Source organism: Dermacentor silvarum, chromosome 4 (assembly GCF_013339745.2).
Source record: "Dermacentor silvarum isolate Dsil-2018 chromosome 4, BIME_Dsil_1.4, whole genome shotgun sequence".
NCBI classification, from domain to species: domain Eukaryota; kingdom Metazoa; phylum Arthropoda; class Arachnida; order Ixodida; family Ixodidae; genus Dermacentor; species Dermacentor silvarum.
In genome coordinates, this window is record NC_051157.2 from 204088134 (window position 1) to 204160222 (window position 72089).

At 50.5% G+C, this 72089-nt stretch overlaps 2 non-coding genes across 2 annotated transcripts; both read left to right on the forward strand.

The window, feature by feature from the left end:
* The first annotated feature begins 44688 nt into the window (after positions 1–44688).
* Trnal-aag (transfer RNA leucine (anticodon AAG)) lies at positions 44689–44770 on the forward strand. The gene has a single exon. It is a non-coding gene; the product is annotated as a tRNA-Leu (tRNA).
* A 71-nt stretch (positions 44771–44841) lies between these two features.
* Trnal-gag (transfer RNA leucine (anticodon GAG)) lies at positions 44842–44923 on the forward strand. The gene has a single exon. It is a non-coding gene; the product is annotated as a tRNA-Leu (tRNA).
* Positions 44924–72089: the final 27166 nt, after the last annotated feature.

A 72089-nucleotide genomic window follows, 5' to 3' on the forward strand; every position in this document is an offset into this window, starting at 1 on the left:
GAGCCGCCGCGGCGGGTAAGAGAGCAGTGTGGATCAGAGAGCAAGTGGGAATAGCCGATATTCTATGACATTAAGAGGAAAAATGTCGCACTTTCTCTGAAAGGCGAATCAATTACGATAGCAAATTAGTAGAGTAGGGATAGTCATTTTATTGGTTGCATAAACTTGGACACATTCGCTTACTAACTGAATTAACAAGAACGGTGCGAGCGCGCATAGGCAAACATGAATAGATCGTACTCGATGACCGCAGACAGCCACTGTCAAAACGCTGGCGTGAGCAAGCTTGCGAGGAGCAGCGAGCGAACATTCGTGCTGTCGTCGATCGCTGCAACGGAAACTGAGTAGCGAAAGCACAGCGCATACAAACGTAACAGCCGTGTGGAGATCGCTTTCAAGATACGGTGCGCGCGACAGCCCGCAACGGCCCTAAGTACAGGTGTTCAGTTGGCGGAGTCGAAGGCGCACCCCGTCGCTCCCGCGCTGCCTTCCCGCTTTCCTCCTTTCGCGTGGGAGATTGAGTCGGCAGTTCCTCTTGCGCCCGGTCGCAACGTACGCATTTGGTGCCGCAACACAGCGTCACCCCCCTTTCTCCCTCCGATCCCCCCACGGCCTTTCGCGCTTCAGAAGTCGTGTTTGCTCTCCGCCTTGCGTTCGAGCTCCGTGAAAGCGCGCGTCCCTCACGCGTTCTCACTCGCACATACGGCGCGCGGCGAGGATGTTATTGCCCGTGGCCTTTATCGGTCCCTCACGGCGGCGGTGACGGCAGAAATCCGCTTGGAGTGTCCATATAATTGCTATCGCAATAAAACATCTACCATATAGACTGCTTGCGAAGTTTGATTGCCTGCTTCTAAGCTCACGTACTTCATAACTCTTGTTGTTGAAAGGATGCGCCGACTGTGGCCTAGACAACGGAGGCATCCATGCACCCGTGGATATCGTGTGCTTATTACAGGGCAATATATCATGTAGAAACTAAGTTCTTTCATGGCTCCGCGAGCTCCTACTTTAGCGTCATTACCGCCCCGGCGACCGCCACGCTGTATCCCATGATTTTGTCGACGTCATCACGTGTCTCTACGCATTACCAATAATAGCTCAGTAACGTTACGAAGGACATGGGCGCGAGCGCCACTGACAGCCATAAATGATCCCCCATCCCCGCTTCTCTAAAAACAACGCTTGGAATGTTCATGCACTCACCGGCCTCCCAGTTTTCCATGGAGCCGCAGGACGCTGTCAAAAAGAGAGAGAGAGAGAAAGGTGTCAGGAGCTGCGTGCACGGCACTTCAAGTCACGTAGTGACCATGCAAAGACGATTCCACAAATTGATATACGTCGAGTGAGAGATAAATTAACGTGTGGTGGAAAATTCGGTGTCTGAGCCGGCGTTGGCGTCCCGTGAGCGAAAATTGCCATATATAATCTATATGGCACTAAAGTACTTCTTTCCCCAGAGTTGCCCTTACCTTGTCTTACATTCTTTACAAAGTTATTCCTCGGGATTTTTATAATGACAGCCCACAAACGAAAGACAAAAAGCAAAACACCGACAGCGCATGCCTTTGATGTTAAATATTCTCCCACTTAAATATTCAATGGTTGGCCGACGCAAGAGGCCGAGTTATTACCAGAATGCTCACCTTCGTGCACAGCGTTCGCCGCCAGCGTTTCCCGGTAATCATTACGGTTACATGAGCTGCAGTTGCCGGGAAGCGTGAGAACCAGTCAGGGATATTTGAATGCTATCGCGTTCCACCCTTAAAGGTGAAGCTTACGCGTCCACCAAATTTTGTGCTAGAAAATAAACTGTCGATTCCCGGAGTCCAGGCAGTCATTGCAGCGTGCTCTGGCCTTAGGCCGACACATTCCGCAGGGAATCATTGGTCTTGAAGGGCGGTTGCGGCAGTCAGACACTCGGCGGAAGGGACGGGTAGTGGAAATAGCGTCTGGGTAAATGTTAGTATTGTTCAATGTTGAATACGAAATCAATTTAAGCTCATAACTCTCCTACGAGGACGTTAACTTTTCGCTTTACAGCGACGATGCAGGTATTTGATACCTTTCGGTCCCCCGATCGAACCTGTTTGGTAATTGTGCTTCTCATCTTTATATATATATATATATATATATATATATAGAGAGAGAGAGAGAGGGGGAGAGAGAGAGAGTGTCCCGCAATCCCGTGGCTCCCCCTGAAGCCTCCGATGACACGCCTGCCTGTATACACTCGCTCTCCGCTTTAAGCGGAGACCTGGGCCGGTATTTTGTAGCGATGCCTTTAATGTCATAATGCCTTTTCGCGCTTATCGCGTTTTGTCAGTGGTCAGAGCGACGGTCGGCTCGCGTTATCAACGTTGATATCGTGAGCGGACCGTCGTTTTGACCACTGACAAAGCGCGATAAGCGAGAAAAGGCATTATTACTTTAAAGGCATCGCTACAAAATAGCGGCCCTGATGAACAGCTGCGTGATCCCATTTTACGTGAGCTGATTCCCGAAGCTGGATTCACGCAGCCGTCAAACGCTCCGTCGCGTCACCGTGACGTCACAAAAACGGACAGCAGGCGCGACGGAGCAGTGTACGAAAAGGCGACGGCGGTGGCGGCGTCGAAAGCAACACGGTTTCGTACAGTGTTGACTGAACCTATGGTCCTATGTTCACCTAAACCTAGATAAATCTAATGTACATTATGCCTGGAATCTTTTAAATAATTTGATGTTGGTGTAATGTTTGCATAAACTAAGACTGAATTGTTTAATAGTACATTACCAACACACTATCAATATCATTGTTGACGGATCTCCATAGAGGCGACTGGCAACTCGTACCTGCATTCAAAATGGCGACCCACAACAACCACTGGTACAGTGTGTAGTGTAATCACTGCGCACCAGCGGGAACGGGGCGAGGTGAAGCCACTGATTTGAACTCGGAAACGGAGCTATACATTGAAATCGACGGTGAGACGCGTGGTGTGCTGCAGGAAAAGCGCATATTGCTACGCATGCAAAGAAGAGTCGCACCGCGGCGTCGCAGCGCAAACTGAAAGGGCGCGAGCGCGCTATTGGACGCTACATCGATTTCGACTATACGACGCGGCTCTTCTTTGAATGTGTAGCAACATGCGCTTTCTTCTGCGGCACACCAGGCGCTGCACCGTCGATTTCAATGAATAGCTCCGTTTCGAAGTTGACAACGGCGGCTTCAAGCTCCCGGCGCCGCTGCGCCCACTACCCCAATATGCTAGTACACTGTACCGCGGGTTTGCTTTCGTGATGCTGAGCGGCTTCTTGCTGCTGTTCTTGCTTTGCAAGCAGAGACAGCAGTGAACGCGCAAAGCTGGGCGACGAAGAAGTACGTGGGTGCGAAACATGTGGAAGAACCGCTAACATGGACAACGCCGATATCGCACATTTGAGGCACCGCTGAGTCTTTCAATGAGCCGCACGTGCAACGCATGTAAACAAACTAGCAGCTGCTGATTATTGAAGGGGCGGGACTCCGTCCCCGCGCTGTCGGCGGAGACGTACAGCGCTGCTCCACGTCACCGGCGACTCGTTTATGAGGGGGAAATGACTCGGTGTTCCCAGGTGTTTTCCTTTCCAAGTACTGACCGAGCCCAATGCTGCTTAGCTTCGGTGATCGGACGAGAGCCGCCGTATTCAGCATGGTATGGCCGATTGCCGCGTCCCCGTCAAAGCACAGGTTTTCGTCAGCAGAAAGGGTTTCCGAGTCGTTTTCTCCTCAAAAATCTTGGAGGACGCTTAAGCTTCGCCGTTACGAGTAGAACGCGATAGCGTTATTGGGACCTGTTCGCATCGCATCATTCGCATACGGCAAGAAGGCTTCATTCACTGCAACACTCAACGTGGGAAAGCCAGCTTACAAAGACCAGGCTTACACTGATCCTCTTAAAGTCGACTTCACTTTTAAACTGAAATGCATTGCTGGGAAGACGTTTTTTTCAGGGGCAGTATAAGTGGTCTTATATTAAAATGTGAAGGCCCTAGCACGTTTTTTTATTATTTTATTACTTGTTTGCTATTGCCCCGACGCGCACACATCTGGTAGAAATGCTGGAAAAGGGGTTTGTGTTTGAATTTCCTCGTAGCAGAACTAGGTTTTCTCGTACATTAAAATTAAAATCCGACATCGATTGGTAAATAATCCGACGGCGAATCCGACGCCAAATGATAAAGTCGTACTTTACCATTTTTCTGACAAATTTCACTCAGAAATTCAAGTTTTGTTCACCAAAATTTTGCACCACGTGGAGCGCTGCGCGGTCGACATGGTTGGATGATTTTCTCCGCCATCTTGATCGCCCGCTGGTTGCTGACGCCGGATTTTCTGCGACACGGGGCCCTAAACGCTATCGCGTTAAAACGGGTCGCCAGCGACGCAAAGCGGTGCTCCATGTTCCGTCGCCTGCACGGTCACGGAGTCCCGCCCCTACAAAATCGACTAATCCGAAATTAAGAAGCCGTCCCTAAATGCAGCCATTTTACAAAGCTGAAGCTGGTAACAGCAGCGGCTGCTAGTTCGTTTGCATGCGTTCCACGTGTGACACATCGAAAACTCTTCTGTGCGTTTCGGTGGTGCTCAAATATGGGACATGGACAACACCATAGGCCAAACTTGTGATTCCTGCAGATGTTTCGCCCTCACATACTTGTTCGCCGCCGAGGTTCGCGCGCGTGTTGCTGTATCCGCTTGAAAAGCAAGAACAGTAGCAGAAAACCGCTCAGCATCCTGAAAGTAGACCCGTGCCGCGATACAGGGTACTAGAATATAAAGGTAGTTGAATAAGCGGCATCGGGAGCGTGAAACCGCCGATGTCAACTTGGATGCGGAGCTATAGACGAGGCAACCTAAAGTTTGCCTGCGCGGCACCAGCGCCGAATACCCCCCTGGCTGAAGGACGGAAGTGTCGAAGGTCGTCGCTGGGCCAGCGCGCGCCCGTGTTCTCTACGGGGCGAGCGATCGCGCGCGTTCTTTACGCGACGACGAGCGCGACCTCATCAACCAGGAAAGGTGGCACGCAGTATTCTGTTCTTGATTGCTACAAGAGCCTCGAGAGGTCGAAAGCCGCCCGTGAAGTCCTACAGAATTCCGGGGAGGTGATACGAGGACAGACGACAAGCGTGGATAACTGCAGTGCGCCGAGTCAAGTAAGTCACGTACTTTCGCATTCGCGCGCAACATCACGACCGCTCGATAAAAACGCAACAGTAATATGCCTGTATTTAGCGCATGGCCGTTTGTTTTAGACGTGCCGCGTAGTTGAATCGTACAGTGTCATACGCCGTGTTAGCTTAGCGGTAAATGCATACATGTTGCGCCGCTATGCTCGACGACGTGAGCTCGATTCCCGGCCTCGGCGGCCGCATTTCGATGAGGGCGAATACACTTGTTACCGTGTACTTTCATTTTTTGTGCACGTTAAAGAACCCCCGGTGGTAAAATTTATTCCCGAGACCCTCCATTACAGCGTACCTCATAATGATATCCTGCTTTTTGCACGTAAAACCCATGAATTTATTTGATTGTACTGTTCGTTCACTCGCGATCGGCAAAGACGAGCACAAGATAATTATATCCTTTTTACAAACGCCGCAACTTAAATTCCTAGTTCTGCAGGCAACAAATGGGGCCGCACGTTACTTGTCTTTTGTGTAGTGGCAATCCGTATTTAATGCAAGCTGCGGTCATCGCATGCGTCGGTAAGCAGCAGATCGCAAAGCAGCTGCCCGAGAAGCGCGCGTTATGGTTGTTGCTTTGCCATGGTTTCTAGGTTCACAATATCCAAGCATGCTTTAAAGTAATTGCCACCTTGCACATTCTTCCCGATTCACTCTTCCTGCCAAGAATCTTCGTTTCGTGTAGTACCCGGCCATCGGTGTGAGCTTACTTTAGCTGCGGCGGAGCATTCACCCGACGAGAAAGTAGATTTGCTTTGATGAGGCAAGTATCGCTAATTCTTGCGCTCGTGCTATGGTCCCAAGGTAATCGCTGGTTACCGTGATCTGGGTTCATCTCGCGGAGAAATTTGTACGAGCGATTTCTCATGAGCAGTGAAACGATACCTTGCTCACTAATGCAATGAGTTGCTATGACTAAGGCATGATATACATTAAATACTTATACAGCATGATATAATGCATTATGCGCATAAGTAGTACTTATATCGTTATTTAATTTTATTTGCTTATTGCTGCCTAATGCATGTGTTCTTTCAGTGCTGACAGTGGTGATGCCACTTCCTGGGAGCCAAAATGAGAGCAACCGTGTGTGCGCGCCGAACGACCAACGAAACCAACCGCAATCGTCACCGTCTCTGCACATCTCTGCAAGCATGCATGACCGCTTTGTGACTGATCCATAGAGACATAAAGGTGTCTAAATTACCGAACTCGGTGTGTAACTTGATGTTATATACAATCTTGTTGGACACCTCCGACACGCATTTGGCTTTCACTGTCACATCACCGCCCACAATTTGCTTAACACCATAGAAGTGAGGAAGCAGACGCTCCCCTTTCTTGAGGTTGCCGCCACGAAAAAATCTTTCGGCGTCGGCAACCTTCTTAAAACCGCATTGCAGTCTTTGCATCGCTGTTCAGCAAGCACGCGATCTGCCACCGTCGAAAACGGAGCGCCGTGAGCACGAGCAGCGAAGGAAAGCGCGGGCGAAACTATGTAAACAAAGCGGAGACTGCGCCACGGCGCGACCGCGATTCTTGACATTTCCACATTGGGGGCGCTCTTAGGATAGGGAGCCTACATGCAAGTGCTGTTTTACTTGCGAAGGAGCTTATGGTCGGGGCTATGTCATTCCCTCCCTCCGCCGTGTGGCGTCCACACCCTTACTGCGCATGCGCAAGTTCCGGCTTCCGGCAGTCGGAACCGGAAGCCGGCTTCCACTTCCGGTTACCCTTCCGTTTCCACTTCCGGAAGCCAGCTTCCGGCTTCCGGAAAACGCTTCCGGCGTTTTGCCCGAATGATGCCCCGGTGCTTCGCCCACTCATCATCATTCACTTCGTCCTCTCATTCTCCTACCGCAACGCCGCGATGAGTGCCACGGACAGCGCCAGCGTCAACGCCAGTGTCAGCGCCGTGAACAGCGCCGCGGAGAAGCGGGCTCGAGCCGCTGCCACGAAACGGCAGCAGCGACAGGCCGATCTGAAAACTAATGGGAACTTCAGTCGATCCCATGGCTGCTTCGCATACTACTCAGGGTTCCCCTACGGGACGATGGTGTAAATTTTTTGCTTGTAGGCTCCCTATTTCAGGAGGCGCAGTAGCGCCATCTGGCGATCGTTTTCTCGTCTATCATTCAAATCAACGGTGCAACGCCTGGTGTGCCACACAGTGTAGCGTCCGCGACTTTGTTCGCACGCTTGCCGGTTGCTTCGAAGCCGTGAAGCTGTGCATGTTCGCGGCGTCTCTTTGCATGTGCAGCAATATGCGCTTTCCCTGTAGCACAGCAAGTATCGCACCGCCGATTTTAATGTATAGCTCCGTTTCCAATTTGACATCGGCGGCTTCACTTCGCTGGTGCTCAGTGAGCACACTACGCTTTTATTCTTGTACACTGCACCCGTGCTTGGTGTGGCTCGCCATTACTCAATTTAATCTTAGTTTATGCAAACATCACACCGACATCTGTGACGATCGTGTGACGTCACCCCGGCCATATTTTCCGTTGGCCCGCTAGGCTCAGTGGCCCGCCGAAGCTCGGTGGGCAACATTGGTTGCTGCATCTAATAAACAGCGCGAGCACAGCTGCTCGGCCTTCAGTCAGCGTTCACCACCACCACGCTGTACGTCGTATCTGGGACGCGGGTTCCTCGGCCCCCTCTTTCGTTCACGGTCCGTGGCGGATCGTGACACTGGCGATGAAGATGGGATCGGAAGACATGAACTGTACATTCCTACAGATTGCTTTATTCAGACGCTTTTATCCGTGAACATCTGTGGCAGCCACCGAGAGCGACGAAGGAAGCCCACGTGTCGACCCAAGCCACCGAGAGCGGCGAAACGCCGCACACCGTTCCTACCGCCATGCCGCTGTACGGGACGCTCGAGCCGTTCGAGGGTGATGGGTCCGCCTGGACAGTCTACGAGGAACAAGTTCACGTGTTTTTCCGGGCGAACGACAGGCCCGAGGCAAAACAGCGGTACATTTTCCTGGCCAGCTGCGGGACCAGCGGCTTCAATCTTCTGCTCGACCTTCTCAAGCCGGCCACACCGCATGTCAACTCGCTGAGTGAGCTGCTCAACACACTGCGGTCGCATTTCAGCCCGGCACCGTCAACGTTAATGGAGCCTTTTCGCTTCAACAACCGGAGCCGCCGCGAAGGAGAGACCCTCGGCCACTTTGTCGCTGCGTTACGCGCGTTACGAGGCCTGCGCCTTCGGGGACCAGCTCGACTCGCTGCTCCGGGACCGTTTCGTCTGCGGGATAAACAACCCCACCATGCAGACACGACTCCTGGAGCTTCCTGATTCCTCGCTAGACGACGTCGGGAAAGCAGCGCAGGCGATGGACTCTGCGGCCAAGAACGCCGGCGAGATTGCACGCGCGACCGGCTCACTGTCGGCGGAAGCAACGGTCAACAAGATGGTGACTAAGGCTGTTACGTGCAGTCGCTGCGGTGGTGATCACTCCGCCTCACAGTGCCAGTTCTCTCAAGCACAATGCTTCACGTGTGGAAAAACTGGGCACCTCGCACGGGTTTGCCGAGGGTGTAGGACGAACAGCGAACAGCAGCAGCAGCCTGGATCAAGCCCAGGTTCCACACACGCCCGCGGTCAGGGTAGCCGTCGCAAGCGTTCGCGACGGGGACGAACGGCAGCAGGCGTAGGGTCCTTCAGCAGCCAGGCTCCACGTGGCCGAGAAACGGCCAATCTTCGACATGTGGCACACAGGCCTTGTTCCGTCGTCTGTGCCACCATATCTGCTGACCGTTGAAGTCTGCGGGCACCCCATTTCCATGGAGCTGGACACAGGGGCCAGAGTGTCGGTCACGGCCGGACTTTCTCCGACGTGTCCGTGGATCCTTCGAGCGTGATGCTGCGCAGCTACTCCGGACAGCTCTCCCAGGTCCAGGGGTAGGCCTAGATCAGCGTTCGCTTTGGTGACAGGGGGGTAACCCTTCCCCTTTATTTAACCAAGGAGTCGTCACCGACGTTGCTGGGCCGAAACTAGATTCCCGCACTGGGCGTTCGGTTGCCGGAGTACCAAGAGGCCGTCCTACATGTGGCTAAAGACGTCCCAAGCCCCCTGATCGATTTCAAGTCCCTGTTCCAACCGGTGTGGGCACATTTGCCGGCACGACGGCTAGCATTTACGTTCCTGAGGAAGCCCGGCCTCGTTTTTAACACGAAAGTGTTTTATGCCGGGGTCCACCAAGACTTCAGTGACGTATTTCCGTCACGGAAATACGTCAGCTTACAATGTACACGAACATAATACAAAGAAAGAAACCAGAAGAAAAAGTTCCACAAACATGCAAAATTTGGAAATCGAACCCACGACCTCTCGGTCCGCGACGATAGATCGCCGAGCGTTTAACCTATTGCGCCACAAACGCATTTGCAGAGAGCTACACAGACGCGCCTTATATATCTAACACTCCTCCGTGTACCCGCGCTCTTGCTCGGGGCGGTGCCGCCGCCTACGAGCAGAAAAGAGAAGTACTGCATTATGACACCTACGCGCACCGACAGTGAACGCTTCGGTGGTCTCAGCACTACGACGCCTCGATGCCAGCATTCGAAGGGACGCTGGCGTCAAGAAGCACTACCAACGCCACCTAGGTGGCGTTCACCGTACTCAGCACAGCGGAGCGTGGCCTCCGCAATTAGCTCTGAAAATGTTTCTGAAGTTGATCGCGGAGGCTGCAATTACGACGCGCTGTACGCGCTGATTTGACTCGGTGACGATTCAGTTACGTGCTTTGTCTTGCGCGTTGTATTAGTGTGTCAGTTACGTGCTTCGTCTTTCGCGTTGTGCTAGCGTGTGCAGCGTAGTGCAGCTTCCATATGCACGACGGTTGCTCATGGTCATCGACGTTGGTAGTCGTGATGGAGGAGACGTGCCACCAGGCGTCAGCGTGGGTGCATCAACGCCTAAAGGCGCTTTAGCCACAAAACACCAATAGACATTATATATCAATGTGCAATAAACATTACACTACTTCTGTGAAGACACGTTTCACTTTCGTGTTCTATACCGATTCCTATATAAGAGGGATCAACCACATTTTTTCAAGCCTCGCCCACTGCCGTTCGCCCTAAAGGACGGAGTCACCCAGGAGCTGCATAGGTTACAGCAAGAAGGCATCCTGGCGCCCGTCAAGACGTCTGATTGGGCCGCTCCCATAGTTCAAGTCCTCAAGCGAGATGGCAGCGTCAGGATCTGCGGGGATTTCAAGGTTATCATCAACCCCGTCGCTACCGTCGAGAAGCACCCGCTGCCCCGGATTGAAGATCCCCGGTCAGCGTTGTCCGGCGGACAGAAGTTAACAAAGCTCGACCTCAGAGACGCTTACCAGCAGCTGGTGCTCCAGGATGCCTCCCGGAAGTATGTCACAATATCTAGTATGGGGCTCTTCCAGTACACGCGCTTACCGTTTGGCGTGGCCTCAGCCCCGGCCATCTTTCAGAGGGAGATGGACAACCTCTTCAGGTGCATGAGCCACGTGGTGGTGTACTTGGACGACATCCTAGTTCCTGGCAGCGACGACGGGGACCACCTGCAGAACGTCCTGGCACGATTGCAGGACGCCGGTCTCAAGCTCAAGCTGGAAAGGTGCGTTTTCCTGGCCCCCAGCGTTGAGTACCTGGTACACGTCATTTCCCAGGCTGAACTGTCCCCAGCCCCCCACAAGGTTGATGCTGTGCTCAAGGCGCCAAAGCCCCACAACAAGAAAGAGCTTCAGAGCTTCCTCGGCCTCATCAACTTCTACAGGAGTTTCCTACCGAACCTGTCGGCACATCTACAGCCCCTCCATCTTCTACTTCGAGATGGTCAGCAGTGGACCTGGAAGAAGGAGCAGGAAGTGGCATTCCAGCGCAGCACGGAGCTAATCACCAAGGCTCCAGTGCTTGTGCACTTCGATCCGGACAAGCCTGTCGTCCTAAGAGTAGATGCGTCGCCGTACGGCGTTGGAGCCGTCCTGGCGCACCGGGACAAGGATGGCCAGGAACGCCCTGTGTCGTTTGCTTCCCGTCGGCTTCTTGATGCAGAGCAACGTCGCAGCCAGCTGGATAAGGAAGGCCTGGCCCTCATGTTCGGGGTCCAGCGCTTTCACCAGTACCTGTGGAGCAGAAAATTTGAGGCGATCACGGACCACAAGACGCTGTTGGGTCTGCTGGGGCTGGACAAGGTGGTTCCTGTGCAGGCATCGCCTCGAGTGGTACGCTGGGTCTTGAGACTTGCGGCCTACAGCTACCGGCTGGTCTACCGTCCGGGAAAGGACCAGGGGCCTGCTGATGCCCTTAGCCGCCTGCCCCTGCCGGAGGTGCCAGCTGCTGCTCCAGAGCCTGCTGGAGCACGCATAGCCGGAGGTACTCTTCAGATCTGCGGTCTCGCTGGCGACCAGCCGGGACCCAGTCCTGTGCCAGGTGGTCAAGGCGGTCGGGAACACGAGGCACCGGCACGCCAACCATGTTCGGCCTCGCCTCGTGACCCAGCCTGCAACCTTGGCGCCACTTCAGAAGGCCAGCCCGCAGAGGGGCCAACGGCAACACCGGTCGCTGCCAGCGAAACACCAGAGGCGGCAAGCATCGCCAGTTGTGCGGCACCAGTTGAGCCACTACCAAGTTCGGCGTTATTTTCAAGGCCGGTCATTGCTGACCTTCAGGACGGAGCTCGACTGGCTCAGGGAGCACCCGGCGTTGCCGCACCCGGATCGTCAACATTTGTGCCCAGACGGAGTACTCGACAGCGGAGGCCGCCGGACCGTTACTCGCCTGCTTAACACTTTTTTAGGGGTGAAGCTCCTTAGGGTGTGGGTCTGTCCTTCCTCTGTATTATGTAGTAGTAGGAGTCGTCGTCGTAGTAGTAGTCGCCGTCGTAGTAGGTAGCCACGTCTACTTTTATGAGAAAAAAAATTCCGAAAGTTGTGTGCGTAGCGGAATCGAACCAGGGACCCCTCGCTTCCGAACGCGCGGCGCTAACCACTTCGCCACGAAGCGCACATGGACACACACACCACGATGGCAATAAATACCCAACATTAACGAATAACTGCGCGTTTCTAACGCGTTTGTGCTTGCGCGTTACGGCCCGTGTAAGAAGCTCGTGTAAGACGCTGTGGCCTCTCCGCCTTACCCCCGTATTGGTGTAAGACGCTGTGGCCTCTCCGCCTTACCCGCGTATTCATAAACGCTGATGGCGTCGGCAAACGCGGTGCACGTTCCGGCATATGTAAACGGCTGCGTAAGATGCTGTGGCCTCTCCCCCTTACTAGAGAGTACTGCACGTTTCTAACGCGTTTGTGCTAGCGTCCCCTTAAGCGGGAGATGGTGCAATTACAATGAAGGGCGCTGTTATAAAATAGGAATGACGTCACATATGGCGCGTGTCATTGGTGGAAGTCAATCGTTCGATTTAGTGCGGCGAGACTGGGCGAATTACACGGAAGATCCACGGTTTACCGATGATTCCCTCTGGAGCTTCGCCCACTCATCATCATTCACCCCGTGGATATGCGGTGTTTTTTTTTGTTTGTGTTGTTTGCGTGGACAAATAAACTGGGGGTAAGGGGGTGTGACGATCGTGTGACCTCACCCCTGCCATATTTTCCGTTGGCCTGCTAGGCTCAGTGGCCCGCCGAAGCTCGGTGGGCAACATTGGTTACTGCATCTAACAAACAGCGCGAGCACAGCTGCTCGGCGTTCAGTCAGCGTTCACCACCACCACGCTGTACGTCGTATCTGGGACGCGGGTTCCTCGGCCCGCTCTTTCGTTCACGGTCCGGGGCGGATCGTGACACTGGCGATGAAGATGGGATCGGAAGACATGAACTGTACATTCCTACAGATTGCTTTATTCAGACGCTTTTATCTGTGAACATCTGTGGCAGCCACCGAGAGCGACGAAGGAAGCCCACGTGTCGACCCAAGCCACCGAGAGCGGCGAAACGCCGCACACCGTTCCTACCACCATGCCGCTGTACGGGACGCTCGAGCCGTTCGAGGGTGATGGGTCCGCCTGGCCAGTCTACGAGGAACAAGTTCACGTGTTTTTCCGGGCGAACGACAGGCCCGAGGCAAAACAGCGGTACATTTTCCTGGCCAGCTGCGGGACCAGCGGCTTCAATCTTCTGCTCGACCTTCTCAAGCCGGCCACACCGCATGTCAACTCGCTCAGTGAGCTGCTCAACACACTGCGGTCGCATTTCAGCCCGGCACCGTCAACGTTAATGGAGCCTTTTCGCTTCAACAACCGGAGCCGCCGCGAAGGAGAGACCCTCGGCCAATTTGTCACTGCGTTACGCGCGTTACGAGGCCTGCGCCTTCGGGGACCAGCTCGACTCGCTGCTCCGGGACCGTTTCGTCTGCGGGATAAACAACCCCACCATGCAGACACGACTCCTGGAGCTTCCTGATCCCTCGCTGGACGACGTCGGGAAAGCAGCGCAGGCGATGGACTCTGCGGCCAAGAACGCCGGCGAGATTGCACGCGCGACCGGCTCACTGTCGGCGGAAGCAACGGTCAACAAGATGGCGACTAAGGGTGTTACGTGCAGTCGCTGCGGTGGTGATCACTCCGCCTCACAGTGCCAGTTCTCTCAAGCACAATGCTTCACGTGTGGAAAAACTGGGCACCTCGCACGGGTTTGCCGAGGGTGTAGGACGAACAGCGAACAGCAGCAGCAGCCTGGATCAAGCCCAGGTTCCACACACGCCCGCGGTCAGGGTAGCCGTCGCACGCGTTCGCGACGGGGACGAACGGCAGCAGGCGCGGGTCCTTCAGCAGCCAGGCTCCACGTGGCCGAGAAACGGCCAATCTTCGACATGTGGCACACAGGCCTTGTTCCGTCGTCTGTGCCACCATATCTGCTGACCGTTGAAGTCTGCGGGCACCCCATTTCCATGGAGCTGGACACAGGGGCCAGAGTGTCAGTCACGGCCGGACTTTCTCCGACGTGTCCGTGGATCCTTCGAGCGTGATGCTGCGCAGCTACTCCGGACAGCTCTCCCAGGTCCAGGGGTAGGCCTATATCAGCGTTCGCTTTGGTGACAGGGGGGTAACCCTTCCCCTTTATTTAACCAAGGAGTCGTCACCGACGCTGCTGGGCCGAAACTGGATTCCCGCACTGGGCGTTCGGTTGCCGGAGTACCAAGAGGCCGTCCTACATGTGGTTAAAGACGTCCCAAGCCTCCTGATCGATTTCAAGTCCCTGTTCCAACCGGTGTGGGCACATTTGCCGGCACGACGGCTAGCATTTACGTTCCTGAGGAAGCCCGGCCTCGTTTTTTCAAGCATCGCCCACTGCCGTTCGCCCTAAAGGACGGAGTCACCCAGGAGCAGCATAGGTTACAGCAAGAAGGCATCCTGGCGCCCGTCAAGACGTCTGATTGGGCCGCTCCCATAGTTCCAGTCCTCAAGCGAGATGGCAGCGTCAGGATCTGCGGGGATTTCAAGGTTATCATCAACCCCGTCGCTACCGTCGAGAAGCACCCGCTGCCCCGGATTGAAGATCCCCGGTCAGCGTTGTCCGGCGGGCAGAAGTTAACAAAGCTCGACCTCAGAGACGCTTACCAGCAGCTGGTGCTCCAGGATGCCTCCCGGAAGTATGTCACAATATCTAGTATGGGGCTCTTCCAGTACACGCGCTTACCGTTTGGCGTGGCCTCAGCCCCGGCCATCTTTCAGAGGGAGATGGACAACCTCTTCAGGTGCATGAGCCACGTGGTGGTGTACTTGGACGACATCCTAGTTCCTGGCACCGACGACGGGGACCACCTGCAGAACGTCCTGGCACGATTGCAGGACGCCGGTCTCAAGCTCAAGCTGGAAAGGTGCGTTTTCCTGGCCCCCAGCGTTGAGTACCTGATACACGTCATTTCCCAGGCTGAACTGTCCCCAGCCCCCCGCAAGGTTGATGCTGTGCTCAAGGCGCCAAAGCCCCACAACAAGAAAGAGCTTCAGAGCTTCCTCGGCCTCATCAACTTCTACAGGAGTTTCCTACCGAACCTGTCGGCACATCTACAGCCCCTCCATCTTCTACTTCGAGATGGTCAGCAGTGGACCTGGAAGAAGGAGCAGGAAGTGGCATTCCAGCGCAGCACGGAGCTAATCACCAAGGCTCCAGTGCTTGTGCACTTCGATCCGGACAAGCCTGTCGTCCTAAGAGTAGATGCGTTGCCGTACAGCGTTGGAGCCGTCCTGGCGCACCGGGACAAGGATGGCCAGGAACGCCCTGTGTCGTTTGCTTCCCGTCGGCTTCTTGATGCAGAGCAACGTCGCAGCCAGCTGGATAAGGAAGGCCTGGCCCTCATGTTCGGGGTCCAGCGCTTTCACCAGTACCTGTGGGGCAGAAAATTTGAGGCGATCACGGACCACAAGCCGCTGTTGGGTCTGCTGGGGCTGGACAAGGTGGTTCCTGTGCAGGCATCGCCTCGAGTGGTACGCTGGGTCTTGAGACTTGCGGCCTACAGCTACCGGCTGGTCTACCGTCCGGGAAAGGACCAGGGGCCTGCTGATGCCCTTAGCCGCCTGCCCCTGCCGGAGGTGCCAGCTGCTGCTCCAGAGCCTGCTGAACTGTTCATGCTGGAGCACGCATAGCCGGAGGTACTCTTCAGATATGCGGTGTCGCTGGCGACCAGCCGGGACCCAGTCCTGTCCCAGGTGGTCAAGGCGGTCGGGAACACGAGGCACCGGCACGCCAACCATGTTCAGGCCTCGCCTCGTGACCCAGCCTGCAACCTTGGCGCCACTTCAGAAGGCCAGCCCGCAGAGGGGCCAACGGCAACACCGGTCGCTGCCAGCGAAACACCAGAGGCGGCAAGCATCGCCAGTTGTGCGGCACCAGTTGAGCCACTACCAAGTTCGGCGTTATTTTCAAGGCCGGTCATTGCTGACCTTCAGGACGGAGCTCGATTGGCTCAGGGAGCACCCGGCGTTGCCACACCCGGATCGTCAACATTTGTGCCCAGACGGAGTACTCGACAGCGGAGGCCGCCGGACCGTTACTCGCCTGGTTAACACTTTTTTAGGGGTGAAGCTCCTTAGGGTGTGGGTCTGTCCTTCCTCTGTATTATGTAGTAGTAGGAGTCGTCGTCGTAGTAGTAGTCGCCGTCGTAGTAGGTAGCCACGTCTACTTTTATGAGAAAAAAAATTCCGAAAGTTGTGTGCGTAGCGGAATCGAACCAGAGACCCCTCGCTTCCGAACGCGCGGCGCTAACCACTACGCCACGAAGCGCACATGGACACACACACCACGATGGCAATAAATACCCAACATTAACGAATAACTGCGCGTTTCTAACGCGTTTGTGCTAGCGCGTTACGGCCCGTGTAAGAAGCTCGTGTAAGACGCTGTGGCCTCTCCGCCTTACCCCCGTATTGGTGTAAGACGCTGTGGCCTCTCCGCCTTACCCGCGTATTCATAAACGCTGATGGCGTCGGCAAACGCGGTGCACGTTCCGGCATTTGTAAACGGCTGCGTAAGATGCTGTGGCCTCTCCCCCTTACTAGAGAGTACTGCACGTTTCTAACGCGTTTGTGCTAGCGTCCCCTTAAGCGGGAGATGGTGCAATTATAATGAAGGGCGCTGTTATAAAATAGGAATGACGTCACATATGGCGCGTGTCATTGGTGGAAGTCAATCGTTCGATTTAGTGCGGCGAGACTGGGCGAATTACACGGAAGATCCACGGTTTACCGATGATTCCCTCTGGAGCTTCGCCCACTCATCATCATTCACCCCGTGGATATGCGGTGTTTTTTTGTTTGTGTTGTTTGCGTGGACAAATAAACTGGGGGTAAGGGGGTGTGACGATCGTGTGACCTCACCCCTGCCATATTTTCCGTTGGCCTGCTAGGCTCAGTGGCCCGCCGAAGCTCGGTGGGCAACATTGGTTACTGCATCTAATAAACAGCGCGAGCACAGCTGCTCGGCGTTCAGTCAGCGTTCACCACCAACACGCTGTGCGTCGTATATGGGACGCGGGTTCCTCGGCCCCCCCTTTCGTTCACGGTACGGGGCGGATCGTGACAGCCGTGACCCAGCCTGCAACCTTGGCGCCACTTCAGAAGGCCAGCCCGCAGGGGGGCCAACGGCAACACCGGTCGCTGCCAGCGAAACACCAGAGGCGGCAAGCGTTCCACACACACAACTGCGATGTGTGTCCGACAATGGCCCCGCTTTCGCCAGCACGGAGTACCTGGCCTGGCTGACAAAGAACGGAATTTGCCGGATGATGGTTCCGCCGTACCACCCTGCTTCAAATGGTGCAGCAGAGCGGGTGGTACAATCAAGGACAAACTGAAAAAGAGTAAGGCTGGAGATTTCCGGACGCAGGTTGCCCAGGCACTGTTTCAGTACCGGACCACGCCCCACGACGTCACTGGCCGTGCCCCTGTGAGCTCCTGCTGGGTCGCATTGCAGTCTTTGCATCGCTGTTCAGCAAGCACGTGATCTGTCACCGTCGAAAACGGAGCGCCGTGAGCACGAGCAGCGAAGGAAAGCACGGGCGAAACAATGTAAACAAAGCGGGGACTGTGCCACGGCGCGACCGCGATGCTTGACATTTCCGCATTTGGGGCGCTCTCAGGATAGGGAGCCTACATGCAAGCGCTGTTTTAGTTGCGAAGGAGCTTATGGTCGCGGCTATGTCATTCCCTCCCTCCGCCGTGCGGCGTCCACACCCTTACTGTGCATGCGCAAGTTCCGGCTTCCGGCAGCCGGAACCGGAAGCCGGCTTCCACTTCCGGTTCCCCTTCCGTTTCCACTTCCGGAAGCCAGCTTCCGGCTTGCGGAAAACGCTTCCGGCGTTTTGGCCGAATGATCCCCCGGTGCTTCGCCCACTCATCATCATTCACTTCGTCCTCTCATTCTCCTCCCGCAACGCCGCGATGATTGCCACGGAGAGCGCCAGCGTCAACGCCAGTGTCAGCGCCGCGGAGAAGCGGGCTCGAGCCGCTGCCACGAAACGGCAGCAGCGACAGGCTGATCTCAAAACTAATGGGAACTTCAGTCGATCCCATGGCTGCTTCGCATACTACTCAGGCTTCACCTACGGGACGATGGTGTAAATTTTTTGCTTGTAGGCTCCCTATTTCAGGAGGCGCAGTAGCGCCGTCTGGCGATCGTTTTCTCGTGTACCATTCAAATCAACGGTGCAACGCCTGGTGTGCCACGCAAGGAAAGCGGGTGTTGCTACTCATTCAAAGAAGAGCGGCGTCGTACCGTCGAGATCAGTGTAGCGTCCGCGACCTCGTTCGCGCCCTTGCCGGTTGCTTCGAAGCCATGGTAACGCTGTGCACGTTCGCGGCGTCTCTGTGCATGTGCAGCAATATGCGCTTTCCGTGTAGCACAGCAAGTGTCGCACCGTCGATTTCAATGTATAGACGATTTGCAGCAGCCGGTTTGTGCAACTGAAATCAGATGGCGCCACCGGAGCGCCGCGCGTGTTGGACATCTCTGGCCTTGGGCGCGCAAACGAAACTACCATTGCTCAGTCGCGAAAGCGTAGCCAGCGGCGTTTAACAAGCGCAGTTTGTCAAACGTCGAACAATATTCTGCTCCATGTGGAGATTAAGAGGGAAAACGTGTGCTGTGGTCGGATGCAAAAACTGTGATGGCGACATTAAGCTGTGGAACACGTCGGTGTGTGAAATACACGCGCCACAGCTGCATCAAGACTGCCCGTGCCCGAGGCCGTTTTCCATGCGCCGATTTCCTCAAGGAAAGAAAAACAAGCTCACCCGACAATGCTGGATAGCGAACCTACAGAGAAAGAACTTCAATTAAGGCACATCGGCAAGAGTAAAGGCTCATTCACACCGGCGACTTGAGGAGGTCGCGCGACCATTTGCGACTCGCGAACAAAAAGCGACCGAAGGCGACTGATGTTCACACCGGCAAGCCCGGCTGAGCGCGACCTGCAAGTCGCAATCCCGGACATTCTCGTTCTTCAGCGAGAATTCTAGGGATCTACGCAGTTAGCGCACACTTCGCTGGCACTGTGTAAATTGGTTTCGCGTTCCGGCAACAGCCATGGATTTTGATTCGAGCGATGGCTGGATTTTGATTCGAGCGAACGGGAAGACGCCGTCCCTGTGCTGATGTGCTCCGCCGGGATGTCAGCTGTGGCAGCGCGGAAGCCCCCGAAGAAAACGTGACGCTCGTGGTTGCGCCCGTGCATCCGCTCGTGTGAAGTGACCGGCCACGCAAGCCGCCTCCTGCCCGAACTTTGTGCGCATGACGAGTATTATCGAGAGAGAGCAAGTTGTAATTTCTAGTTCGCATTGCGTGTTATTCGGTGCATAATATTAAAAAGCTGTTCACCCGCTGTTCACCTTTGGGTGGCGTGCTCATCCAACAAACGGCAGCTGGAAAAAGCGTTTGTGTTGTGCTTTCTTTTCCTGCTGTTTAGCTTTCAGCGAATGCGACCGCGTACATTCGACACGTTGCTGCAACTGCTGCGTCCCAGAATTACAAGGCAAGACACCAATTACCGGCCTGTAGTCTGCATATCGTGACGTGGACATTGCATTTGGCGTGGACGACGACACACATCACTTTCGACACGGCGCTGATTGGTTGAGCAGCTTTGCGACCACGGTCGCGCGACTGAAAAATCGCGCAGTGAGCAACTGGCCCAAAATGGTCGCTTTTCGAGAAAAGCGACCATTTGCGACCATTTACGACTGGTCGCTTTGCGACCAACTTGGTCGCGCGACCACTGTCAGTCGCCGGTGTGAATGAGCCTTAAGTGGCAGATCATAGTACCGAATAAGCGAACGCGCTCGGCGTGCGGAATAGTGTATCAACTTCCCATCTTACGCTTGCTGTACATTAAGGTCACCGTGCGGTGTTTCCGTGGCAGAACACAAGCATTAGCGATATCGTATTGGAACAGTCACCTGCTATCAGTGATGTTTATCCTTAAGCGAAATTACACGCCACGTGCGTATATGCACCGGGATCGGTGCCAATTAAGGCGTACTAGTTGTCGCGGTGAGAACTCCTGCAAAAAAGATTGGAAAAGTGCTATCTGAATCGCATTTTTAAATCGTTAAGCTTGACGAATTCCTGCCTGCGCGTCTCAATTTACATATGTTGGTTTCGCTGCTGTTTCGGATGCTCGGTGTGATCAGAACGTAGACCTGGCGTTGTTTGTGGCCACAGGTGCGCGAAAGCTAGCTGTGTTGACGCTGTAGCACAAAATTATTGTTTTAAACAACGCTAGAAGCGTTGGTTGCGTGTTTATCGTATCGTTTATCGTAAATGTCAAGAGAAACCATGAAAATAAAAGTAAATAATTTCAAACTTACCAGTTCGACATTATTGATTAGCTGCGTATTAAAGTAGTGGTAACTACAAATCAGATGTTTCCTTCTGCCTTGTGTCTTTTAGGTTTCCCCGAAAGCGCATGCTGAATATATATATTATTTACTTTAATTTTCATAGCCTCTTTTGACATCGCGAAATTGTGACATTATTTGACACTATGAAATTATAACATTATTTGTGATTATGGAAAAGACATTGGCAGTACATTGCTATTGCCTTTTTTGTCACATTTGTGGCAGTTTGCAATAAGAACTGCATGCGTTACCCATGTGCGTGCTTTTTATTTATGTGGACTCCTTTATTCTTACGTTCAAATAAAAGCAAACCATTGTAAATATTACATGAATCACCCTTTTCTTTCAGGCATGTTCTATTCACTTTGTTGATGGGCGTCCAACCAAGGACTATCCCTACCCAACACTGCAGCTTGGAACACAGCTTTATGCTGCAGATGCCATCCTTGGATTGACACAAAGCTTTCCCAACATTGCCACTGTCAAAAAGGTTGATGCCCTCTGCAAACCCCCTGTAGTCCAGTGCAGGCTTCCCATCTTGGTCGATTGCCTTGACCATGTAGTCGTAGACAACTCAAATAGGGGAGAAACATTTGTATGTACTGCGGGAATGAAAAAAAAAGGCAATGAAAGAAAGCTGATTTTTTATTTACTCCTCAAGACATCCGCAGATGTTTGAAATAACTAAAATAACACGATAGATACAGTCTGATATTAAATTGATCGTTTGGATTTATAAATTATAGTTCTGGAGTTTCAATAATTCATACATATTTTATTACTAAGCTGGTGTTGCTCTCCTATGAAGAGTTTGGAAAGTTCAAACTCTCAGAACTACGTGCATGGCGTCGACGCAGCACACAGATTTTCAAAAGTTATACGTGCATAAAAAATAAAACGGCCTTTTTAGAGGGTTATTACGTAGGATCTCTTTTTTTCTCGTTGTACCTCGTTTTCTGTCACACTGAGCTAGAAGCTGCTTACGTCGGTCTCCGATCGAAATCGGACACTTCGATTACGATTTGCGGATCACGACCGAATGGATTCGGATCGAGGCTCAATTGCGATCGAACGTGCCCGTGTGACACGGGTTTTACTATGAAACAACACCCGTTCGGGGGCATTCAGTTAGTGGATCCAACAATCACAATCTGCCGCTCTGAAGTCAACTACGCGAAACTATTGCGTGCCCGCCGCACAGGTGAATTCTACAGAGATCAGTGCACCAGTATCGAGGCAAACGCTTGCCTCAACGTATGTGGGAAGCTAAAATACGAGCGAGCGAGATGTCAACACACAAGCGGACACGGATTTTTCACTCGGCGCTCAAGCATACACATTCGAGGCCGTCAAGCAAAGCGCGAGAGGCTGGGCAACCACTTCAAACAGCTCAGATCGTAGCTTAAGTACACCACACTAACCACAAAAAGAAAACGAACTAGCGAACTGACGTGAACGCCGCACAAGAAGCCTCCATGAGCTCGAATCGCTCGGCGCGAACGAGCGACGCGCATGCACGATGATCGAGCACCAGAATGCTCCGGCGCGAGCACATACAACGTTAAAATGACAAACAATGGTTCACTTACATGATCGTTGAACCATGGGACAAAGCTTTGTGTCGTCGATCCAGCCGCTGTCCATCGGTGGACCCGAAACAACGCCGCTTGCCGCACCGTCGCCCACGACTACAGCAGTACGGCTCCTTCGCTGGCCTTCAACCCAAGGCCAGTCATGCCGGCGCAATCACGTGATCAAACATGGCCGCGCCCGTGCGCCGCTGCTGAAAACCGTCTATAGCTCCGTTTCCAGGTTGACATCGGCGGCTTCACTTCACTGGAGCGCAGTGAGCACACTACGATTTTATTCTAGTACACTGCACCCATGCTTCTTGTGGCTCGCCATTACTCAATTTAATCTTAGTTCAAGCAAACATCACACCGACATCAAATTATTTAACGGATTCAATGCATAATGTAGATTATATTCCTCGAGGTTTAGAGAACCATGGGACCGGCCAGTCAGCACTACAAAACCATGTTGCTGTCGACGTCGCCACCGCCGTCACCTATTCGTTCACTGCTCCGTCGCGTCTATTGTACATTTTTTGTCTTGTTTTTTGACGCGACGGTGACGCGATGGGGCGTTTGACGGCTGCGTGAATGAGGCCTCATTCACACAGCCATAAGATGAGCAGGAAGCTTAGTGCGCGTATTGCATGCGTGCGCCCAACGCTCATGCCAGCAGAGGAAGGCATTACGGTGTCGCGGCTACGCCATCGAGGCGATTGAGTAAAGCTATTACCGTGCGCCCACTTGGCACATCGGGCAAGGTAAAAAAATCTGGTAGCGAAGCTTCCATAGAAGCCCATACGTTCAAAACATGGTTGCTTACCGGCGGTTCATGGGGCTTAGCGCCATCTGTGTGACAAGGGAACACTTCCGGTGGAAGAAAAAATAATTTGACGTCATATTCGTCAAAACCAGAAGTGACGTCATTTTGTTCTCATAGGCGCGAAATTTGTTTTCGGAGGCCTGCCATTGAGCTGTATATTCAAATGCCCCACCATTCGACTTCATGGGCGTTCCGAGTTTTCAGCGCGAAAAGCGATGCCGGAAACGATCAGCCGTACGGGTGTCGAAATCGCATCGCTGCACAGAACATACTTTCTTTGGAGGCCGACGAACGCTTTGGGCGTAGATTGCGTAGACTGCTCTTCCTTTCGTCGGACGCCAAGCCCGTCGGCCAGCGCTGTTGCACGAAAGCAACTAAAGTAAACAAGTATCTGACGGTCGCAACCCAATACTTTTGACTGCACAGGTTAAGGAACAATAAAACTACCCGCGTCACCTAATTCAGACAAACGTCGACATGCAACACAACACATGTGAGGGGGGATTATTGTAACAGGTGAACTTTACGAGCGCGCCTTTCCACGCACTCCAAGAGCTGCATTGCATTGCAACTGATAGCGGCGTCAACGCCCGCCGCTATCGATGAGTGGTCTCACGGTGGGCGCTGAAACAAGGTATTTATTGATAATGATCAAGTAAAACAGAGTGGTATCTTCTTTTCTCACCATGCGTATATAAAATGGATTAGGAATTTTATTTTAGATGAATTAATCTAACTGCGTCTCGCTTTAATTTAAAAAATGCTTTTTTTCTTTCCCATTGTTTATTCCCCCCAAACATAGTCGCGCTTCAATCGCTGCTCCCATAACCACCCTTGCTGATCTCGGTGACAATTGGTTCTGAACCGCTTTTCGCCCGAAGTCGGGTCTGCAGCGAAATCGAAGTCGGGTCTGCAGCGAAATGCACTCCGCTCACCTGGGGGCCTTCGCACCCTCCCCGTGCGGTCGGCTCGAGCGCCGTCAAGCGCCAACGAACGAGAACGGCGACGGCAACGGAGGAGGCAAAGCGCGAATGTGGCTCGCGTGTCCGTATAACTGGCATCGCAATAGCGAACATGTCTAACCGCGAAGTCTATGCTATAGTCGTGATGTACTCACCGGACGATGTACGCACGGTCGGTGAAGTGCGTGGTCGGCGAGGTGCGAGTTCCAAATGTGGCTCTTATGATATTCACCTTGGAACGCCAAGAGCCAGTCACGCGCTCGCCTTACGTGGAGAAAAAAGAAAAGGCGGTGCGCGGGCTCGAGCTTGTGGAAACAAAAATGCACGTGACTTAAAAATGAGCTTGTTTTGATTGCTCTTTTAGACTAGTTCCATCGAAAATGTTAATTTCCTTGTCATTATCCGCTTAACTTAAGAACTCGATTCACTACCAATCTCCCACTTTGGGTAGGCACTGCGCCAAGTTTGAGGGCTTTTTGTTTCTTGTAAGACATACTGTGTCAGCCTAGCATCCACTTACGATGGTTTCGCATTTGTGCAAATGCGGAAGATATAAACCAACAAATATGCAAGTTTAACGGCAATTTGTGATTTTCCTCTTCTTTTGCTGTTGTAAATCAGCAGTTTTTTCATCCCCCTGTCGAAACTTGTGTCATATTTAAGTATTCTCACGCTTTCATGCCCGTAACTTGTGCATGCGTCGTTTCCATAGCGTTTCCTTCATAGGCACAGAAAGGTCTCCGCGACTATAAAACGTTGAATGGCCTTTGTTTTTCCCTTAAATAACTTTAAAAATAATGTTGTCCTTATCACTGCTTTCCTTTTGCTAAAATTGTGCGGCAAGATTACGTTGTCATTTTTCGATCGTTGCGCACTTAAATCACTGTTACTCAACAGGCCTGCAAACACACACACACACACACAAAACAGTAATCGGGGTAGCTTGCACTAGGGGGGCAAGGCGAAAGACGCAGCAGAGCTGATCGGTTCCTAGCTGGTCCTGGCTATACGAAGTGATGCTAAGTTATACGAAGTAATGCCAAGTGATGCTAAGTTATACGAAGTGTATAAGCATTCCTCGTGGTCCGTGGCATCTGGGGACGCCTCGCGAAGCAATTTCAGTCCGAGCACACTTAGGGAATGTGGGGCGAAAGCTATGCACAGTGTACGGGCGGCGCCCAACGATACGCCGGGATGACGTCACGGCGCATGCGCAGTAGGACGCAGCTGGTGGGAGATCGGCCGAGCCGCCGCCAGAGGCGCCTGCTGCAGTCATGGATACATACTGCTGCAGTCATCACGGGATACATTTTAGTGAAAGTGTAGCAACACCGGTCGGACGTCGATTCGCGGCGTGAGCTGTAGCTTTTTTTAGGCGGGCCCCTGGTAATCAGGAATCAGGATTAAGTATTGAACGTAGCGAAACACCAGTAAAGGGCAGAATTAGATGACCAGGAGTAAGGGTAAAAGCAGACCCATTCAGGCTGGTGCTCGCAAACAAATATGCAGCTTTAGAAAATGAAGATAAAGACAACATAGAGGTAATGAATAAAACCGAAACTAGGTTTATCTCAGAAGCAGCAATTGACGTGGGATGTAAGGCACCAAGTCAACCAGTAGGTGATCTCTCCGAAGAAACAAAGGACCTAATAAAGAAAGGACAAAACATGAAAGTGTCCAACTCAAGAAATCAGATAGAATTCGCTGACCTGTCAAAACTGATCAACAAGAAGAAAGTAAGGGATATTCGAAATTATAACGTGGGAAAGATTGAGGAAGCCGTAAAATATGGACGCAGCATTAAATCAGTACGAAGAAAGCTTGGCATAGGACAAGGCAAGATGTATGCACTGAAAGATAAGCATGGTAATATCATCAGCAATTTGGATGACATAGTAAAAGCAGTGGAAGAATTATACACTGACTTGTACAGTGCTGAAAACAGCCGAGCTACTTTCATTCGAAATAGTGATGAACTGGATACAGAGGCTCCTTCCATAACTAGCGATGAAGTTAGAAAAGCCTTGAAAGACATGACCAGGGGGAAAGCTGCTGGAGAAGGTGGAATAACAGTAGATTTAATCAAAGATGGAGGAGATATCATGCTTGAAAAGCTTGCAGCCCTTTTAGGTAATGCCTCACAACTTCAAGTGTACCAGAGAGCTGGAAGAACGCCAATATTATACTAATCCATGAGAAGGGAGACGTTAAACAATTGAAGAATTATAGACCCATTAGCTTGCTTTCAGTATTGTATAAAATATTCACCAAGATAATTTCCAATAGAATCAGGGCAACACTTCACTTCAGCCAGCCAAGAGAACAGGCTGGCTTCAGGAAGGGATATTCTACGATGGATCATATCCATGTCATCAATCAGGTAACCGAGAAATCTGCGGAGTACAACCAACCTCTTTATATGGCTTTCATAGATTATGAAAAGGCATTTGATTCAGTAGAGATACCAGCAGTCATAGAGGCCTTGCGTAATCAAGGAGTACAGGAGGCATACGTGAATATCCTAGCAAATATCTACATGGATTCCACAGCTACCTTGGTTTTCCACAAGAAAAGTAGAAAGTTACCTATCAAGAAAGGGGTCAGCAGGAGACTCAGTCTCTCCAATGCTATTCACTGCATGCTTAGAAACCGCATTCAGGCTCTTAGACTGGGAAGGCTTAGGAGTGTGGATCAGCGGCGAATATCTCAGCAACCTTCGGTTTGCAGATGACATTGTCCTATTCAGCAACAATGGAGACGAATTACAGCAAATAATTGGGGACCTTAATCGAGAAAGTGTAAGAATTGGGTTGAAGATGAATATGCACAAGACAAAGATAATGTTCAATAGCCTGGCAAGGGAACAACAATTCAGGATCGCTATTCAGCCTCTAGAGTCTTTAAAGGAGTATGTTTATCTAGGTCAATTACTCACAGGGGACCCTCATCATGAGAAAGAAATTCACAGAAGAATAAAATTAAGTTGGAGTGCATACGGCAGGCTTTGCCAAAACCTGACTGGGAGCTTACCACTGTCGCTGAAAAGAAAAGTGTACAATCATTGCATTCTACCGGTGCTAACATAGGGGGCAGAAACTTGGAGGTTAACAAAGAAGCTCGAGAACAAGTTAAGGACCGCACAAAGAGCAATGGCACGAAAAATCTTAGGACTAACGTTAAGAGACAGGAAGAGAGCAGTGTGGATCTGTGAACAAACTGGGATAGCCGTTATTCTAGTTGACATTAAGCGGAAGAAATGGAGCTGGGCAGGCCATGTAATGCGTAGGATGAAATTGAATAACCGATGGGCCATTAGGGTTACAGAATGGATACCAAGAGAAGAGAAGCGCAGTCGAGGTCGGCAGAAAACGAGATGGGGTGATGAAGTTATGAAATTTGCCGGCGCAAGTTGGAATACGCTAGTGCAAGAGAGGGGTAATTGGAGATCGCAGGGAGAGGCCTTCGTCCTGCAGTGCATGGACATAATACAGGGTGTTTCAGCGAACACTTTCAAAATTTATTTAAGGTTGCCTGTGGCAGATAGCACAATTCTAGTTCATGAGCTGGTCTACTCGAAGAGGCGGACATTACTTGCACAAGAAATTGAAATGCATAATCGAATGATTAACAAAAATTCACTAATTAAGTTTTTAACTAATAACCTGATGGCCCATATTGCAACTTACAAATTGTAGCCGTGGACTTCGCAAGGCGGATCCACTTGGAATGTATTCTCAGGTTGGCACCAGTTTCCAGATATTAATTTCCGAACTTTGCGGAAAAATGCATTGACGTTCCAGTTAAGTTTGTGCTTCAATGCAGAAAGCGACGTTTTGTTAAGAAACTAACTGGAACAGCAATGCATTTCTCCGCAAAGTTCGGGAATTAATATCTCGAAACTACTGTCATCCTGAGAATTAATTCCAAGTAGATCCGCCTTGCCAACTCCACGGCTACAATTTGTAAATTGCAATGTGGGCCATCAGGTAATTAGTTAAAAAGTTAATTAGTTAATTTTTGTTGATTAGTCGATTATGCATTTCAATTTTTTGTGCAAGTAATGTCCGCCTCTTCGAGTAGACCAGCTCAATAACTAGAATTGGGCTATCTGCCACAGGCAACCTTAAATAAATTTTGAAAGTGTTCGCTGAAACACCCTGTATATAGGCTGATGATGATGATGGTGCATACACTAAGAGAAATCATCAACTTCGAGATAGGTTTCCATTAACCGCTCAGTTAGGGGTGTGGACATCAAGAGACCGCAGCTTGTAAAAAATTGTGGCAGACCCCGGCATGACTGCAGATGGTGGCGTGTTAGCACTAAATCAATATAGCCACACAACGTATTGCCAGGTCAGAGTATATTATGGGGCTTTGCGGGCCAAAAGACGATATAATTATGAGGCATGCCGTAGTGGGGCACTCCTGAATAATTTGTACCGCCTCAGGTTCTTTAACGTGCACCTAAATCTAAGTACACGGGTGCTATTGCATTTTGCCCCCATCTAAATGCCGCCGCCGTGGCCGGGATTCGATCCCACGACCTCGTGCTTAGCAGCCCAACAACATAGCCACTAAGCAACCGCGGCGTGTAAGGTACGTGTTGCCACCATCGAAACGAGGGATGTATAAGGCGCGCACTGCCGCGGGACTCCACTTTCGCGCTAAGAACACTGGGCGCCATATAGCGCCGCCGCCGCGGAGCCTGCATGAGGCCTCCCAATACATGGCGCGCAGGAGCGTGAGAACGCTGAGAAACGCGGCATGCGGCAACCGGGCTCCTCCCTCGCGATGCTTTCTGGACACGCAGCGCCATCTAGACGCACTGCCGCAAAGTCCACGCGTCGCGCACCTTTCGGTGTCTGCGAACGCTGATAATTGTGACCTCACTTGCCGCACACTCAGTGGCACATACTCTGTGACCCCAGCTCGCTAAAGCGTCGGCGTGAAAGGCGTTCATTGAAAAGCGGCCCATACCCAGCGCATTTACTGCGCCGCCTGATAATGGGTCGGGTTGTTGTCGTTGAGGAACGCTTGTGACGTGGGTTCCATTCCGCTCAGCATCGGAAAAATGCAAGCACCCTCCACGGTGGCCTGGCGGCAACGGTATTGCGCTGCTATATATGCCCGAGTTGGCGGGATCATATTGTCGCGCGAGGAAAAGGCAAGCAGTCAGTTCCGCGCGAACGGCTGTTTACTGTTGTTAGCCGCAGCAACCACCAAAACCTCCCCCCTACTGATAGGACGCTGGTTGTGTTGTTGTCTGGAAAGTATTGTCTTTTTGAAGATGGTGTTTGCAGGGCACTCCCACAAGGTGTGTTTATTTGATGGATAGGCCCCGCACTCAGCACAGAGGCTGAGTCACTGTGTCTTCTTAACTGCAAATTACTGTGTATCGTTTCCACATTAGTTTGACCACTTATGGAGTGACTGGATAATAATAGAACCCCTCCACATCGCAAATTTACACAGCACATGTTGTTCATTCGTCACAAAGCTCCACTCAAGAAACTATCTGTTGGTTATGAAAATAAAAAAATGGCAACAAACATTCCCTTATTTACTTGTGCTGTCCTGCACATGGTGCTGCTGAACTAATGAGTATAATGCAGACATTTTGTTTTTTTTTTCATTAGACGTTGGTGCAAGTTACACTGACCCAATAAACATGCATTCATTGCCCACAAGCTAGTGTTTGTGGTAATTGGTGTGACAGAGGCATGACAAATGTTCTCTCCTACTTATGTCTTGTCCACCATATGAGCCAGCATTTCATTTCGCTGTCATGTATCTGTTTAAGCAGTTACTGATTAAGAAAGGCAAATGCAAAACAACTTACTACATCAACCATTTCGCATGCGAGATCACTGCACTCATTGCAATGTTTAGTCACTCGATAACCTTGGTTTGCTTTGAGGTGGAATACAGTAACTGTGCACCTGTTTATGTTAGCCTATGCACTCTTTTTTAATGTGGCTGTGAATTAGCTAGCTAGGTTGTCACTACATGAATGGCATTTGACCCATGACCAACTCAATCAAATAACAAGAGTAGTTTGCTATAGCTCAGTGACTTCGTGCATCCTGTGCAAGATTTTTTTTTATCTAAGGAAAAGAATTAAAGGAGAACATGTGCATGGCAGGATGATGTTGACTGTACCAAATGGTATCAAGGCGATCATCCTTGATTGCCACCACTGCTGAGAGAGGAAGCATACCTGCATGCACTTTGACCGCAGGCTTTACATTGTTTAAATGCTGAATTAGGTACGACTAAGTAATGAAGGGGCCGCACACTGGACATCCACGTCTTTTTGCATGGGCATTGCTGCTTTGCAAAATTATGTAATTTCTTAAGTCATGAATGAGGTAATACTTCTGTTTTCGGGGACATTTTTAGCACCAACAAGAAATGTGCACACTATGTGTTTTCACTCCTAATGAGGTGAATTATCAGCAATATGAAATAATATTTGTTTTTATGCAAGCATTCCGTTCTTGACAACATATCTGATATAAGCATCTCTGCATAGAGATGCATAGAGATGCATCGTACATGCATATAATTTTATGTCTGTCATAATCATTTTCTTAAGACGCAATGGTGGGCTAGTTGGTCAGTCATGATAGAATATGCTAGCGCACTTCGAACCAACGACGTAACACAGAATGAACAAACGCGAGCACTGTGTGTGTGTCACATACGCAGTGCTCGCGTTTCTTCAATTTGTTGTTTCGAAGTGCGCTGTCGCAATCCGTAGTTGACGATTCAAACGCGTGCACGGTGATAAGGTGAAGTTAGTTGTCGATATACACAGCTGTATTCCGCGATAATATAACCATCAGTATAGGAGTACGTTAATAGATAAGGTTGCGGTGCTTCAGCATGCTACACTGCTGCTGCGAGAGATCACTTGTTCATTGGCCTAAAAACGCGTGTGTTCGTGTGCACGCGCGTTCTTTCAAGCTTTCGCTAGTACACCTGCCAAACGTAAGCCATCGCGCCGGACACAACCGCGTACATAGCCATGTATGTTGTTGCAACATTATGCGGTAGCAAAAAAAAAAAAAAAGTGGCGCAGGTAAGATGACTGCACAGTGTGTCAAAGGTGGGTCACCGCGCCAACGCCACACATGCAGTCGAAGAACAGAATGTTACAGCGCAAGAGTCGCGTTTTCACCATGACGCGGAAGCTTGAAGCCGCATCGACAAAATAATGCCAGTGTCGTCTTCTGTTGGCGATAGTTGCCTACATAGAATACCTTTGCTCCGGCGAATGATCTCCAATTCTAAACACACGTTCCGGCGCATGCGGACGGCTCGACCCAGCCAATAAAGAAATAGCTAATAAGAAAGCAAACGTAGTAACAAAATCCTGGCTGAGGCCAAAATTTTGCTGGTCGCCAGCACACAAAGGCTGCGAACGCGCTGTTGCATGCTGCCAGTCGTTGGGTACCTGTTTGGCCAGCCAGAGGGCGCATGCGAACCGCACCGCGTAGAGTGCCTCGATGCGGAGGCGAGCGAGCACATCGAGGCACCCTAGCACCGTGCGGTTCCAGCGTGAATCAAATTTTGTGCCCTGTTGCTCCGATCGCCCGCCGCCCCTGAACCGCGCGCGTGCGGTGCGGCTTGCAGCTATGGGCGGCTCGAGCGTGGACAGGCCTTAAGGCGCTGGTTTTAGGCACCACTCTCTTCGGGGCGTGGGTTCGAGTCGCACCGCTGCCCGAATGCTTTGCTTCTTTACGGGCACTCTTCGGGAAAAGGTGCACGCGATATTAATGCGGCAGGAGAAGCGTGGTAGCGTAGCCGAGTGATCTAAAGCGCTCGTTTTAAGCACCAGTCTCTTCGTAAGCGTGGGTTCGAATACCACCGCTGCCAAAATGTTTTGCTTCTTTACATGCGCTCTTCGGGAAATGGTGCACAACGTAACGTACACTGGTAGCGTAGCTTTCATAGAAGCCCACATGTCGAGAAAATGGCAGCTCGTTGCAACCATCGCCATCTACGTATCGGGGGGACAAGTAATAGCAAGCACAAAATAAATAATAAGAAGTGACGTCACAACTGGACATCCCAGTTACGTCAAGATTTTATGCTGCTTAGCGCGAATGTTTGAATTTCTTAAGCGTCCGGCATTTCAACCGCTACGCCAGCAGTTATTTTTCGTTTGAGGCTGAGGCGAGCTTGCGACTCGCCACAGCCGAAGCGCGTCATTAAACTATAGGAGTCTCGTATGCCTTAATGTCATCATAATTAGGCTATTATTGACGGCAATTGCTCCAGTAGGAGCCTTAGGAAGGTGAGCGAATAGGATGGAAATAAATGACAGTTGCACAAAGGTTACAAAAAACTTCACTTCAATTCGTCTAGAATAAAGCAACCAATATAATTGACCAAACAAAACATGTTTCAATGGATGAAAACTACTATGGCCCGCACACAGTCGCAATGTATAGCAACGTACGGAGGCGACGTTTAGCTGCGGCACCAAGTGCCTATTTATATCAGAGGCTCCGGCAACAGTCACCAACGCCACACGCATTTTGAGCGAACGCGGGCAAAACGCCGACGGCGTCGACAACAGTTCTGCGTGTTGCCGGTGCTGCTGCATGTCCAAGTTTATACAGCTGATAAAGCTAATATCATTACTCCGTATAGCTCTCTACAAATTTGCTATCGCAATTGATGCTTCGCCTTTCAGGTGAAACTGCGACAACTTTTAGGGGCGAAGCTCCTTAGGGTGTGGGTCTGTTCCTCCTCTGTAGTATGTCGTCGTCGTCGTAGTAGTAGTAGTAGTCGTCGTCGTAGTAGTAGGTAGCCACGTCTACTTTTATGAAAAAAAAATTCCGAAAGTTCTGTCCGTAGCGCGGAATCGAACCCGGGACCCCTCGCTACCGAACGCGCGGTGCTAGCCACTACGCCACGAAGCCCATATGGACACACGCACCACGATGACAATAAATACCCAACATTAACGAAAGACGGCGCGTTTCTAACGCGTTTGTGCTAGCGCGTTACGGCCCGTGTAAGAAGCTGGTGTAAGACGCTGTGGCCTCTCCGCCTTACCCCTGTATTCATAAACGCTCCTCGACTTGAACTTCACTTGCCACCGCCTTGGGTAGCGCGTTCGAAACGCGTTGAAGGCGGTGGCAACGCTCCTCGAATTCAAGTCGAGGAGCGTTTGTGAATACGGGGGTTATACTCTCTCAGCAGTCATGTGATGGCGTCGGCAAACGCGGTGCACGTTCCGGCATGTGTAAACGGCTGCGTAAGACGCTGTGGCCTCTCCCCCTTACTAGAGAGTACTGCACGTTTTTAACGCGTTTGTGCTAGCGTCCCCTTAAGCGGGAGATGGTGCAATTTTAATGAAGGGCGCTGTTATAAAATAGGAATGACGTCACATATGGCGCGTGTCATTGGTGTAAGTCAATCGTTCGATTTAGTGCGGCGAGACTGGGCGAATTACACGGAAGATTCACGGTTTACCGATGATTCCCTCCGGAGCTTCGCCCACTCATCATCATTCACCCCGTGGATATGCGGTGTTTTTTTCATAAAAGTAGACGTGGCTACCTACTACTACGACGACGACTATATACTACTACTACATACTACAGAGGAGGGACAGACCCACACCATAGAGAAAGAAAAAAAAAACTTTTTTTTCTTTCTCTATGCCCACACCCTAAGGAGCTTCGCCCCTAAAAAAAAATCTAGCATGAAACTACCGCGTTCTAGTGAGCAGCACCAATCGGCACTACATAATAGCTGGTTTACACAGTCTTGCCAAGTTTTGCACCAGAATCATTGGTTGGTAGGGGTCACCAAGAACGAACTAATAAATTGTGAAATAGAAAGAAAATTAACGTATGCTGTTTTAGCACAGCGAAAATATTTGAAACGGAATATTTACTCGTATGACAGTATTATGAGTAAAATTTGCGAACATTTTTTTTCCATTGATTTTTTTACTTTCAGTGTTTGTCCCCCCTCGCCTAGTCGCGCTTCAATCGTGCACCACTAACTGATATCCCTGGCGATTGGTTTTGGCACGCTTTTCGTTCCTAGCTTCACGACCTATTTAGATGGACCTTGCGGTACAAACGATAGTAATACGGCAGGAAAAGCGAGGTAGCGTGGCCAAGCGGCCGATGCATGCTTCCGTGGCGTAAGATTCCACTTCCGGGCGTTCAAGTCAACGAACGTGCCATCGTGTACTCCGAAGAAGCGGCCTCAGTGGCCCATCTTGGCCGCGGAAACAGGAACATTCATGAATGCAACCAGGATTACAAAGTGATGCTGCCCCATCGGCGAAAATGTCGGATTGTTTTTAATACAGTTTTTTTTTTGCATGGCGATATATGTGTATATACTGAGACAGCCGATATTTTGTTGACCTTAAGCGGAAGAAATGCAGCTGGGCAGGCCATGTAATGCGCAGGATGGATAACCAGTGGACCATTAGCGTTACAGAATGGATAGCAAGAGAAGGGAAGCGCAGTCGAGGTCGGCAGAAAACCAGATGGGATGATGAAGTTAGGAAATTTGCAGCTGCAAGTTGGAATGCGCTAGCGCAAGACAGGGGTAATTGGAGATCGCCGGGAAAGGCCTTCGTCCTGCAGTGGACATAAAATATAGGCGGATGATGATGATGATGATATGTGCTCGGCCGTACAGATTTGAAGACTTCCGCGGTGCCCTGGCCAGCCTGGAAGTGCTCCCCGAGGTGGTCGTCTTGGCAGCTTTTCTTATGAATCACGTGTGTGCCGTAAAATTGCAGAGCTCGGAAGCCGTCAACAAACTGTTAAGAGCTGTAATAATTACTGTCAATAGTAGGGCTGCCTAGTGGATGACCCGAATCAGCCGGACCTACGCCTTAAATTACACTGGGTTCTCACTAATGTCAACTAAGAAGACATACATGAGGCTCTAGCGTCGGACGGAGATGTTACGGAAGTTTCCCGAGAACGCTGGCGCGCACAGGACGTCACAGACAAGGGCTCCACAACGCATCTGGTGAACCTCAAGTTGAAGCCTGGCGTTAAAAGTGAAGATATCCCGCATCAGCTCCGAGTCGCGGGAGAGCCAGCTTTATTAGTGGTGCCTGGAAGGCCACCACTTTGCGCTCCTAAGGAAAAGCCTAAGGAGATTTTCATCCGCAATAACCTTGGAATCTCGGATGTTAGCATTGTTGTTTCTGAAGCAGGACGATAGCTTATTGTAGTCTTCGTTTTCTAGCCAGCCTTGTAAATTGGCCTGTGCTTGTGCACCTAATAACCAGACTGAACGCGTAGCCATTTTCGAAAAAATCCAGTGTTACTTGAAGTGTTTCAAGCGTATTGTTATGCTTGGCGATTTCAATTGTGTTTTGATGACCGAGGACAGAGCTAGGAATTTACCTTGCCGCGATAAAAGTGCAAATGTACTGGAGGAGTTAATCCAAGAAAATGATTTGGATGAAATGAGATGGCTGCTTTCGAATGGGAATCGACCCGTGTCCACGTACTTGTAGCGCGGATATAGCGCGCGGCTCGACGGAGTGTATGCCGCGGTTGACTCTGTGAGCACGTGACCTAAGTGTGAAGTAAGCATGTCTCTTTAGTGATCACAGCCTTGTAATGGTCACACTCGGGGGCAAGAAAAAGCAATTCAACTGGCAGTTATGGAAGTTCAATGTAAAACTACTCGACGACGAAATGTTTAATGGAAAAGAAAAAGGAAAAATTGAAAGCATCGCCGGCAGAGCAGAATGGCCACGCGCGGCTGAAAGGGACCATTTCAAGAACGAAGTCAAGCTGATAGCAGTAGAGAGGGTAACACTGCTCGGTCATAAAGAAAAAGAAGAAAACCAAAGAATTGCAATGTCAGCTTGATTTTATGAACAGCATGGAATCCGCGAATCCTGGGAAATACTGTAAAAAAATCCGTGAAATTAAGGGTCAGCTCGATGCTCTGGACGTTGAAAAGTACCGATCAGCAGTAGTAAGGGCGCGAGCTCAGAAGCTGTGGATGGGGGAACCTCCTAATAAGCGCGCAGTGGGTCACGAAAGGAGATATGCTACACAAAATGCAATCCCAGACATTAGGTATCGGAACAATATTACCAGTGACATTAACGAAATGGAACCAGCATTTGTAGAGCAGTATGGGAATCTAATAGGTGAAAAAAGAAGCTGCAGCTCTCCGCTAGGGCCGGAGACCCTTCATTTATTGCCAAGGTTAGGTGAAGATACTCGAACGCTTTTGGAGCAACCCATTAGCATAGATGAAATCTAATATGCGATCACGGAACTAGCGTTGGGGAAAACACCTGGGCCAGACGGCCTCCGTGCCGCGTTCTACAAAGCTTACGCCAGTGATTTGGTGCTTATTTTGTATGCAGTAATCACGGAAGTGCTCGGAACGAAAGAAATGCCGCTTTCTTTCCGCGCTGCTCACGTAGTGCTGATTCCGAAATCTTACGACCGTATTAAACTGCTAGCTGTGGGCGCATATCGTCCGATAACCCTCACAAACACTGACTACAAAGTTTACACGAAAGTGTTGGCAAAGCGACTGCAGAGCGTCATCAAACTTGTTGTTGGACCACACCAGACATGCGGCATAAAAGGACGCTCTACCTGTACAAATGTGCATGTAGCCCATAGTATTCTCGAGTGTTGTGATATTTTTGGCGATCGAGTACCTATGTTCCAGGTCGACGTAGCAATGGCATTTGACCGTGTGTCGCGTGAAGCAGGGGCGTAGCCAGAAATTTTTACGGGGGGGGGGGGGGGGGCAAGCTTCTGCTTTCCTCTAGGTCACGTGATCGATAATAACTATCGGTAGTGAACCCCCCCCCCCCTCGCGTGTGCGTGTGCTTGTGGAGAAATTAAGTACACAGTAAAGTAAGCTCAGTAATTACAGCAAGTATGCCAGGTACAGCGGGCGTTTGGAGTAACGGTCTCTCATCGCGCCACTGAATGGACCAGTCTTCGGAAACGCATCGTTGAGACGCCCCTTGCGATCGGAGAAGACATCATTAATTGTTAATTTCCGTTAAGCGTAGATGGCGTCGTCCTCGTCGGGGCGAAGTGCGTTTCACATGTCAAGGACGGCTATACGCGTGAAAATGCACGTGTGACCAGGCTATACCTACTCCCATAGCAATAGCTTGTTCGCTACGTCTTTGCGCTAGAAAACTCAAATACGCACAAAAACGCGTAAGGCTTTTTTTTTCGAAGATTTGGTCGCCCTGCTCCCTCATACGAGAGGGTTGCATTTCCTGCGGCAAGTGCATGGGCAGCTGTGTCTTCCGCTGTGTGCGAGCGTGCAGCCGTCATTTGCCTCTACGTCAACAGATTCCGAATTGTACAGAATAATTCACCGCACAGCATAGATATGGCATGTGTACGCATTTTAAGTAGTGCATGCAACTCATTTCCGCTTCACTTACGCCGGTACAAACAGGAAGCGGCCTTGTACCTCACAGAATCTCGACTGATTGGTGCTCGACAGAATCTCGACTGATTGAATCGATGCTCGATTGGTGCTCGACAGAATCTCGACGAATCTCGACACAGAATCTTGACTGATTGGTGCTGAGTGATCCAGAAATGAACTCCGGTATTGTTCAGTGGACCATTAGGGTTACAGAATGGATGCCAAGAGAAGGGAAGCGCAGTCGAGGTCGGCAGAAAACCAGATGGGATGATGAAGTTAGGAAATTTGCAGGCGCAAGTTGGAATACGCTTGCGCAAGACAGGGGTAATTGGAGATCGCAGGGAGAGGCCTTCGTCCTGCAGTGGACATAAAATATAGGCTGATGATGATGATTATGATGATTGTTTAGTGCATAGTGCACATAATTAATTTCTCAGTACGCGTGAACTCCGACGAGAACTGTCAGCGCCTGCAACAAGAGTTTACTTACGCTGTACTGCGCACAGCAGTAATTCATGCTTGTTGGCTGTCTGTTTCGTGCATTCTATTGCGAGTCGGTGGAATTTCACTCCTGTCATCAACGCCTTCGTGTGTCCATTGCTGGTTTGGGATTGCACAACAAAACAGCAACCACCAGCCTTCCGTAATTGCTGGTTTGGAATTCAACAACACAACAGTAATTACCAGCCTTCCGTAGGGGCGCAATCGCAAAAAAGAGACGTTTCTCGCGCAGACTAAGCCTACGTTCACACTTGGGAAGCGGCAAGTGGGCGGAAAGGCCTGTCCTCTAAACATGCTAGATTGAATCATGTGGATTGAAGACATGTGCAGTAGTTGACTGCAAAAATAGTGACTGGCATGTTAAGGAATGGAATGAATCTCTGTGGCCAAGTTCGCGGACCGCTGCTGCAACTGTCCGAACGTGTTACCGGCACTTCGTGATGTACGGCTTTCCTCGAGGATACAGAAATTTGCTTATCCACCGGCATTGTATCGCTAACCTTCAAAGAAAGGGCTTCAGCAACAGAACGTCGGCAAGAGTGAGTACGTACCACTCATTAAACAATGACAAAGGGAGTAGCGCCGCTTCCTATCATAGTAAGGTTCGCGCACGTTATTATACGCATCTATCCCAAATGGCAGGAAAACTCACGCCCACTCTATCGCCGACGTATCAAGAATAAGTGGATGGGCCCGCGCACACTTGAATATATACAATAAGTGACGCTACTACATCGATAGCGCACTAATGGTCGAAGCTGAATGTTTCGTGACTGTCCACAAGAGTAAGCGTGTTACTCGCGATAATGCATCTTTGCTGCAAGGTATTACAATATACAGAACAGCTACGTTTCAAGCCTTGTGCGCAGCAAGAACAAATCTATGGGAACTGAGCACACCCGCGAGCGATTAGACAGAAAAATAATCAGATAGTGGCCGCACCGAGAAACTTCACTGAGTCAGAAACTGACAAGCCACTGCTTCAAAATATTTGCCAAATAAAGAACAAAGAGCAAAACACACTAATCCTGATTCAGTTCATGAGCGGTATGTTTGTATATATTGAAATACATATTTAGCCCCGCTTTTAGAACACTGCTCGCGCCGTTAGGACAAAGCTTAATGAGCTTCGAAAGCGCTTTTACATGTTCTCTGAATCTGTGATCAAAGCTTCGTGTCGTCCACCCAGCTACCGTCCAAGATATCTCCCAAAACAGAGGCTTTCTAAGCCGCGCCGGCGTCATATACTTCCATTGTAAACAAGGAGGCAACGCAGGCAGTTGAGGCAAGCAATGGACGTGTCACCACGTGATCAAACATGGCAGCGCCCACGGGATCGCCGCGAAAAGGGTCAATACTATCGCGAGTATTGCTGACAGTACGTTTTAGTGCCACTCTTGTCGTAGAGCAAGGGCTGGTTCTTGATCGCGTCGATCAGCATTACAGCCTATACTTTTGCTGCCAGGTTCAATTTTACGACCGGTTGTTTTCATGCTAGTGTAGCTTACAGTGAACCAGAACGACTTTCCGCTGCGTTTCCGCTTTGCCAAAGCGAAAAAATCGGCCCGAGACCGATTTGGCTCGCAGCCTGTTTTTCTGCCTGTTTTGCCGCCTAGGCGGGCGGATTTTTGGAATATTTTGCCGCTTCCTACAGCTTCGAGACCAAGTGTGAACGTAGCCTAAGATCCTGCGCGAGCGCGGCCTAACCGGCGCCTGAAGGGAAGAGGCGGAAATGTATACCGGAGATTTCGACCACCTGGGGTCCTTAACGTGCACCTGCATCTAAGTAAACGGGCCTCGAGTGTTTTCGCCATCATCTAAAATGCGGCTGCTGCATTTGTTGCTGCATTTGTTGCGCATTTGTTGCTTCAGAATGCGGCCGCCACATTCTCGCCCAAAACTACATCATCATCATCATCATCATCATCATCATCATCATCATCAGCCTATATTTATGTCCACTGCAGGACGAAGGCCTCTCCCTGCGATCTCCAATTACCCCTGTCTTGCGCTAGCGTATTCCAACTTGCGCCTGCGAATTTCCTAACCTCATCATCCCACCTGACTCTCTGCCGTCCTCGACTGCGCTTCCCTTCTCTTGGTATCCATTCTGTAACCCTAATGGTCCACCGATTATCCATCCTACGCATTACATGGCCTGCCCAGCTCCATTTCTTCCGCTTAATGTCAACTAGAATATCGTCTACCCCCGTTTGTTCTCTGATCCACACCGCTCTCTTCCTGTCTCTTAACGTTACTCCTAAGATTTTTCGTTCCATTGCTCTTTGTGCGGTCCTTAACTTGTTCTCGAGCTTCTTTGTTAACCTCCAAGTTTCTGCCCCGTATGTTAGCACCGGTAGAATGCAATGATTGTACACTTTTCTTTTCAACGACAATGGTAAGCTCCTAGTCAGGATTTGGCAATGCCTGCCGTATGCACTCCAACCTAATTTTATTCTTCTGTAAATTTCTTTCTCATGATCAGGGTCCCCTGTGAGTAATTGACCTAGATAAACATATTCCTTTACAGATTCTAGAGGCTGACTGGCGATCCTGAATTCTTGTTCCCTTGCCAGGCTATTGAACATTATCTTTGTCTTCTGCATATTCATCTTCAACCCAATTCTTGCACTTTCTCGATGAAGGTCCTCAATCATTTTTTGTAATTCCTCTCCCTTGTTGCTCAATAGGACAATGTCATCTGCAAACTGAAGGTTGCTGAGATATTCGCCATCGATCCTCACTCCTAAGCCTTCCCAGTTTAAGAGCTTGAATACTTCTAAGCATGCAGTGAATATCATTGGAAAGACTGCGTTTCCTTGCCTGACCCCTTTCTTGATAGGTAACTTTCTACTTTGCTTGTGGAGAACCGAGGTAGCTGTGGAATCCTTGTAGATGTTTGCTAAGATGCTAATGGACTAGAAGATGTGGCCCTCTCCATGTCTAACGGCAGGGTCCAGTTCAGGCATTTTCAGGGTCAAAGTCACGCGCCTTTAGATAGAGCCTACATTCCCCTCGACCTTGTGATGCGCTGTGTTGAATATTTGGTTACACCAGTGTCGTTTAGCGACCACTGTTTGGTGAGATTCACGCTTGGAACGAAGAAAAAAACAACGAAGTTCAACTCGAACATTTGGAAATTAAACTATAGTTTTCTGAAAGACGAAGCGTTTTCTAAAATTGTAACGGAAGCGTTAACGATGATGTATGAAGATGAAAAAGACGACTGGGGTGAACAGTGGGAAACTTTCAAACAAAATGTTAAACTAAGTGCTATAGAACGAACGACGCAGCTTAATTTTGAGAAGAAACAAGACGAGAAGAATTTGAAGTTGCAACTGCAAGCACTTTAAAAGGAAGAAAGTGCGAAACCGGTCTCGTTCACCGAGGAAATCAAAAATACGAGAAACGAGCTCGAGTTTTTAGATAAAGACAAATACAGAGGTTCTATTATTAGGACAAGAACAGAAAAGCTTTGGATGGGCGAGACACCCACAAAACGGGCACTATGTGATGAAAAGCAATATGCACAAAGAAAAGAAGTTAACGAAATAGTGTACAATGACACACTGACGAAAGAAAAAAGTAAGATAAGGGAAGCGTTTGTTGAACACTATCGCGGATTGCTTGGAAAACGTTTGTCCATTGTCATAATATATTGCACGCGGGAGTGGCAAACACAAACATATGAAGACAGTGTGCCGTGCAGTGGCGAAGAGGACAACGACTCTTGGCCAATACCCATGAGTGGGTATGTACTTTAAGGTCGTCATCATCATCATCATCGACACCGATTGGTGAACGTCGACAGTGGCGCCTCAAAAAGCGTGGCTCGAGAAAGCGTGGCCCGTGGCGTGAGCAGTGCGCGAGGTTCGGCGTTCGGCGGCACAGGGCTTCCTCGCTGGGCGTCCGGCCCATAGGAGCTATCGCGGCCCGCGTGACTACGTCTGCACCCTAATCAAAGCTAGCACTAGCTGAGAAGCCACCTCGTCAAGGTCTTCCGCTGGGCAACTGGTCCAGGAGGGCTGGCGGTCCTGAGCCTGGCTGTTCGAGCGTTCGGGTGAGCGGTCACAGGGTTACCTCATCCAGTTCTTTCGCTGGGCAACTGGTCCAGGAGGGCTGGTGGTCCTGAGCCTGGCTGAGCGAGCGTTCGGGTGAGCGGCCACGGGGCTACCTCGCCAGCTGTGGGCGTGACCTGGAGGGCTGCCGCAGTGTTCTCCGGAACACAAACCCCGCCATCGGGTAACCGGGCAGGCGGAGGCTCCGGTACATCGACTGTGGCGCAGGGCCACCTGAGCTCCACGAGGCGATCTGACCCTGTAGTTAGACCCTGCTGTCCGACACTGCTGTTCGATACCGGTTCCCCGACGTCTCCGACATGGAGGCAACTACTTCTACATGAACTGTAGGCCGACTACCTTTTGACTAATCTATATTAGCTGTTTATCTTCTAGAACGTATTTTGGGGAACTGTTGTATATGTGCTGTTTTACTGTATTACGTGTGTCCAATATAAGTCTGATGCGTGTTTGTGCTTCTGCGTGATGCTTCTATCTCTTTCTGGAGTGATCCTGCACCCAATAACATCACATCCATGTCGAGTGGATTTAGTGACGAATTGCTTTCTTTGGTGCCCAAGTTTGACGATGAAACGCAAGAAAGTTTGGAGGCTCCTATCAGCGTACAGGAGATTAAAAAAGCTATTGATGACTTAAGCACTGGAAAGACGCCTGGTACAGATGGAATCGGAGCACAATTCTATAAAATGTTTAAAGAAGAGATCGCACGCGCGCTGTTGGAAGTTGTCGAACATGGTTATAAACAGAAAAGACTACCACGCTTGTTCACTAAGGCGCACACTGTTTTCATCCCCAAAACAGATGATAGCACCAAACTCCAGTCTGTGACGTCATATCGGCCCATTAGCCTCTTGAACACAGATTACAACATTTTCATAAAGGTGTTGGCCAGGAGACTGCAGAATGTCATTCAAAACATTGTAGGACCGCACCAGACATGTGGCATAAGAGGTCGTAGAATTACGACAAATATAAACATAATAAAAAGTGTCTTAGATATTTGTGATGATTTTGAAGACCGAATAGCAATGATGCAATTAGATCTACAAAAAGCTTTTGACCGTGTCTCCCATGAAGTGTTGTTCAGTGTGTTAGAACATGTGCAAGTTGGGAGTGCGCTTCTTGATGGATTAAAGATGGCATACTCGCAGTGCGTAACACGCCTGGTAGTTAACACGGTGCTCAGTGAGGAAATTGAGATACTCAGTTCTATCAGACAAGGATGTCCGGCCTCAGCCTTACCTTTTGCCATGTACCTAAAACCCTTGTGTTTATCAATTATTCATAATTCAAACGTGCATGGATTTAGATTACAGAACACCGAAGTAAAGATTCTTGCATATGTCGACGACGTGGCTGTTCTCTGTTAAGATAGGCAGAGAATATGTGAAGTTGTCCACACGGTCAAACGATTTTGTTTCATGACAGGTAGTATGATTAATTGGGACAAAACAACTGCATTTTGGTATGGTAATTGGGATATAAGACCTGATGTATACGTAAATGTAAGATGGGAAGCCGGTCCGCTAAAGTACCTTGGGGTACCACTTCAGGTCTATCGTGACAACAACGAGTACTGGAAAGACGATGCAGAAACAACCCGACAAAAAACAAACGCCTGGGGAGGGCGTGAACTCTCTATTTTTGCACGGGCGTCTGCATGCAAACTATTTTTGATATCCAAAATATGGCATGTGTATCAAGTCCTCTGTATGTCGCGCGTGAATGTGCAGAAATATCACAGGATTTTTGCTGTGTTTGTGTGGAAATCGGCGTGGGAGCGGACAAGTTGCTCATATTTATTCCTATCAGCCCGAAACGGTGGTTTGGGTTTGTGTCACTTATTTATTATGCAACTTGTGTCTCGCTTTATTTTTCTCCGCGACCAAAGAAATGAATTTTTGCAAAGTGTAATAAAATTAAGACTGTGCTCCCACGTTCCGGAATTTGTTGTGTCATCGAACAATATGTACCAGTATGTGTCAGGATATCTGCGTTAAGTAGTACAATCTTGTTAATTTCCTCAAAGTATGTTTTTCACTAGAGTACTTCTCCTCTGTAAAACGGAAAACACTTTACAAAGACATCATTGAATGTTTTTTACGAACGCTGCGATACAGATATCTATTCAATGTCGTACCCGGACAGGACGTGTTAAGAAGGGTTAAAAGGATGAACGTAAAACCGGGGGCAAAAACTTTCTTCTTTAAACTTCACTCTGGGACGCTTCTAGTAAACCAATGTTTAGCCGATAAAGGCCTCTACGTCCCATGGACGACGAATTGTCTATTATGTAGGAAGCCCGAAACTGTAGAACATGTGTATATTTACTGCTGGGACGCCATCTTCCATTGGGACATCCTTCAGCGCACATTGAAAAAAGACCTACCCATCACGAGTTATGGCATTCGCTTTCTGTGCGTGGACAATGAAGATGGAGGCCCATACGACATGTTCATGTTAATAGGACTCCAAAGTAATAGGACTCCAAAGCAACTGGCAGACTAGAATGGCGGTCCGTAATGCAGACCCTCACACAAGTCCTCCCAGGGAAAACTTCATCGCAAACATAGGTTATCTGCGCGAACTGTACAAAGCGCAACCAGAGCCTCCTGACTGGTTACCTATGTTGGATGAATTGCGTAAGTTGAAAAAATTTTAATGTGAACACACCGGACCAAGGCTTGGTCCACTTGTTCATTTGAACTTTCATGTTTCTGTTTTCCTATGCCCTGTAAAAAGAAAACAGATAATAAAGAAAAAAATCGTGGTAGCGCGGCCGAGCGGTCTAAGGCGCTGGTTTAAGGCACCAGTCTCTTCGGAGGCGTGGGTTCGAATCCCACCGCTGCCAGAATGTTTTGCTTCTTTACCTGCGCTCTTCGGCAGAAAGCGCACGCGACAGTCAAGTAGATGGGGAACCGGGGTAGCGTGGCCGAGCGGTCTAAGGCGCTGCTTTGAGGCACCAGACTCTTCGGAGGCGTGGGTTCGAATCCTACCGCTGCCAGAATGTTTTGCTTCTTTGCGTGTGCTCTCGCATGCGCTCTTCAGCAGAAAGCGCATGCGACAGTCAAGTAGATGGGAAACCGTGGCAGCGTGGCCGAGCATTCTGCTTCCGGCCACCGACCGTGACGGTTCATGAATCATGGCCTCTCCCGGGGCAGCGACAGCGGTCACTTTTGGCCGCGGAAACAGCACCAACAACGAAGAGAAAGATTAGCCGTTTATTTTGCCGCAACTGCCTAAACGACGAGTGGCTATTAACACCGTGTTTTCACACGGGGATGTACGTGCGAGACCATACATGGTCGAGGACTTCAGAGACGCCCAAATGCCGACGGTCTTGCTGCCTTACGTGGTATGCATAGGGGCGTACCAGATAAACCACGTGTGGGCGGTGACCCTTAAGGATGTGACCACCACGAAACGGCTGGTGGCCCTGAAGGAACTTCAATCGAAAGGACGATGGTGCGTCATCGTCGACCCACAGGACCAGCAGGTGAAGCTTCGGCTTCACTGGCTGCTGTACGGCGTTGCCGACGAGGACGTCCGGACGGCGTTTGCGGCTTTCGGCAACGTGGATGAGGTAAGCCAGGAGAGGTGGCGTGTGCAAGGTATGGGGGACAAGACCTCTACCACACGGACCGTGCCCCTGAAGCTGAAGATCGGCGTCAAGGTGGAGGGCCTTCCTCATCAGGTCCGCGTAGGCGGAGAGCTCGCTTTGGTGGTCGTTCCCGGTCGGCCCATGCAGTGCTTACGCTGCCAGGGCACTGGGCACGTCCGGCGAGAGTGTAAGGTGACGCGCTGCTCCCGTTGCAGACGTTTTGGGCAGGTCAAAGCCGACTGCGTGAAGACGTACGCTACAGCGACAGGCCCAGCAGTGAGTGAAGTGGCAGCCGAACATCTGATGGATGTAGTCGAGACTGAAGACACCGCTAAGGGAGCCGGAGACCAAGTGCCCCAGCGAAGACGAGTACCGTGGCAGTGCCGGAGGGCGCTGAAGCCAAGGTGGTCGAAGCTGCTGAGCAAGTGACTGGGCCGGCACGGGTCGACACGAAAGCTGTCCCTGGAAAGGAAGGTGCTAGTGAAAGCGAAAGCGATGACGACGAATCAGAAATTGAACAGAGCGACGCTGCTAACGACGGGGACCGGGCTAGCTGGTAGTCTCGGTGCAACCTTCAAGCACTCCCGAGACGACGCCGGAGATAAGGACACCGCAGCATCCAGCACCGGGGACGGGCCGCCGGCGAAAGCGCCTCTTGGGAGGCGTTCGGGTTTCGAACCCAAACCGAATATTCCGCCCGAGAGAAGGCCTGGGGACAAAGCGCAGCACACCAACAACAACGCCGGGAAGCCGAGCGGCTCCGGAGGCGGCTAGCCGACGGCTAGTCGTGAAAGGTAAGCAGCATGGTCCGGGCCTACTTCATTCTTTAGTCTTTAGTACACCATGGCACCTCACCCGTCTCTCAGTATTGCCATACTAAACGTGCGAGGCTTGGCGGCTAGCCGTAGGCAAAGTCGAGTCCTACGGTTGATCACTGACTACGACATAGACGTTTTAGCTGTCCATGAGACCAAGGTAGACGGGGAGGAGGAGACCGGGAGCATGGTGCAGCGTTTCACGACTAGATATTATGCAGTCGTGAGCCACGCGGTAGGGACGTCCGCAGGATGTGTCCTGCTTGTTAAGAAGTTCCGAGACCTGGTTGTTCAAAGTGTGTTTTCATGCCAGTCCGGAAGGATTGTGATTTGCGATTTTGTTTATTGTGAAGTTGAGTAGGGTGTCGCAAAGTTGCCGTAGTTATTTTTTCTCATGAACACCTTGAACCTCCTGGCGCCTGCCGTGCCTTACTCGTCCCGTCGGTGGCGTCGAATGAACGAGGGGACGTCCCTTTTGCCAAACACGCCGAGGTCCGCTCGAGCGCCTTCGCGCCTGATTAACTTAGTTTCCCCTTGGGGTGTCAACGGTTGCCTCATTGGCTGTCATCGGTTCCGCGACCAACCTGCTTAATGAAAGAGATGTCTTGCTGAAGTGTTCATATATAAATAAAAAAATGTGGTTGATCCCTCTTATATAGGAATCGGTATAGAACACGAAAGTGAAACGTGTCTTCACAGAAGTAGTGTAATGTTTATTGCACATTGATATATAATGTCTATTGGTGTTTTGTGGCTAAAGCGCCCTTAGGCGTTGATGCACCCACGCTGACGCCTGGTGGCACGTCTCCTCCATCACGACTACCAACGTCGATGACCATGAGCAACCGTCGTGCATATGGAAGCTGCACTACGCTGCACACGCTAGCACAACGCGAAAGACGAAGCACGTAACTGACACACTAATACAACGCGCAAGACAAAGCACGTAACTGAATCGTCACCGAGTCAAATCAGCGCGTACAGCGCGTCGTAATTGCAGCCTCCGCGATCAACTTCAGAAACATTTTCAGAGCTAATTGCGGAGGCCACGCTCCGCTGTGCTGAGTACGGTGAACGCCACCTAGGTGGCGTTGGTAGTGCTTCTTGATGCCAGCGTCCCTTCGAATGCTGGCATCGAGGCGTCGTAGTGCTGAGACCACCGAAGCGTTCACTGTCGGTGCGCGTTAGTGTCATAATGCAGTACTTCTCTTTTCTGCTCGTAGGCGGCGGCACCGCCCCGAGCAAGAGCGCGGGTACACGGAGGAGTGTTAGATATATAAGGCGCGTCTGTGTAGCTCTCTGCAAATGCGTTTGTGGCGCAATGGGTTAAACGCTAGGCGATCTATCGTCGCGGACCGAGAGGTCGTGGGTTCGATTTCCAAATTTTGCATGTTTGTGGAACTTTTTCTTCTGGTTTCTTTCTTCGTATTATGTTCGTGTACATTGTAAGCTGACGTATTTCCGTGACGGAAATACGTCAGTGAAGTCTTGGTGGACCCCGGCATAAAACACTTTCGTGTCAATAACAACTAACAGCTAAACTAAGAACTACGCATAGGCAACTTTCTTTAACTGTAGCACTCATTGTGATCACAGTTACACGTTGACAATATCCAGTACGAGCACAGTACCGTTCGTACGCTACAAGTTTTTCATTGTAACTTCGCAGTTTTATTGTCGTACATTAAGCATAGGAGGCTCAAGCCCACCGGATCCGTTTACCTGATTGGGCGTTCTCGCGGAGCGAGGCGAAGCCTCGAGCCGCGGCTGCGAAGTGGGGGAGCGTGACGTCAGCGGCCAACGCCAGCGCGCGGGCCTAGGATGGCGTCGCGTGGTTAGAGAAACGGGAGCAGATGCGCGCCTTGTATAAAAGGATGACGTCGCGTGGGAAACAAAACATGAATACGCTGGCTCGCGCTCTCGCCTACTACGCCACATCGTTATTCTTGTAGGTGGCGTCGTGAGTCTTCATACGCGGTGATTCGCATATCGTAAACAACCAGGGTAGTGGTTGCTGCGTTGGAGCGGACCGTTACGCCCGTATTCAAGAACTTTCCTCTAGTCAACACACCACCACGACTCAATAGAGAAGATGGCACCGCCATCCCTCCACAGAAGTGGTCACTGAGCTTCATGATCATTCACGGGAATTCATGAGAATTGTCGCGTCTTTATTCTCGATTATTCTTCGCAGTACGACAAGTGAAATTTGGAGTCTGATATCTCGGAGCACGGACACGCTAGAATATTTCTTCCGACTGATACTGTGTAGAAACTCGACTGTCTCTAAGTGTTCAGTACAAACATACCCACTTACTGCAGTCAACAAAAATAATTGTTCAATTTTACTTAATTGGTCTGCTCACAGCGATAATTATCATCTCACTTTGTGCCCCCTTAGCCACATAACTTATCTGCACAGGTGGTCTTCGCATGCCTTCCAGTGCCTAACTTTAAGAAAACCATAAAGCTTAGTTTTGAACACCCTGTATTATCAGGCGCAGCCGCCAAGCACATGGCTGTATTGGGTAACGTCCTTTTCCTATAAGCTCGGAGAAACCGATACCTGGCTTCGCTACAGGTCTTCTTCCTCTTCCTGTGGTTTTACGTGCCAAAACCAGTTCCGATTATGAGGCATGCCGTAGTGGAAGGCTCCAGATTAATTTTGACCACCTGGGGTTCTTTAACGTGCACTACAACGCAAGAACACGGGCGTTTTTGCATTTCGCCTCCATCGAAACGCGGCCGCCGCGGCCGGTATTTGATCCCGCGATCTCGTGCTCAATGCCTGAGCTGACTGAGACACCACGGAGGGCTACAGGTGTCGCTTTAGCCCTATAAATGCGGGTTTGCCGTGAGGAAAAACGGTAAATTTCGGTAAATAAGAAAGGCTACTATCATCATCATCTTCATCATCATTATCATTGACAGAAGCTGACCCCCCCCCCCCCTCAGAAAAAACCTGGATCCGCCCCTGGGGGAGGGGAGGATATATCCCATCTCCTTGATGGGATATATCCTTGCGCTGGGAAGCTTTGGTGTGTGTAGGGTCTAGCAGCACCCTGAGAAGTGTTTCGGAGACCCAGGTTGCCAGCCATGCGGTCACATGTCTGGCCCCACTATTTTCGAAGACGAGAGGAGCAGTGCTCCTCTATGTCCGACGCGAGCCGGGCCAAGCAGAGGCGCAGGCGGCGATTGTGTTTCTGAGCCTGCCACCCGCGGTGGACAGCTTGATAGGCCTCCCAAAGGTGCAGTAGACGACTGTCTGCCGTGGTGGAGTGTGGTGCTGCAAGGAGTGTGGATGTGGCAGCATGGACGTCTGCCAAAAGGGTCTCAGTCCAGGCAGAGAGACCGGTGATAGGAGCAGAGGAGGAAGTAGAAAGATGAGTGGAACAAAAGCGGTCCCAGTCAACTATCTGGGTGAGACGAGTAGAGGTGTGAGCAAGGGAGGGGAGAGGGAAAGTGGTGCAGAGGATGTAGTGATCGCTACCGAGGGAGACTCCCATGTCGGATCGGCTACATTTTTGGCGAGGGTAAGGTCCGGATTGGTGTCTCGTTGGACACTGGATCCGATCCTGGTGGGGCGAGCGAAGTCATTAAGGACGGAAAGACATTCGTTGTGGATGAAAGTCCAGAGCGAGTGGCCCTTGCGGGTGTTCTGGGGGTAGCCCCAGCTAGTATCAGGTGCATTGAAATCGCTCAGAACGACCATGGCGTTGCGGCCGGTGCAGGAGAGCGCTTTGCGGAGGACGAGGAGTAGAGGGGCTGAAGGGGCTTTGGGAGGGCTGTACACATTGAGAACAAAGAGGCTTGCCTCAGTGCGACGGCGGGGAAGGATTTCTAGGAGGGTATGGGCACAGTCTGAAACGTGCAGCACGACAGCAAGGTTACGGTGCACCAGCGTGGCCACTTTTGGGTGGGCCTCAGAAGAAGGATGAAAGAGGTGTAGTCGCGCAGCTTCACAGGAGCTAGGGGTTGCTGGAGTGCTAGGACAAGAGGGAAACTGTCGGGAGGGATGTTCTGGAGGTGGAGCTGCAGGGTGCTCCGCTTGCCGCGGAACCCCCAACAGTTCCACTGCCAGAGATTAAGGTGCGGGGGGTGTCTGGCCATGATGGATGGCGGTGTCACCGGACGGAGTTGGGGTAGGTGCCGAGGTGAGGGGGGCGAGGAGCGAGAGGTGTGCGAGGGTGGCCTCAGTCGCGCTCTGGCGGGCCTCTAGGACCACGACCCTGGTGTCTAGGATGGTAAGGTGGGATTCCATGATGGCCATGCGGTTGTCGACAGTGGCGATGCGCTCCTCAAGTCGCACGAAGCGCGCCATGACGCGCTGCTCAAACGCCTCCAAGAAGCAGGCTGTTTTGCGAACGATGTCACGCTCGAGTGCTACGTCATTGGAGGACGGTGATAGGCATTTGTGCGGGGGGTGGCGGGTGGGAGAGGAGGCGCACGATGACGCAGCCGAGGGTGCCATGTTCATTGGCTCCCCTGCTGGCGCCGGCTGCGGCGGCGTTTGTGAAGGTGCGGTAGCTGGGCAAGGAGGAGGAGAAGGAACGGGGGACGACAGAACGCGCCAGCGCGGCCTGCAACTGGAGCGACAGCTTCTGAATTTATAGCTGCTGGGCAGCGATAGTGGCCTTGAGGGCCGCGGTTTGGGGCTCCGACGTGTGAGGCTGCGATTTCCAGCTTACCGGAGATGTGGTGGTGGGGGCGGTGGACGCCTCGGACCTGGGCAGAGGCGGGAAGGAGACGGAGCGGTGGCGGCTGGCAGACCGGGCACCACGGGAGGGAGAGCGGCGGCGGGAAGGCCGAGAGGTCTTGTGGATGGGCCCGGTGGGTGGCGCTGGTGGGGGAGGCTGAGGTTTAGAGGTGGCCTGAGGTGACGACGGGCCGTTCCGCTCGAACCGGAGCTTCCACGGACGCGAGCCCGTGACGTGGGCTCCCTTGCAGAAGATGCAGCAGGGGACGCAGGTCGGGGGCTCGACTGCCTTGTGAGCCTGGCCGCAGCGGTGACAGAGGGTGGACTTGGGCTTCGTGCACACGTCCGCGTTGTGGCCTGGAGCCCAGCAGTTAGTGCAGGCCTCGGCCTTCGGGCCGAACGGGTGGCAGCGGCAGATCCCGCAGTTGAAGAAGATGGCACTGGGGAGTGTTGTAGTGCCGACGAAGGTGATGACGATGGATTGCGAGCGCCTCATCTGGCGTGCGTCGGCGATGGCGTAAGGGGTTTTAACATTCATGGCTTGTAGATCTTGGACGATCTTGTCCTGGGTTTGGGAGTCCACGGCATTGTATATGATGCCGCGGAGGGCGTTGTCGGGTGCTGCCATGTAGGCACGCAAGGGGTAAGAGGTGGGACCCAGGCGGAGTTCCTATACCCGAAGGTAGAGACGAGCGCGGGGCTCAGATGGGGTGCTGACAGTAAGGGAGTTGTCGTACGGATTGATCCCCACACGGTCGGCGGTGCGGGCGGTGGCATAGTCGATGGTGGCAAGCGTGCAGAGGATTTGTAGCAGGGCTCCGTTAGTGGTAGTGCGGAGGTCAAGCCCCCCTCCCGGTCTAAAAACGATTTTGAAGTCCTCTGCTGGGAGGCGAGGGAGGGGAGCGTGACGACGAAGAGTGGTAGTGCTGGGGGTGGCGGCTGGCGGTGGAGCAGGGGTCTTGGATGGGGGCGAGGCAGGTGGCGTGGATGCGATGGCCTGGTGGGCCGCGGCTGCACGGTGTGCCTTCACGCCACGGATCCATCGTGAGTCGTCTTCTAGCTCAGCAGGGGTGATGGAGACGCCTTCTACTTGGTATGCCATGTCGTCGGCTTGGATGGCTGCGAACGGTTTCGGCGGAGGCGGCGAAAATGGGCGGCGTCGGCCGCAGATGTGACGTGGAACGCAGCTGCGCGTTGCGCAGGCGCTCGGAGTCGAGCGTTGTGCGCTAGGCCTAGCGCGTCGGTGGCGTGGAAGATCACAAAAAAGGTTCGAAATGGTCGAAAATGGTCGGAGTCATTGGCCGGCCGCCAGGTCGAGGAAAAAATGTCACAGTTTCGCCCTAAGGGCGAAGCAATGAATGCGATCGCAACACAGCAATGTCATACGTAGTAAGGCGAGTGGCTTTGGTAGCAATATGAATTGTAGTAAACATGAGCTGATTAAGTAAGCAGGTGTGCTGCGGCGTAAGTAGACCGACATGAAGAGAGACTCGATGACCACGAGAAGGTGCGTGTGAAACGGTCTATAGTGTTGATGAGAAGCGCTTCCCGTGGGCAGCGCGTGCGAAGGAACACACCTGTAGTGCTGCACTGCCGATCCGGGCAGCATTGCATGTGTAGCGTGCGTTGAAAAATGTGACCCGACTATTACTAACTGAATGAACAAGCGTGGTGTGAGCGCGCACAAACAAACATGGATAGATCACACTGAATGACTGCAGACAACGACTGTCAAAACGCTGGCAGCGAGCCCAAACGCCGCAGCGGGCGAAAGTACGTGCGGTCTATCGCTTCAACGGAAACTGAGCGGCGAATGCACGACGCATAAAGGTCAGAGCCGTGTGGAGATAAGAGACGGTGCCGGCGAGCGACGAGCGTGGTTGTTGGCAGAGTAGAAGTGCCCCCCCCCCGCGCTCCCTCCGGCGCTGGCTTCCCGCTTCCTTGCTTGCGCGTGGGTGATTGAGTGCGTTCGCTCTCCGTGATAGCGCGCGTCCACGCAAGCTTCCGCTCGGGCATACGGCGCGCGGCGAAGATTTTATCTATAGGGAACCTCACGGCGACGGCGACGGCAGAAATCCGGTTGAAGTGTCCATATAATTGCTATCGCAATAAAAAGGGAGCCGAGACGGACGCTGCTCTCCCTGCTCATGGCCTTGGTGGCGGTCGTTGTTGAGGAGCTCGCTCGAAACACGTCCTGCCTGTTCGAGGAGCGAAGGTCGTCTGAAACCGTGGTAGCGTGGCCGAGCGATTTCCACTTCCGGCTTTCGAGCGAAACGGTCGCGAGATAGTTGGCTCCCACGGAGCGGTTCTGGCCGCAGTAACAGTTTTTTTGCATCTAGTGCTGATGATTATCAGGTTATTCTGCCCAATGTTCCATCCGGACGAATCGTCGCGAACACCGTTTTCATGCATGGCGATCCCAGAGCTCGGCCCTACCGTGTCGAAGACTACCGGGACACTTTGGCCAAACTTGGTGCGCTCCCCGACGTTTTGGCGTTGGGGGCGTATCAAATGAACCACGTGTGGGCTCTGGCAATGACGAGTGCTGACGCTGCTCAGAAATTGCTCTCCGCCGTCGACGTGAAGGTAACCTATCGCCCATGTTTGCCCATTGATCCAAATAACCGCGAGGTTCGGTTAAAGTTGCATTGGTTGCTGCACGGCGTGACACACGAAGACGTACGTGTGGCCCTGTCACCCTACGGGAAAGTGTTGGAAGTGAAGCGAGAGAAGTGGAGAGCGCAAGGCGTCACTGAAAAGGCCCCGTTGAAAAAATGCCCAGTGGCACTAAAATTGGATTCCGACGTCAAAATCCATGACATTCCAAATCAGCTCAAGATTGCCGGAGAGTTGACTCTCGTTGTCCCGGGCCGCGCTCCACTGTGTCTGCGCTGCAAGAGCACGGGGCACATACGTCGTGAATGCAAGGTGCCGCGCTGCAATCGTTGTCGCCGCTTCGGCCACGATGACACGGAGTGTGCAAGGACATACGCCAGCGTGACCGGACCAGTCCAGGCAAACGACGCATCGGATCACCTCATGGATGAGGCAGACTCAGAGGAAACCGCATGTGTGAGCCGAAACTCGGCTACCCAAGATTGTTCGCCGAACACTCCACAGGACGCCTGCCTTGAACCACCAGGTAAGCCCGAAGCCGGGCTGCCACATGATGCCGTCGAAGGCGGAATGAAAAGGGTGATGCGAGTAGTACCGGCAACACCACTTCCGGCGGAGCCGTTGAGCCCCCCTCCGAAATAGAGCCGATGACCGGGATTGACAGCGACAGTGCCAGTGCGGCTGGGAAGCGGCCCCACGACGCAGGCGAAAATGAGAAGGGAACTAGTGCTGGCGCAACGGACGAGCCCCCTGCGAAAACGACACCCGTGCGGCGTCCTCCCTTTCGGCCACGGCCGAACACTTTGACGGAGCGCAAGAGGGCGGAAACGCCGCCTTTGCCGCCGTGAGGACTGTACCGTGGCAAGGCATTCAGGATCAAAGCGCAGTTGTGAGGGAAGCGTCATGCCCCCGGGTTTTTCAACGCCTCACAATGATGCTAATGGATAAGTCGATTCGTGTGGCCACTTTAAACGTGCGTGGGCTTGCCTCACGGAGGAAGCAGAATACACTGTACCGACTAGTAAGCGACTTTGACCTGGACATTTTAGCTGTGCAGGAGACGAAAGTCTAGGGCGACGAGGAAACCGGGTGCATGGTGCGCCAATTCTTAGCGCGATACTGTGCTCTAGTGAGCCATGCTGTGGGAACTTCTTCCCGCTGTGTGTTGTTCGTCCGACAGAGTCTTAGAGCCAGAATAGAAGAAGCCGTGACGTCATGCCCGTCTGGCCGCCTCATTCATTGTATGTGATTTTTTGTTTTCTTCTTTGGAGTGGCGTGTAATTTGTTTGTATGCGCCGACTGTTGCTGACGAAAGGCGCAGATTTTTCGAACAGCTAAAACAGTATACCCAGTGTAATAGGTTTCTCATTGTTACCGGTGACTTCAACTGCGTTCTTTCAGCCCGTGATAAACTAGCGCTCGACCGTATAAGGACGCAAGTACCGTTGCTCTAAGCGAGATAATAAGGTACGATGGCTTGGAGGACGTGGCTGAATGTCTTGGTGGTGGAAGGACTACACAGTACACCCACTTTCAGGCAGCCAGCCACGCTCGCCTAGATATGTAAGTCTTGATTTGATACCCTTTTGCAAGGAGTGCCAAGTGAGCGCCATTTTATTTAGTGATCACTGCTTGGTTAGCATTTTAGTAGCAAGCGCGAAAGAAAAAAAAAGGGCTTCCAGTGGCAACTATGGACATTTAATTCTAAATTGCTAAGCGATGAAATGTTTATGGTGGACGTAATGAAGCAAGTTGAAGAAATAAAAGCTGGGGGTAACACGACACGCAGAGAAAAATGGGAGAACTTGAAGCAGGCGTTTAAAATGAAAGCATTAGAGCGCGCGAAGGCGATATGCAGAGAAAAAAGAACTGAAGAAAAACAGATGCGCAGGAACCTGGAAAAATTTATCAGTGAAGAATGCAGGATGCCCGGCATGTTCATGGAAGATATTCGCGCACTGAAGCGTAAAATAGAACAGTTCGATTTCGAAAGATACCGTGGTGCTATGGTAAGGGGAAAGGCTGAAAGGCTGATAATGAGAGAAGCACCGTCAAAAAGAGCGTTGGGCTCAGAAAAGTGGCACGCGCTGCGCAATCAGATAGTGGAAATTGAACATGGTGGGGAAGCCAGCGACGCAGCAGAAGATATTGAGCGCGCTTTCTTTGAGCGCTACAGTGCACGACGACTGCACGAAAGAAATATTGTAGGAACCAATTTCAGAAGAGGAAGTGAAAAGTGTTATTGAAAGTATGCATCCGGGGAAGTCCCCGGGCCCTGATGGCCTGACCTCAGTCTTTTATAAATTTTTGACAGGGGCGATATCACCAGTCTTAGCCGATGTATACAACGAGGCATTCGAGCTCAAAGTATTACCGCTGTCATTTTCATCTTCACACACTGTTCTTGTACCGAAATCAGAAGACCCCGTTGCATTGCGCAGATTAACTTCTTACCGCCCGATATGACTCACTAATGGTGATTATAAGATAATGATGAAAATCTTAGCCAAGAGGTTGCAGACAGTCATTACGGAGCTCGTGGGGCCGCATCAAACGTGTGGCATTAAAGGCCGAACTATCTTCTCTAATATACACGTAGCACGGAGTATTCTCGAATGTTGCGACGCAATGGGTGCACGAGTGGCAATGCTCCAAATTGATCTTGAGAAAGCGTTCGACAGGGTGCCTCATGAAATTCTTTTGTGCATTCTAGATCATGTGAATTTGGGTAAAATAATTAGAGAATGGGGATTGCCATGGCGTACCGGGACTGCTCAACGCGGCTAATTGTCAACAAGCTGGTGGGGGAGCGCATCCAAGTCAAGCGATTGGTACGTCAGGGTTTCCCTCTCTCACCACTGTTGTTTTGTTTATATATAGAGTCGTTTTGTTTGAGTGTCATAGAGAATGACTGTGTCCGCGGGTTTAAATTGCATGAGGTTGAAGTACGGCTGTTGGTTTATGCGGACGATATTGCCGTGTTTTGCACAGATTCAGACAGTATAACACAGGCTGTCAAATGTGTTAAACGGTTCTGTGCTGTGAGCGGCAGCGCGGTAAACTGGGGCAAGTGCCTGGGATTCTGGCACGGGGACTGGCCGGAGGCCCCGGACACCTTTGCCAACATGAGTTTCGTAACGACTCCGGTTAAATACTTGGGAGCTCCCCTCCAGTGCTATAAAGACAGTGAATCGTACTGGAGAAGTGAAATGGATAACCTGCGGGACAGAGAAAACAAATGGTATGGCTGGAACTGGTCTATGTTTTCCAGAGCTACCATTGTAACATCTTTTTAGTGGGCAAACTTTGGTATATTCTCCAAGTCTTGCATTGCTCAAGGTTAAACACTCAAAAAATTCACCGTGTGTTCGCTGTGTTCGTGTGGGCATCGTCTTGGGAAAGATCAAGTGGCACCATTTATTTCTTCGAGTTCGAAATGGAGGACTTGGTTTGTCACACTTCTTTTGAAGACAGGTAGTCAATCGGTTTTCTTTCTTCAGGGACGTAACAAACCCGTTCCTATGCACTGTATGTCAACTTCGCCTGCGGCGAATGCACATCGCATAAAGGTCAGAGCCGTGTGGAGATAAAAGACGGTGCGGGCGAGCGACGAGCGCGGTTGTTGGCAGAGTAGAAGTGCGCCCCCCCCCCACCCCTCCCCCGCTCCCTCCGGCGCTGGCTTGCCGCTTCCTTGCTTGCGCGTGGGAGATTGAGTGCGTTCGTTCTTCGTGATAGCGCGCGCCCCCGCACACTTCCGCTCGGGCATACGGCGCGCGGCGAAGATTTTATCTATACGGAACCTCACGGCGACGGCGACGGCGACGGCAGAAATGCGGTTGAAGTGTCCATATAATTGGTATCGCAATAAAAAAAGAAAAGCGGCGCGATTTTTTTTACTCTCCGTTCGCTATAGCACTTTTTATCTTCTTTTTTATGATAACGTTGCTCTGCTCGCTTCTCCATTCCCTCATGACTTTTCTATCCCTCCTCGCATGTCTAGCCTACCCTCCCCTCATTTTTCGCGCAGTGCTTTTTTTTTATTTCTTTAGCTATCCGCGGCGCGTTTTTTTTTTTTTTTTTTGTCGTGGGCGTTATCAGAGCCGGACCGAATCGCGCGCTCCTCTTCTGTCTGGCCGTGCCACGCGTTACACCGTGCATTCGTGCTTGTGCTCAGTGGGTTCTTTTTTACGTTTTCATGCACGCAATCCCGTTCGTTACTACGATCAAGCAAGCATGTGCCCAAATTATACATAAAAAATAATTCCACTTATAAAAGAGCAGTTCTTTGGAATCACTTTATTGTGTTCGTTTGAGAAAACCAGAATTGGAGCAGACAGTGCAACACACTATAGAATGCAACAAAACGCGATGGTGTTTCATGTACGCACATGTAACAAACATTTACTGTAATTGCTCAAATGGCCAATGCACAGAATAGCTTCTCAAGGCCTGCGTCTCACTCGGTCCATAAAATCCACCTCCGTGAAGTGCGCCGAGCATCTTCTGCGGTTGTTGACTTTGTCTCTGGGCAAACCCATTAGGTCCATCCTTCCAGCGTAGATTAAAAACGCTTCCATTCTGAAGAACAGTGAAGTTCATAAATTATAACATCGCAGTTGGAACATACAACACTGAGCTGGTTTCGCGTCGCGGCCGAGTACTAGCTGTGACATATCCACCTTAATTCTCGGAATCGCATTTTTAAACGATGGCGACCAATCAGCTATAAATAAGTACAGAGCGCACACCTACACACGTCCTCCTTGCGATACACACAGGTGGTACTATATTTATCAGGTGCTTTATGGTCGCTGCTTGTTGACATAACGATTTACTGCATCATTGAGGTGTTCTAAAATCAGCTAGCTCCTGCCTCACCACCGGACAGCCATGTACGGCTGCGCACAATTACTATCACAAATAAAAACCGGGAAGTAAACTGCAAAGTGCTCACCTGTTGTCTTTAGGGCAGCGGTAGCATTTCACATCGCATGGCTCACTTCTTCTTGATGTGTTCGCACACCATCTAACCATACACGAACAGCGATAGCTGCGAGACATTGCGGAAAAAAAAACAGACAAACGTGTAACAGTAGGGTACCACATGGACCACACTGCTAGCGAGGAAGGCGAAAACCGCAGAACTGACCGCATAATGCCAGAAAAAAAAATTGCTGCCGTTTTGGCCGTTCTCAGCACGGCCGACGGCGAGCGCGGGCCGCGCCAGCCGCGCCGGCGATAGTTGAAGGCGAGAGAGAAACGACAATTGAGAGAGGGTGGACGCAAAAAAAAAGAAAGGCGATTTTGGTTGCGCATTCATTTCATGGATGGCGCTGCAATTCGCGTGGACGAAAAACCAGCGGAGTTTCCGAGGCCTCGCCAGGTCTCATCAGGCTGTACTAAACAGATTTCTTCCTGGTCACTCGCAGCATTGCCTTTGTTGGTGTTTGCTGAAAATAAATTCAATTCAATTATTAGTGTATCACTGAGCATATTCTCCGCCTTTTTCGTAACTGTGCGCTTAATACTGATGGGTCCTCTGTTCCTGCTTGTTCCAAGCCTGATTAGTCGTATGAAGTACTAATTACACCAAAATAAATTCATGATAGGTGTTATTATAAAGCGAAAGTTGTTACGTGAAATACATGAGCCATGGATGACTCTTTACCATGCAAAGATGAATAATCATAAGGGCAGGATCTTCAAACGTTTTATGACAACCCGCGGCCCTATTCGCCGAAATAGATTTAAATCTTACCGGAATAAATTGAAAGAAAGATCTTCGCAGGTCATGCGGGGTTGCTCACTATTATTGGTTTGGACAAAGCGTTGACTTACATTTGCTATAGCAGTCCGTTTATTCGTGTTAATATTTATCTACTTGTTCAAATGTTCGCACTTTTGCTACTGCTTTGTAATAAAATTCCAGTAAATGTTTTGCTTGTGGCACATTATATTTTTTGTTATAATAACTGTAATAATAGCATTTATTTTTAGTTCCCAATATGATTTTCACATTTGTGTACTTGGATTATTGCTGAATTATTATATGCAATACTGTAAGCATTGCCCGCCGTGGTTGCTTAGTGGTGTTGGGCTGCTAAGCACGAGGTCGCGGGATCGAATCCCGGCCATGGCGGCCGCATTTCGATGGGGGCGAAATGCGAAAACACCCGCGTACTTAGATTTAGGTGCACGTTAAAGAACCCCAGCTGATCCGAATTTCTGGAGTTCCCCACTACGGTGTGCCTCATAATCAGATCGTGGTTTTTGCACGTAAAATCCCATAATTTTTGTTTTTACTGTAAGCATTGAGTTACACTCTCTATATATAATCTACTTTGTTACTGAGTGTTTCCTTCACATATCTGCACATGTGTTATTCCTAGCTCTCTGCTCGAGCAAGTAATAGTACGCCTTAATAGCACTTTAGGCGGCTTGCCGACCGTACTAGACGACATCAAATCATCAGCGCTCACTCTGAAGCCGGAAAAGAACCGCATATTACTATTACACTTTGCTATGTAGTCGGAAGTGATGCAGTCGGAAGACGACGAAGCTGCTGCTAGCCTGTCTGAGTAGCTCTGCGTACATTTATCGCTATTATCGTTCTTTTCTGGTAATCTTACTGGTTAGAACTGTTCATCACGTCGGTCGACTCGAAAAGGTACCTTCAGTATCGGAGACCGACGGGTGCTGCGCCACCCGCCGCCTCACAAGGTGCTAGGACCCAAGCTGGCACCGACGAGCACTCCGCCATGACCTCCCAAGGGGTGACACCGGGTCAGAAACGCCAGCTGGTTTGTACAAGCCAGCCTGAATGCAAGCGACAAGACACTGGTGACTCTGAAGACGAGTCAACAATCATCGAGGACGACAACGTGGCGAACCTTTCAGACCTAGACATAAACGAAGGTGGTTTCCGAATTGTGTGCCATCGTAAAGACAGGGCGGAGGGCATTCAAGTGTTAATCACTGCAGCATCCGAAAGAGCTGATTTAAGGCAAGTGAAACCTATTGTCGTATATTCTGAGCTTGAAACGATTCTCGGTGGAGCACCAGTGAAGAGTCACTTCACAGCACAGGGAGCATTGCTCTTGGATGTAGAGACAGAAGGACAAGCCAACATCCTTCTAGAGACCAAGAATATCGGCGGCATAGCCATATCTGCCCGTGTCCCACACAGTTATATGAAAAACATGTGCATTGTTAGACGAGTCCCAAAATGGTACTCGGATGAAGAGCTGCTGACCTTCCTGAGACCTCAGGGAGTATTTCATGCAAGAAGAATCATCCGTCGGGTCCAAACCTCGCCATCTGAATGGGAGTCAAGGCGCACTAACTCGGTGGTTCTCACATTTGCTCCAAATTCTGAACGCCCGGAGAAGATCAACCTTGGTTTCACCAGACAGGAGCTTGTCGACTACGTGGACACACCACCACGCTGTTTTAAGTGTCAGCGCTTCGGACATATCGCCAAGTACTGTCGTGGGGAACACAGGTGCAAGCGCTGTGGGGGACCTCATAATTTTAAGAGGTGTGCAAGTAAAGAAAACTCTGTGTGTGCAAACTGCGGCGGCGACCATCCTGCTAGCTACGGTCGATGTCCTGCGCGGACAGCTGCTCATCGAAGGAATAAGATGTTTGTTTTGGGTCCAAAGAATGCAAGCGCACAATCGAACACGAAGAAGACACTCAGTGTGCCACAACTAACTCGTTTGGAAAGAGACTACGCTTCTGATTTCCCGCGGCTCACACCGATAAACGAAGTTATTGAGCCAACGCAAACGGTCACCGCCGCTGAGAAACGTGTTCCTAAAGAGTCCGAAAAGCGCACCTATGCGGCCGCAGTGAACCGACCTCAAGCACCACTTGGAAGCAGTCAGCTGCAAAACTGCCAGCATGTGATACGCGCTTTGTTCATGGCACTACGTTCCCACGTCGCGAAGATGCCTGCGAGTTCAACGAAGGATATGCTGGAAGCAGTGCTGGCTCTTGAGTCAGTAATACTCTGCTCTACTTCCACATACCCTCAGTAGCATAATGGCAATTTCTCGCCCGCTTGGTCCACTCCGCCGCCCAAAAGTGCCCTTAATAATGCAATGGAACAGCGCCGGTATTCAACAGCGTCTGTGTGAACTCAGCCTTTTCCTTCGAGACATACCTATAACAATTATAGCCCTCTCGGAGGCTGGTCTCCCTAATGGAAGGACGATCCCAGGGTGCATCATACATGGAAATCCGAGTATACCGTCATTTGCTAATGGAAGTGCGATGATATTCATCAGGCGAGAAATACCTCACGTCGCCTTACCAGTGCAAGACCTTTGTTCTACCTACTTGGAAGTCACCGCTGTGCAAGTGTGCCTAGGAAACCGAAAACTCATGGGGTTTCGGTGTATATACGTCCACGCAGGAACGTCTCCATGGAGGCGTCTATAAAGGACCTTTGCATTCGTTGCCCCTCTCCTAGAATAATCTGTGGCGATTTTAACGCACATCATTCGCTTTGGGGAGATAAGATTGCAGATTTCCAAGGCAAGGAACTTGTCGCTGCCGCGGATGCTGCTGACTTATGTATCGCGAACGATGGCAAACCGACTTTCTTCGGACCACCAGATTCATGGAGTGCCATAGACCTCGTGATCCATTCTACAGACCTTTGCGTATCGTCGATAACGGCCCCAGACAGGATGGGCAGCGACCATTTTCCGATCTTCACCAACATCACCGGATTTCACACTGCTGGTTGACAATTCTGTGCTGTGACACGCTGGGACAAATAGAGAGAAGCGTTGGATGAATCCCCTGGTGAGCTGTTCGCAGGTATGCTGCGGAGCGAGAGAGTGGCTACCTCAATGTTGAAACTGCCAGATCATTTCCCTACTCCTGATTTGAAACTAAAGAACCTCTGCGCAGCGCGTAGGAGAGCGGAGCGGAAACTAATGAGAAAAACGGGAAATCCCTCTGCAAAAACTGAATACAACAGGATAAACGCTGTCATCCGTCGTCACACAAAAGGTTAAGACGAGTTCAGTGGGCTGCTTTCTGTGAGAGCTTATCGGCGTTTACTCCCATGACAAGGATATGGGGAGTATTGAATAGCCTATCCGGAAAGATTCGCCCGCACAGGCCATTTGAAGCACTTCCTTTAAAGCAAGGAAAAGATTTGCAAACCCCTGCAGAAGGTTTTGCAGATGGATTCACATCTGGCAGATCAGCAGGAGTATCTAACCCTCTGTTGTCTCAAGCATTCCAAACCATGGATACGCCATTCACTTTCCGGGAGTTGGATTTGGCGCTTAGCAAATTAAGAAGACGCTGTGCTGTGGGTCCCGATTCGATCAGCAATCAGATGCTGACAAATCTGCGATACGAACGAAGACGAGCCCTTTTGGACATATTTAATCACGTCTGGAGCACCGGAGAGATCCAAGAAACGTGGAAGATAGCATGGGCGGTGCCAGTACTCAAGTCCGGAAAGGATCCTGCGAACCTCGCCTCATATCGGCCAGTATCGCTAACATCATGCGTATCAAAGTTGATGGAAAGTCTAGTATGTACGAGGTTAACATGGTATCTTGAGCAAGGAAATAGACTGCCATCGTGCATGACCGGCTTTCGTCCATGGTTGAGTGCCCAGGACAGTGTCTTCGATTTAATAAGCCATATCGAGAACCATCGCGCGGACGGCCTTTCCACACTCGCCATCTTTATGGACGTTGCCAAGGCATACGACTGTGTGCTTCATACAGGCATCATCAACGGACTCCAAAACATGGGTGTCTGGGGAAATGCACTTCGGTTCATCCATGATTTTCTCAGAGATCGGTGTGTCCAAGTTAAACTCGGAAGTATAATGAGTGATAAGCGACTAATTTCCCTCGGTGTCCCACAAGGAAGCGTCCTATCTGCCTTGCTTTTTAACGTTGCCGTGGCCAGCCTTCCAGATGCACTGAAAGTAGGTCGGACGGCAGTTAAAATGTCCATCTACGCAGATGACATCTGCATTTGCCTCTCGGGGTACCAACACAAACGGTTGGCCCGGATCGCCCAAGGCGCAATCTCCGCCATCGAACGCCACTTATCGATGCTTGGCCTATCTTTATCAGCGGAACAATCTGCCTTCATGCTTTTCCCGGGAGTGAGACGCAAGTCAACACGCCTGACGCTGAATATCAGAGGGCATTCAATTTTTCGTGCAACCCATGTTCGATTCCTGGGCGTCACCATCGACAGCAAGCTACTAAGGCGTCGTGCGGTCGAAAGTGTTGTAGCTGCATCAGTGCAAAGAGTCAACGCACTTCGTCGATTGGCAGGTGTACGTTGGGGAAACAATCCTATGTCCATGCTTAAACTGAACGGTGCACTGATAAAAAGCCGCATTCTCTATCAGCTCCCTCTGATATCACCGTCATCGAGTAAATTCGAGCGCTTGGAGGCTGTGCACAGAAAGGGACTTCGCTTGGCGATGGGAGTTCCACAGACGGCTTCAAACAAGGAAGTCACTAATGAGGCAGAGTCTCTTCCACTCCGTCTCTTGGCATCTCAGGCGTTGCTGACGCAGCTATTAAGGCTGGGCGAGTCCCGCGCAGGCACGGCGCTTCTCCGGCGGCTAAGAGCAAGAACTCGCTCACATTTCCATGCGGCGCTGAATACTTTCCAATGTTTAGGCTCTTGGCATCTCAGGCGTTGCTGACGCAGCTATTAAGGCTGGGCGAGTCCCGCGCAGGCACGGCGCTTCTCCGGCGGCTAAGAGCAAGAACTCGCTCACATTTCCATGCGGCTCTGAATACTTTCCAATGTTTAGGATTGGAATGGCCTAAACGCAGTCGCCTTGACCCGCCATGGTCTTTTTCGGACGTTACCTGCAGCCTCAGTGTACCCCACCTACCGGCGAAACGCACCATTTCAACTGCAGAAGCGAAGTTTATTGTGCTGGAACACATGAGCACAGCATTTCAACGCCACTTACAAGTGTACACAGATGGTTCGGTGTGCGCACAAACAGATAGCTGTGCAGCGGCATTCTGCATACCATCCCTTGATGCGTCATGGTCTGGCCGACTGGATCGCGTAGTTTCCTCTACAACAGTAGATAGCGCCGCAATCACCGCGGCTTTGCGGAAACTACGGGCCTTTCCTGCACGAGATGTCGTGGTGCTGACGGATTCCAAATCAGCGTTACAGAGATTGCATCATGGCCTACCTCTAAAGAAATTTACAAGGCAGTCTCTGGCACTGATTAACGATCTAACAAGCAAAGAATTTAATATAAGATTCTAGTGGATACCATCACACGTAGGAATTGATGGAAACGAGAAAGCTGACGCTCTTGCACGCCTAGCGCTGACATGTGTCCCAAAAGTGAAAGCTCCAAAAGCTTTTCAGAACCCTAAGGGTGCAATCCGCCTTCACTTTAGGGAGATCCACAAGAATCCCCACGAAGCCTGTGTGACTCATGGATTTACCCGCGAAGAAGCGACGCTTTTATACCGCATCAGGACCGACTCCGCGTACACCACAGCTTGGTTATTCAAGACTGGGCTTCGCGCTTCCCCATTCTGTGCTTTCTGTGGTGACATTGGTGACATCGAACATTATATCAGGATATGCCCGCAGTTTGACAAAGAAAGAAAAGCGATGATCGACAGCCTACAAAAGAGCGGTCTTACGCACAGGACCTTTGAAGACGTCGTTTGCCACGGAGGACCTGCGACAACCAGGAAGAGAGCGCAACGACTGCTGATAGCCTTCCTGCGAGACACGGGGCTCATAGACACTTGGTGACACACCCCTGATCTCAACTCGAAGGAGGATCAGGCGGAACAATTGCCGGCTATGTATGCCAGGCTAACCCCGCCTGCTTCAAAATCATCACCACCACAACCACCACCGATACATTGGCCTGTAAACGGATCCCCTGTACTTTCGTAGATCACCTGGGCTGCTGAAGGCTCTTCGCTCATCGACGCCTGCCGTCACTGCTCGGCTGGTTTTGTCACCTGGTTTCTGCTCTTCTGGCAACGCCGGCCCGACGCTTCCTCATGAGACGCCCACTAAACAGGGGCCTCTTTGCAGTCGGCAGCGAAACATTGGCCTATTAAACTGATTTTCTGTACTTCCACAGGTATAGTGTCCTTTGCAATATTTTACTTTTCATTGTATGTGAAGTGCTGCCGACTGCCAAGCGTTGCTTTCATAACCTGTTGCGATGTCTGAAGACAACCTTTTTATTGCCTGTCAACAAAAGTCTGTCTTGTGATGGATGGCTTATGGCGTATTGGGAATGCAAATATTCTTATCTCTGGCAGACTTGCTCGGCTACTGCCCCTAATACCTTTACTACCATGGGATAGGCGAAACGTGAGGGTCGGATCTGCAACGCCTGCAGAGCCAACAAAAAGCAATCTGCTGCTTCATCCCACTCCGATTCAGCGCAAGCGGCAGGAAATTAGGACGCTATTTCAGTTTTTGTTACGCAAATCCAGGATGCAAAAAAAAACATGGAAGTACAACCGCCCCTGCATGTTGAAGTTGCTTCTGAAAGCAGCATTTTTGAAGCTGACGAAGACCGTCGCTGACCTTGAAGACGCAGTCACTTTCTTGTCAAAGCAGTATGAGACCGCATGCGAGCAGCCCCAGTTGTCTAAAGATGCCGCAAGGACCAGCGACAAAGAAATTCAGAAACTAAATGAGACTGTCCGTGCTCAGGCTGAGATATTGCAACGATTGCAGCCTGAGCAAAATCACTCTGAACAGCGCAGCAGAAAGGCAAATTTGAAAATCCGTGGTTTGACTGTTGCCGATAAGGAGGATTTGAAGAATATACTGAATGATCTTGCTACTAGGATTGATTTACCGACTGCCGACGAAGATTGATTCACTGACTGCTGAAGAAAACTGGTTCAAAGCTCGTGGAAAACTTCTACAGCTCTATGAGCCGAAACTGTTTCCGAAGCTCTACTTCAATGACAATCTAACCAGGGCGAATCAGCATCTCTCCTGGCTTGCTAGGGTCGCAGGCAAGCAACCCAAGTACTAGTTCGTTTTGGGTGAGAGGAGGCAAAATCTTCGCTAAGAAACATAGGCGGACAGTTTTCATTTTTCCGGGGGGGGGGGAGGGGGCTGGGGCCCGACCCGCTTTCCGGAACCTACCCATATATATATATATATATATATATATATATATATATATATATATATATATATATATATATATATATATACCTCCTGCTAACAATTTTTTTATTTCTAGCTTTATGGCGGACGCCATTATATCCACACTTCAAGCAAATTGTCGCGGTTGTCGTCGCCGTGATGTTCCGCATGAAATCCAAAAGCCCTATACATGAGCGACCCGCATGAGCGACCCGCTTTTTTCCCGCACCCTGTGGGTGCGGGAAAAAGCACGTAACAGTGAGCCGAAAAGGATGGCGGCTTGATGGGCATTATTTCCCACGCGCTCAATATTCGGGTTAGCTCTAGGCACGGTGTAAGATATATACTCTTTAGGTAAGGACACTCGCCAGACGCGAACGACCAGATAAAGGAGCAAAGTCGCGCACCGATCGGCCCGGTGACGGCAGCGGATACCTATCGGCAGTACGACGCAACTTCAACACAGAAAGCTTTTTATTGGTTTAATCTCCCGCTTGTATAGCAACCGGCGCTTCGGGGGAAATCCGAAATGAGTTGAGTGACGCGCGAAAGTAGGTCACCGAGCAGAGGGGAGAACGTGGGGGTGAGGCCATGCGCGCGTTCCTTGTCCGCGCAAGCTCTCGCCTGCGTTCTAACTGAACTTGCGTCGTTCCGCCGATAGGTATCCACTGCCGTCACCGTCTCGATAAACGCCCGCCGTTGCTACTTTATCTGGTCGATCGCGTCTAGCAAGCAAGCCGAGAAGTGTCCCCACCTAAAGAGTATGTATCTTACACCGTGGTTGTAGGTTACGTAATCAAACGCGAATGGGAAGGAGAGCAGGCGTCTTCTCCACTAGCCCTGCCGTAGCTGTGAATGACTGTGCGCAGCTGATGCTTATAGGGTCCGCGTGCCATATCTAATTGTTGGTAATCATTGGTGGGTGCAATTATAAGGGCGACAAGGGATGGCTGCTAACTTCATGCGCACTGTCTTCCTTGCCGGGCTGTCTTTCTGCGCCCCTAGTCTTGCAGAGTTAAGAGACAGAGGTCATCGCAGATAACTCACAGACGCCGTCAGTAGTGGGCATAAAATAGGCAGATAATGGGGCCGTATTCTGAAACGTTCCACTTCGGGGAAATTTCTTTTTCGCTTTCAGGCGCGCGATAATTGGCTGTTTTAGCAAAATTGGATGAGCTGAATGGATGGTTTAGCCCGACGTCATTCATTTTTGCTAAACCAGCCAATCAGCACGCGCCTGAAAGCGAAAAAAGAAATTTCGCCGAAGTGGAACGTTTCAGAATACGGCCCTGATGATGAATTTAATTTTCAGAGTTGCGGTGAATCGTGCGGCTGTACGAACCGTTCGCCTCCGCTGCCGGCGTTCTTCACAATGCTTGCGTTGTGAAAGCGAGTGCTCGAGGTCATCCAGTGAGGTATTTACAGGTTTACATGGTCCGTGCTTACTATGTCCACTATGTCCACTAGGCTTACTATTTTAATTTTAGGTGAATGTTTACTACAATCTATATGACCACTATAACTAACGTATAGACTCGTTTAAGGGCCACACTTTTCTGTCGCGATTTTGACGAGCCTTTCATGGGACCGGGCCATTTGACCTCATTTTTCCAACTACGAGTATGAAATCCGCCGTAAACCTCCACGATCGCCTCCTCTCGGCATCCAGTAGCGACGCGCGAAAGTACGCTGAGTGCGACAATTTACTATAGCCAGATCAGAATCAGCACACGGAACGCGATTGTTTTTCTGTTGGTGTTTTTTTAATATTGGCTGTCAAGTTATGGGTGCGGCCCTTACACGGGTGCAATCCTTACACGGATTTACACGGTAAGAATCTTCCTTCGTGTAATTGTCTTCTACTTCGCTATCACTAATACAGCCTCGCCTTTCCGGCCAAACTGCATTCTTTTTTATTTTTTTAGCACTTTGAGTCCAAGTATAAGCGCTGTTGCGCATGACTTGTCGACTTCCATTTATTCTGATTTTGGGTGAATCCGGCTTGGCATCATTTCGGTTACTGAGTAAATTCTACTATATACAAGGTGCTTCAGCGAACAGTTTCCATAACTTTTAAAGGTGACCGGTGGCAGATACTACAATTCTACTTCATGAGCTCGTCCACTCGAAGAGGCGGGCATTACTTGCACAAAAAAATTGAAACGCATAATCGACTAATGAACAAAATTTACTGATTAAGTTTTTAGCTAATTACCTTATGGCCCATGTTGCAATTTACAAATTCTAGCCGTGGAGTGCGGATCCACTTTGAACTAAATCTCAGACTGACACCAGTGTCGAGATATTAATTCTATAACTTTGCGGAGAAATGCATTGGCGTGCCAGTCACTTTCTCAACAAGACGTCGTTTTATGCATCAAAGCAGGAAAGTATGAAAAGAACAAATTATAGGAGTTTTGGTGCCAGAACCACGATCTGATCTGATTAGTGGAGGACTCTCGAATAATTTAGACCACCTGGGGTTCTTTAACGTGCACCTAAATCTAAGTATACGGGTGTTCTAGCATTTCGCCCCATCGAAAGGCAGCCGCCGTGGCCGTGATTTGATCCCGCGACCTCATGCTTAGCAGTCCAACACCAGAGCCAATAAACAACCACTGCGGGTAAGCGCAAAAGTAACTGGAACGCCAATGCATTTCTCCGCAATGTTCGGGAAATAATATCTCGAAACTGGTGCCATCCTGAGAATTACTTCCTCGTGCATCCGCCTTGCGAATTCCACGGCTAGAATTTGTAAATTGCTACACAGGCTATAATTATCATGTTAAAAACCTAATTGGCGATTTTTTTAATTGGTCGATTATGCATTTCAATTTTTGTGCAAATAACGTCCACCTCTTCGAGTAGACCAGCTCATCAACAATAATTGTGGTATCTGCCACAGGCAACATTGAAAAATTTTTTTTGAAAGTGTTTGCTGAAACACCCCGTATTCATGGCGTCTGCATGCAACAGGCGATGTTTGCATCCCTAGTGCGTAAATGTTGTAAATAATTAGAAGAGCTTTATTTTATTTTGTCGCCAGTCGTTACCCGCCGTGGTTGCGCAGTGACTATGGTGTTCGGCTGGTGAGCACGAGGTCGCGGGCTCGAATCCCGGCCACGGAGGCCGTATTTCGATGGGGGCGAAATGCGAAAACACCCGTGTGCTTAGATTTAGGCGCACGTTAAAGAACCCCAGGTGGTCCAAGTTTCCGGAGTCCCCCACTACGGCGTGCCTCATAATCAGATCGTGGTTTTGGCACGTAAAATCCCATAATTTTTTTCGCCAGTCGTTAGCATTGCCTACTGGAAAGAGAATCAATATTGAGACACATATCACTCACGTGCTTTTCACACGCCGTTGATAGAATACTCTGCTGAAGGGGTCACTGAAGTCTGCAGGTTTTTTTTTTTTTTTGAGGACAAAAAAAGCACGCAAAGTAATTTGAAGTGAGATGAAAATACATCAACATATTCATTCTCTAGCTATAGGCTATTCATTTAGTTGGCTACCTCCTTCTCTTTAAAACAATATAATAAACTTTGTCATTTCTATATATTTAAATATATTGTGTCTGTGCGTAGTGTGCGCAGTGGAAATTTTAAAAAATTTTAAAGTGAGGAAACACGGATGTCGCCGCTGGTGCTTCTAATGCGCTTGTCCTCCTATTGTCTGGATTTGCCAAAATAAAGCGAAAGTATAAATTAAAAGCAATGCACGTCCGCGCCCACAATGGTGCCGTAAGTTTTCGCCACAACAAAAGTGAAAATGTGGAGGCAACGCAAGCGAATCCTCAAATTATGTGGGGAACAGAACTCCGGTAATGACAGTTAAGGGGTGGTGGGGGGGTAAGGCTACAGATCTCCGGGGGAGGGGGGGGCTCAGTCCCCCCGGGAAAATTCCGGAGGAGGCTCGAGCCCCCCTCCCCCTCCCCCCCCCCCCCCCCGTAGTCGGCGCCTATGCTAAGCAAGACGAAGACTCTCCACTCATTCGTATTAGCATTGCAACGGCTGTTGACAGAATGAATGATAATAAATGACTCCGCCCATTTTACTTGATGTTCCAAACTTTCAAGGTTTTAAGGACAGCTTCGGTTCAAATTATTAATTAGCCTTTACTTTGGTTAATATAAATATCCGCAGCCTACGTAAATACCGGGATGAGTTTAGAAATATCGCAGAAGATGGAACAAATTTTGGAGCTGTATTTGTGCTGACCGAAAAAAAAATGTTCCCGAATGAAGCACACATTTATGTGTTATAAAAGGTTACAGTGGACGATTTGTGACTCGTTCGCACCGTCGAGGGGGTGGAATTGCAGTTTCTGTGAACGAGAAATACACAGTATCATGCATTTATGTAGCTTTCACTCATGGGGAATGCCTGTGTTTAAATGTAAGCTTTTTTTTTTAGACAACTTTTACCTTGTCAGCGATCTGGCCTCCTGCAAACAGTGTCAGTCGCTTCATACTAGAATTAGAAACTGTTTTGAAGCGTATCAGTTATGAGGACGTGTTCTACGCTAATGGTTATTTAAATGTCAACATATTGTTACGTGTGGAAAGACACACACGAAAGAAGCTATTTACAATATATTTACACTGGAACCAAAACCGCCAGGCCAACACCTTGCTCGAGCCAAAAGCCCAGACACACTTTATCGTCTTTCTCGCGGCGGCTCGTCTCTTTAGAATCTCTAGATGGTATCGTAATACTACCCCCCCGGCTGCGAAAGCACCGTCACGGTGCTGTTAAATATCCAAGGCGCTTGGAGAGGTGTAGGGTTTGAGTCGGGCGACGTGGACAATATCACTGGTTGTCCCGGCGGAGGACGTAGTGGGCGTGGCTAGAACGATTTCATATGTGACATCGGTCACTTGGCGGAGCACGCGATATGGGCCTGTGTAACAGGAGAGCAGTTTTTCACAAAGGCCCACTTTACGCGATGGTGACCAAAGCAACACGAGGGTGCCGGGCGCAAAACGCACATCACGGTGACGGAGGTCGTAGCGTTGCTTCTGTTTGTCTTGGGACACTTCCAGACGAGCACGCGCAGGTTGACGAGCATGGTCAGCACGGGCAATTGCATCACGGGCATAATCGCTAGTTGAAGCCGTGGTGGACGGAAGCACAGTGTCTAGTGGTAGCGTCGGTTCTCGGCCATACAAGAGATAAAACGGGAAAAATCCAGCAGTTTCAAGACGGAAAGAGTTGTACGCAAAGGTAACGTAAGGTAGAGCCAGGCCCCAGTCACGGTGGTCGGCTGAAACGTATTTGGA